At 36.5% G+C, this 72,089-nt stretch overlaps 2 protein-coding genes and 4 pseudogenes across 4 annotated transcripts; 2 read left to right on the forward strand and 4 right to left on the reverse strand.

Annotated features, from left to right (window-relative positions):
* Positions 1-33,454: 33,454 nt before the first annotated feature.
* On the reverse strand, positions 33,455-35,782 carry LOC143562235 (L-type lectin-domain containing receptor kinase IX.1 pseudogene; annotated as a pseudogene).
* Positions 35,783-41,877: 6,095 nt separating this feature from the next.
* Positions 41,878-45,849, reverse strand: LOC143562255 (uncharacterized). 2 transcript variants are annotated; one of them, XM_077050114.1, is made up of 8 exons: positions 45,739-45,849; positions 44,253-44,618; positions 44,025-44,175; positions 43,544-43,896; positions 43,332-43,464; positions 42,954-43,264; positions 42,744-42,879; positions 41,878-42,609 (listed from the first exon to the last, which is right to left on the reverse strand). In XM_077050114.1, exons 2-8 carry the CDS (start codon positions 44,583-44,585, stop codon positions 42,158-42,160), a joined length of 1,869 nt encoding a protein of 622 aa, XP_076906229.1. In that variant the 5' UTR covers positions 44,586-44,618; positions 45,739-45,849; the 3' UTR covers positions 41,878-42,157. The 2 variants fall into 2 exon arrangements, with proteins under 2 accessions (XP_076906229.1, XP_076906231.1); XM_077050116.1 differs by having other exon boundaries at positions 45,745-45,834.
* A 1,436-nt stretch (positions 45,850-47,285) lies between these two features.
* LOC143562256 (glutamate receptor 3.4-like) lies at positions 47,286-51,583 on the reverse strand. Its single transcript, XM_077050117.1, has 6 exons — positions 50,518-51,583; positions 48,908-50,250; positions 48,456-48,733; positions 48,315-48,346; positions 47,835-48,244; positions 47,286-47,728 (listed from the first exon to the last, which is right to left on the reverse strand). The coding sequence occupies exons 1-6, from the start codon at positions 50,816-50,818 to the stop codon at positions 47,294-47,296; spliced, it is 2,799 nt and encodes a 932-aa protein (XP_076906232.1). The 5' UTR covers positions 50,819-51,583; the 3' UTR covers positions 47,286-47,293.
* A 1,204-nt stretch (positions 51,584-52,787) lies between these two features.
* On the reverse strand, positions 52,788-54,350 carry LOC143562244 (berberine bridge enzyme-like 21 pseudogene; annotated as a pseudogene).
* Positions 54,351-63,351: 9,001 nt separating this feature from the next.
* On the forward strand, positions 63,352-64,182 carry LOC143562245 (putative receptor-like protein kinase At1g30570 pseudogene; annotated as a pseudogene).
* Positions 64,183-66,580: 2,398 nt separating this feature from the next.
* On the forward strand, positions 66,581-71,438 carry LOC143562258 (putative receptor-like protein kinase At2g23200 pseudogene; annotated as a pseudogene). The gene is made up of 6 exons (XR_013140453.1): positions 66,581-67,905; positions 67,992-68,119; positions 68,547-68,900; positions 69,229-69,405; positions 69,859-69,965; positions 70,813-71,438. The product of XR_013140453.1 is annotated as a putative receptor-like protein kinase At2g23200 pseudogene (transcript).
* Positions 71,439-72,089: the final 651 nt, after the last annotated feature.

Below are 72,089 nucleotides of genomic sequence, written 5' to 3' on the forward strand. Positions count from 1 at the left end.
TCTAGTGGCAAAACGGTATTACTCCCAACCCAAAGCTTATGGGTTCTACTCTCATTTGAGGAATGTTTAATCATATTTTTATATAAAACTTTTTTACACAACCCAGTTATAACCAAGTAAACCGATATAAAAATTAAATTGTTTAAACCCAACAAAAAACTCTATTTTACTTAAAGCCTTCAGCCCATTTTTTTTTGCTTTCTCGGAGCCGGCCCTGACCAAATCGGTCTTAAAATTGGGTTATGTTTGGATTAAGTAACGTGTTCATCAGTTCCCAACCCGGTTATTTTCACATGTAGGTATAAACGCTTTTGCTTTGGGCCGGCCAATGTTTTACAAATTCTGGGCGTTACATTGTTCAAGTTGGTATATAATTTACAAAAAACATCTCTTTTTTTTTCAGATATAAATATAGTGGAGGATGATGCATATATAGATTTGATATCTTTATATTTGTTGTTTATGTAAATGAGCCAAACTTCCCACCAAAGTGATATTTTGTGGATCCAACTTATGGGCTGGACTCAAGTGACTCTAAAATAAACCTTGTGTTTGATTTTAATACGCTCATTATAATATTATTGGCTTAAAATTTTCCTTCACTTTCTTTATGTGTAATAAGGGTAATTAATAAATGTTTCTGTAGTCAATATGTCACTTGCTCCAAGTGACTGATCATTCACTCCGTCTTAAAATATACAATTTTAGTTAGAAATCACAATCACTTTGACAGCCTTTTCCATATAAGTTCGGATTGTTTTCTAGTGATACGTAGTTTTTGACACATCAGTGTGCATATCATGTGTGTAATAGCTTTTACACATCCGAAATGAGTGTGTATGTAGTTGTTGACTCATTTTAAGTTTTTTTAAACTTTATCAATCAAATAAAAAAGCACAAAACATATAAGAGGAATGAATCACTTGTCCATGAAGTTGTTGCGTTTTCTAAAAGAGTTTAACGTGTCATGCACAGTAACTCATCAACGCCGAAGAACAGGGCCGGCCTTGAGAATTCACGTGCCTCGGCCGAGCTGAAGAAAATAGCCCCCTTAAGCTTTAACGTACTAATAATAATAATATAACTAATTTTTTGTTAAATAACGATTAAAGTTATGGCAATAAACATAACAATTAGCAAAATCATATTATTACTTACTCCGTATTAGATTAAGTTTATAGTATACTAAATAGACTAATAGCTAACTGAGGATTTGTGACACTATTCTTGATACCCAAATCATGAATCAACTCTTCGCAGTTTATGTCTCTAATATTCCGTTCTCGATAGCTATCATCGTCAACCCACTAAATCTTTCTTGGAGCATTGTGTATAGTAAATAAGATTTCAATAACTATAATTTTAGAAAACTCTTTTCTACATATGCTACCGTGACCGTTGGTGTTCGAAGTCGATGTTGTTATCCCGCTTATTCGTTTTATTTATTTATTTATTTATTAAAGTTTATTGATTAATTTCAAGTAATGGGCCTTTTTTGCAATTTTTAATGAGCCAATAAATCTGTGGATATATAATTTGAAAAAAAGTGAGTCTAAAAGGTATTTGGGTATTATAAAATTAGTGAGAATACAAGCATTCGGGTATTCTATATATAATAACATTGAGAATTTTTAGAAGTTTTTGTGCCCCCGGAAAAGACGTGCCCCGGCCGGACACTCACTTCACCCGCCCATGGAGCCGCCCTTGCCGAAGAACCATAACCAATAGGATTGGTTTTGCTATTTAAAAATGGATTAAGTTAGCTGTTTACATGTCTGTCTATTGTAGCTAAATCCTTTATTGAATAAGATATAATATAACTAATGCCTACAACATGGCAGGCTACAATTGGGTTTAGAAAACACTGTCCACTTAAAACACAAAAGTCTTTTTACTATATAGTATTATTAGAGGTGTGCGTGGGTCGGTTTGGGGCAGTTTTAAGCCAAACCTATAACTATAACCGATATGTCGGTTAATGGATAACCATAACTATAACCGATCCGTTATGGCGGTTTCGGTTAATTGGTTTTGAAAGTTAAAGCGAGTCGGTTATGGGTCGGTTAACCGTAACCAAAACAATATAATTGGGACTAAAAGTTTGATAAAATATATTAGAAAAAAGGACTATTGGTTTTTATTGGTCCCAAGTATTTCATTTTTGCCGGCGCTGGTCCCAACTATCACTTTAACTGCCAACGGTCCCAACTTTCACACATGTGTCTGCCACCAGTCCACGACTAACCGAGTACTAACTCCGTTATGTTTTAGATGACGTGTCCATCCTACGTGTTAAAAAACCTTGACGTGGCTGCCTGCGTGTATATTAATAACAAAAAACCCAATTTATAATAATAATAGAAACCTGCAAAATATGTGTCTATCTCTTAAACTCATCTCCGACCTAGCTAGTACCACCACATCGGCCCCAACCACCATTAGCCTCTGTTACTACCACCACCACCACCGGCATCCGTCACTACCACCACCGCCAATCAATCAATTAACGATATTGGTAAGAAGAAGGTGTATCGATGGTATGGTGGCAGCTATGGCGAGTACAAAAGTTAGCCTCCTGAACAACTCACCGTCCCCTAATTAACACACTAGTTAAGCTAAGGTAGGTTACCTGCCTGAACTTCTTCACCGGCGGTGCGTTCACCAAAACCTGAAAGAATTTCCAGTCCACCGGTGGCGGCGGTGGACTCGATTTGTGAGGTGGTTGTTGGCCGATCATCGGAATCGATAAGTGGTGGTGGTAGGTGGATTAGGTAGAGAGAGTTTAGAGAGAGAGAGAGAGAGGATAGAGTTTACAACAGTGGTTGGCGGCCAGTGACGATTGGCAGTGGTAGTGTCGTCGGCTGATGGTGGTTTGGGGCTTGGTGCAGATGTGTGGTATGAATCTTGAAGATAGCAAAGTTGAATTATTATTATTATTATTATTATTATTATTATTATTATTATTAAATTCACTGATGGTTTTAATTTAAGATTTTTTGTTATTAATATACACGCAGGCAGCAACGTCAAGGTTTTTTAACACGTAGGATGGACACGTCATCTAAAACATAACGGAGTTAGTACTCGGTTAGTCGTGGACTGGTGGCAGACACATGTGTGAAAGTTGGGACCGTTGGCAGTTAAAGTGATAGTTGGGACCAGCGCCGGCAAAAATGAAATACTTGGGACCAATAAAAACCAATAGTCCTAGAAAAAATGAATTGACATAATTCAACAAAATATATAATCCATAATATTAATATCAGATATTGAAAAATAAAGCATTATATAATCTAACAATGAAATTTAAGTTAATTTGATAACAAAAGTTGAACCGAACACATCAAAATGGTATAATCCGACAATATGTTTGTTGAAAATAAATCCCAAACATATTGCTGGTTAAATAAATGGGTCGGTTCGGTTATGGCGGGTTTGGAAGTATCTTTAACCAAAACCGACCCGCATTTTGCGGTTTTTAAAAATTCATCAAAATTGACCCACTGGTTATGATGGTTATCGGTTAAAATCGGTTCTGTTATGACGGTTATGGTTCGGTTAACGGTTATAACGGTTAAATTGCTCACCCCTAAATATTATATACACATACTTACTACCAATGAATTTGCTGGACTAATTCGGATCTGGATCCAAAGAAGAAAACAAGGATAGATCCAAAATGTTTAGTTTAAAAGTAGGAAGTTCAAATTAATTAAACTAGCACGTTATGTAATTTATCAGCTTAATTAAGCTAGAGTTAACTATCAACTAAAGTAGGTTTAGGTGTACGTTAACTACGTTTAGTATAAATATAAGGTCACTTAAAGCTTTTATGTCAGTGAGCTTTATGATTATTAGAAAAGTGTCGTAAACTCAAGTGCTTAGAGACTTCGAGTGTGTTCGTCGCAATTGATTATATACCATTGTTTCGGACAACAAAACCTAATCATATACATGCAAATTGGTTTCAGGTTATTGCTCCATACAACTCGATATACTATACGCAATTTTAGCCATATGGGGTCTTGCCATCGAGGTCTCTAGCAATGCCATGTTGGCCACATGGACTAGAACTTTAAGTTGTTCCGCTTTTACATGATCATTTAGCTTCGGATCCAACATACCCATGATAGCATCCACGCCCTGATGCTTTCTTCATTCATTCGTCGACTCAGCTAGGGTTATTAAGCCTTGTAATGATCTCATCCCAGTTATAAGCTCAAGTAATAAAACGCCAAAGCTATAATCACTCTTGGAGGTGATACAAGACCCGTGTTTAGGTAATTGGCATCAAGATAGCCTAAGGAGCCACGCATATATAATTGGTGTTTGAGCACTATAAGCATCATGTCCTAATTTGCATAGGCCAAAGTCCGCAAGTTTAGCATGATCATCGTTAATGAGGAGGATATATATTGGATGATTGACGTCTCTATATATGGATGATAGGAGGGTCAGCAATGCGTGAGCAATGTCTAGGGCGATGTTTACGCGATTCGACCATGAGAGAGAACAAGAAGCCTTTCCTTTCTGGGTGTGTAGTCGATCAAAGAGGCTCTTGTTTGGTATATATACTCTAGTAGAAGAAGTTGCTCACCTGTTACAATACATGCACAAAAGTTATACTAGGTTTAAATGCTTGAGACACGAGTAATAATGCAATACCATAATATAACAATTGAAGTAACTAAAGTACACATGCACGAAGATTATGTTAACAGTTAAAGGTTATGACAATAAAATTCTCAAAAATAGACGAAGTAGACGAGATTTTCTAAAACTTGACCAAGAAATACAAGATTACTTAAAATTTGGACGTAGCCGACGATATTCAAATCATTTTGAATCTCGTCGGATCGATTCCCAATGTGATGCCCTAGACGAGATTTGAAGGGCAATTTTTGGATTTTAAGAAAAAAAACTAGGATTTAAGACCCGCGCTTCGCGGCGGGACCGCTAATTTGAACAAAAAAAATATAAGTAAAAACGTTAAACCATAAACTCGTTGCACGTCGACGTGAAGTCAGTCAGTATCAAGTTATGATATCGAATCTAAACAGAATAAATAAATTTTTCTATGCCAAAATACAATGAATCAACATATGTAGAACAAAACAACCCGACACATTATAGCTGCTAACCAACACAAATTCAATTAGTATCAACAATACAAACACAAATTCGTAAACATAAATAGTAAGCCAAAAATATTTTAGAGGGGATGTATCAAACGTTGGAACGCGAATATAAAACCATGCGATGAGATATTTTTAAATCATGAAAAAAGTTTCACTCATTGTAATGACGAACTATAAAAATAAGAAAAAAAAAGTTTCGCTCATTATAATGACGAACTATATAAATATGAAAGCAAAGTTTAAGAAAATCGTTTAAACACAAACAAAACATGTAAAGCTGACTTTTGTCCTTTTGTAGTACGTGTTTAAAAATATAGTTTGTTAAATATTTTAATTAGTTAAAATGAAAGTAAATAAAATAAATAAATATAAATTATGAAATTATAGCTATTGATTTAGTATTATGGTTAACTAATTAATAAAATATTAAAAAAATGAATAGTAAATTAAATAGTGAATTTGTGAGGAGAATTAAATCCTCTTTTTAATATATATATATATATATATATATATTAATTGAGCTATTTTGATTTTCTCTCTACAAAATACCACTTTTGGTATTTTCCCATTTTAAATTAACTAGTATTTAGACCCGCCGCAGTAAAGTTAGAAAAAGAAAACAATTTTATGTTGCAAAAACAAAATGAACTCTCTGGTGCTCAAGTAATGTTCAATATCATTTCACTACTCAACTTGGAAAATATTTCGAAATTGGATGGAATATTCTCTACAACTTCAAAGTTCAAACTTACTTTTGAGGGCATCAGTCTTTTTACAGTTTTCCATCTAGCTTTTCTATTTAAAAACCAAATGGCAATACGTCTTGGTTGCAGACCAGGTGGCCTTCTATCATCTGATAACTCATATTTAGGTAATGAATCACTTGCTCCAAGCATCACATAAACAGGTGCATATGCAATCTATATAATTCTTCTTTCATAGGCTGCAAAGATCAATTTAAATTAAATGCTCAACAAACTGAAAAACACGCACCTGATCATGGGAGACTCAAGTTGAAGCTCCGAGTCAAGCACAACTAACTTTGCATGCCTCATTGCCTTTTCCCTCAGTTGTCGCAAAACCTTACAAAAAAGCCACACAGATCGAACTTCAAATTTCATGTGCGACCAAACGAAAATGTTTTCAGCTCAAGTTTGGTTTATATCAGACCATATAAACAGTTTTATAGAAGCTAATGCACATATAAACTAATGTATTTGTTATCATCTACAGATTAGTAGATCAATTACACCTATAAGGCTATAAGATGAACCATCCGACATATAATCACCGAGCCATCAACAATCTCACTTCAGGCTCAGACCATTTTCATGGCTACAAATTTGGTTGCTTGTTTCTAAGCACCACAGTTGCCCCACCAGGAGTCTATAATCATCATCGCCTTACGTAAGTAGCACAATCATCAAATCATTCCCTCAAACACCTCACGTGCACCATACCTAAGGTCACAAATATTCACAATAGAGGCTCTAAAACCATCATAGCCTTTGTAAAGCCCAAACGGACAGACATGCATTTTATCAAACACCTCATGTGCACCTATTATCTATGTAGCAAGATGCATTTAAGGTGCTTTACAAAGTAGTGTAGATCGATAAGTCTTGCCTAGAAGACTGACCATGACGTTGGTTAGCAAAACAATGACAGATCAATTCAGGGTCTCATATTACGTGACATGTCGAGAAGCAGCAGAGTAATAGCAAAAGTGTGAACGTCAAAAGCAAATGTAGCGCTGAAGAGGTAGGTCCCAGCAGAGCCCAGTTGGATCCGCAAGACTCACCTTGAAAAGGGACGTCTGCGCAGTTGAACCCGCAAGACTTAACTAAAGGGACGTCTGCGCCGAGACCAACTGGATCCGCAGGACCCACCATGCTCAGAGACGTGACGTCCTTACGCGCAGTACGCAGGCTGTTCCCGCAGGAAAAGCCTCCCAATGGTGAAGTACTCTGCCTGTTCCCGCAGCTGCGGATACAAGCCATCAGGGAAGGCTACCTGCGCAGCAAAGCTACACGCACAAGGCACTTAGCTCTCATAATAATTCAGTAATGTCACCTGAAGAAGGAATGAGCAAAGCCGGGAATACTCCCGCCAAATGAGCCAGTCCGTACGATACGGGAGGATCTTTTGTACTATACCTGACGAGGTATGGACAAAAGATCTGACCAAAGATACGACAGCTCACTGACAACAGTATGACGAGCAGCACGCTCTTGTACTGTATGTCACTATTAGCCGCTGCCTACTCACAAACCTGTCGGAGGACGTGCATAGCCTGCAGTTGGTAGAACAGGAATAGTACACAGCCGGCCTGGTCACTATCAGCCGCTGCCTACCCACCAACTACTAGCATGGCATGTGCGTAGCCCACAGTTGGCAGAACAGAAACACTATTCAGCCGGCTGTACCTTCTTGGAAACCTACATTCGGCTATAAATACTCCAACCCCTTGGAATGGTAGGATCATCTCATCTCATCTTATATCTTATACCTGATATCTGCTCTAGTCATTCTCTTAATATACACTTATATTCAAGAGCAATCTAGTCTGATTCTCACGCCGGAGGGTGGTCACAAGGAGGTACCCCCCCCCCTTCTCAGTGACGAGCTCACGATGTCTGTTTTGCAGGTTATCAGAAGAACCATCTTTGCCGGATCTAACCCCTCGTGGGAAACATCTATTTAACCCTCAGATTATCCGTAATCTGCCCGGGGTCGATTAGTGTTTCTTCATTGGCGCCATCCGTGCATAAAAGCTAGAACTTATTCTTTTTTCAGTTTTTTCAAACTTCTGGAAAGATGGTTAAAGAAACCCCGGTAACCACAACCCCAGCTACTGGGGGGAATACCGGCGACTACACAGTTTTTACGAACACTACCCCGGTTACCCAAGCCGGGGCAAGTGCAGTAAATTTTACGAACACTACCCTAGTTACCCGAGTTGGGGCAAGTGCAGTAAATAATCGCTCACTGGGATTCACCGATACCCAGTTAGAGAGACAGCGAACGAGGCTCCCCCGCCAAACACTCGATGAAGTTAAAGCGTGGGCGGAAGCACGTCAAAAAGAATTCTAAGCTGAGTTGGATGAACGCTTACGTTCACTCCAACAGGCTGATGAATTCGTAGAGTACTCGGACGATGATTCGGAGGAATCCGATAGTGACGCAAACCCTCGTCATAGGGCGAAAGGGAAGCGTAAGGAAACGGACTCCCAACCGAGAAGGCATTTTGGAGAAACCTTCAAACCAAAAAACGCGGGTGGAAACCCACGTGACTTCTCCAAAGCATTTAGACCAACTGCGGCAAATGCGGGAACGTCCAAATTTGCAAGTGTGGCAACTGCCCAAATCCGACCCGACCCAGGTACCCGTTTTCGGATCCGATTTTAAGATTTAAAATTTGATTATAATCTTTATATATATATTTCTAATAATAATAATAATAATTCCTTTCCGCCGTCCCGCCCCTTTTTCTCTCTTGTCGCCGTCCCGCCCCTCTGCTTAACCCTTAAGCCTTGAACCCCTTTTTCTCTTAACTCCTTGCTTGTCCTTTGGTTCTTCCCGCCTAAGGATGTCTGCGCAGCTCCACGCGCCAGACTCCTTACAAGGAAGCCTGCGTGAAGACCAGCTGTTCCTGCGATACGCGAGACGAACTGTTCCCGCGGCGCGCAAAAGATTGTAGTTCTTCCCGCGGCGCGCTAAGGATTGTAGATCTTCCCGCGGCGCGCTAAGGATTGTTCTGTCTGCCTTCGCCCTCGCGCACTCAAGCCTTCTCGCGCTAGACACTTAAGTCTTTTCTCCAGTTTAAGCCAGCCTGTAAGCTTTTGAAATATCTTATCTTCTGTGCTATACCTGCCAAGGTATGGGCACAGTAGGCCAGATCTGACATCTGTCCGAAAAGTCACTTTCGGCGCAGCTTGCTTACCAACCCTCTTGGTTGTCAGAAAAAGTAACTGACATAATCTTTTAAAATCTTCTTTTCCATGTCTTGAACAGTACTTTGACTGACCCCTCCCATGCTATGAACAGTAACCTGTCAGCCTTCCCCATCCCCTGCAACTGCCACCATATCTCTTGCTTTTGATATCTTTTGCTTTGATTTGATAAGATCTTTTTCCCCAATTCAAGGGATGTGTTCCCTAGGGTTTTCCTATAAATAAAACTAATTTCTTGGATAATTAAACACTACACTCAAGCACTTAAACACTCCCCAAAATCTTTCTCCCTTACTCTCAGCCGAAGATCCTCAGCAACGCCTCCAACTCCCCTCTTTGCTATCCGTCTTCTCTTCTTTTCTGCCCAGAAATCTCGGTAAATTTATAATATATAATTTTCTTTTTAAATAATTTGTTTAAGTGACTTGCATATATTCAAGGCATAAAAACCAATCGTTAAACCAATAACCTCTTATTTATAGGTTAACTTTCGCTTGTTTAAAAGTTGGTTCTTACGTTATCTTTCAACGCACCTTTTACAGGTGAGTAATCTCGTACCTAATCCCCTTTTATTTTTAACGTTTTGGGATGTTCATGTGTTCGTACAACTTGAGTCTTAAACTTGTTTATGAAATTATGTGCGCAAAACCCATGTGTTATGGACGTTTACTAGTGTTGTATATTTGTATGTGTTGATCATTAACCGCTTTGATCGGCCTATTCCGAAGTTTTCATGGATCCATTAGATGAACACGGGAGACCTATTGTTACGATTTTCTTGGTTTGTTTGCACATACACGAATGATTATTTGTTTTTGCTCGATTTGGAGCACGCTATGAACTATGAGCTATGATATATTTAGGCTTGATCACAATCTGTTTACACACTATGTTGAACACCAGTTACACACATGTTGCGCGCAGTGCTTTGTTATTATCTATTTATATCTATTAAACTTGATTTCTCACCGACACGCAAGTGTTGACGTTTTATTTTAACACATGTTCAGGTTTGCTGTAGCTGTTTTTGGAAACTCGAGGACACGTAGGATGTTTTCTTTTACTTTGGACCTAGTTTAAAATATAACAAGACAAATTTATGTATTTGAATATTATGAGTTATGATATGTGATTTATGTTACTTTATGGTGTGTTTTGCGCATGCGCAATGAAATGTATTTATTAAATATTGACACCCAAATAGTGTCACGAGTAATGAAACAATTCGTAGCGCCCCGATGTATAATCCGCCATCGGTCGGGGTGTTACAGCAAGGGACATTGCGGAAGCAATCGCCCCGAAAAGTGCCAAACAGATGTCCAACATCGGCACTTACGATGGTATATCTGATCCAGACGATCATTTGAACAGATTCATAGCGGGGGCAACCGTCAGTAATTGGACGGAACCTACGTGGTATTACATGTTCCAAATGTCGCTTGTTGGGCCAGCTAGAGCGTGGTTCGATCGTCTACCGGTCAACCACATCTACGATTGGGCAGACTTCCAACAGAAGTTTAGCCAACACTTCAGCCAACAAAGAAAGTATACCGAAGAGCAATGGACAATCCTTAATTGCATTCGAGAGAAAGATGAATCTTTGCCAGACTTCATCACTCGCTTCAACTCAAAGAAGCTAAGTCTGGGTAATATTAGCGAAGATCTTGTTCGCGCTGCTTTCATCCAGGGCGCGAACGACCCAGAGCTCATCCGCACCTTAACGGGTAAAGATGGCATGCCATCCACATGGGATGCCATCATGACAGCAGCTAAACGCTTTGCGGAAATGGAGAAGCAACTGGGTAGAGATCTCCCCCAGAGCACAAACCTCTACACCCAGAAAACAAGAGAAGACAACGTCCTTACTGCCCGACTAAACAAAAAGCGGAAGCTAGGCATTTGGCAGTCAAGGGTAAACTTTGACACCTCATCCGGCTTGCAACATCGGTTAGGCGTAAGGGATAACGTACAATCGAACCAGAACTCCATATGGACGCCACTCACCAAAAGCGTCACCGAGATATTCGCCACTGAGGAGCTCCCATGGCCAAAGGCTCCAATAATCCGACATCGTCACAATGCTGATCGGAGCAAATACTGTGACTTTCACAGGACAAAAGGCCACAACACTGAAGAATGCACAGACGTGAAGGACATCGTCGAAGCATTTGTCAGAGATGGGACTCTCGCGCACCTCGTGGCGTAACGAACGCTGAGCAGGCTGATGCGTGTAGAACCCCAGTTGGGAAAAACACGAATAAAATTGCAGCTTCAATGTTGGAGACTACATACTGCGTAAACAACGAGATCCCGAACCAGGTGCATATCGGCTCGATGGCACTCCCATCCCAACATGGAAGGGAGCTCAATCACAGTTTGCATGTAGATCAATTCCAAACTTGTAAAGAAAAGGCCCAGAGCCACTTCTAATAGAAACGATTCTCCTTAGAACATTGATGCTGATGATCTTACATTTATACTTAATGAACTTTCCACACTGATATGCCGGTCTTCACCGCAGACATAAGTGGGGAAGTCGTTGCTTGTGGAAGGCGGCAAAACCCGCATAAACACAAAAAACGGCAAACCTTCACGCAGGTCAGTCATAGGTAAAGTTTGGTCATCCCACTAAATGAAAGTGCCGGTCCTAACCGCACAAATCATGATAGAGGAAACCGAACTAACCTATTGACAACCGCGCGTCGAACGGTTAATTTATTCAAAACACTGATGCCGGTTTTCACCGCATAAATAAGTGTAAAGAAATCGTTGTGGACGGCGACAAAACCCGCATAAACACAAAAAACGGCAAACCTTCACGCAGGTCAGTCATAGATAAAGTTTGGTGATCCCACTAAATGAAAGTGCCGGTCCTAACTGCACAAATCATGATAGAAGAAACCAAACTAACCTATTGACAACCACGCGTCGAACGGTTAACCTATTCAAAATACTTAGAAAATTTCCAACGAAAAGATGATGAAAACCTCCACGCAGGTCAGATATAGGTAAAGTTTAGCCATCCTACTAAGTGCAAGTGACGGTCTTACCCGCACAATCACGAAGGAGGAAGCAAAACTTCAACCTATTATCTACCACGTTCAAAGGTTAACTTATTCTAAACACTTAGAAAATTTCCAACGAAAAGATGAGGAAAACCTCAACGCAGGTCAGATATAGGTAAAGTTTAGCCATCCTACTAAGTGCAAGTGACGGTCTTACCCGCACAATCACGAAGGAGGAAGCAAAACTTCAACCTATTATCTACCACGTTCAAAGGTTAACTTATTCTAAACACTTGGAAAGTTGCTAATTTAAACTAAAGTATGCATGAGCAAGTCATCCAGTGAAAGTAGCGGTCCTACCCGCACAAAGATTTATATTTCATAATAGATAAAGTATTACAAGAATGGCCGGGTAACTACCCGCCTACAAGAATATAAATCTATACAATGTAAACCTATCCTAACAGTGGGAAGGGATCTTAAGGTTCAAGCTTCAGGACCACTCCCTCCAAACCCACTTGTACCCGCACCATCAGTTGGCTGTGGCGGTTCAAGGAAGGTCTTTAGAATGGCTAGCCCATCATCAGCAGCAGCAACTTTGTTCACCTTCTCCACCACCGGATGCGGAAAGGCGGCATACTGGTTCACTGCTTGGTCATATACAGCTTCAGTATCCACATCATACAAAGGGAAGTTGGAAGGCGGGATGCCTTTCTCAACGAACCCTAAACCAAGCAGGAAGCCGGCCTTTTCCCCATCCTCATGAGAAGCGTTGAGGGCTGCGCTCATGGCATCGTCGTATGATGTGTCCGTGAAGACTCGATGCACAACCTACAAGAAAAAATACAAGTATCAAAACCTTTTCTATTTACAAAGAAAAGCGTAAAGATATTATGAAATTACGCATACCTGAGACAACGCTTCTCGAAGAAGCCATTCCTTGGCAACCAGAGCATCCTGGAGGGCAGCTTGAGCTTGGTTACGGGCGCGTTCGGCTTCACTTTTGTTAAGGTTGGCGAGCAACACTTCCTTAGCAGCAGCCTCTTCAACGCCCTTTAGCTTCCGCTCAGTGTGGTCAAGCACGCCCCTCTGGTCCAAGATCTCTTGGAGCTTCTTGGCGTCTTCCATAGCCAAGGCATCATGAGCCTGCTGGAGCCTCTCTAGCTTGGCTTTAAGCTCCTCATTCTCAATGCGTAGAGGCTCGGCAACAGCTTCAGCCTTGGTGGCCCTCTCAGTTGCGTTCCGTGCAGTTTCCTTAGCCAGCCGAAGCTGTTCGTTAACAGCTTGGGCAGCCTTGGAACGGGCCTCGAGCCGGGCCTGAACTTCAACCTCGAGGGCCTTGAAGGCCTTCTCCTTTTCCGCAGCCACTGCGGTAAGCCTCTTGTTCTCCTCCCGGACAGCCCGCGCCTGAGCTACTTCTTGGATACGAGCTGCTTTTAACTTGTCGTTTTCACGACAAAGCAGCTCGACGCGCGGCTGCATCCGGGCCAGGAGAATCCGAAGCTCATTGGTTAGCCTACCGTCCTGGTAGCTAGCCATTGCTTCCCCCAACGCACCACTGGGAGCTACGTGACGAGCCCACTCCACGCACTCCACAGGCGTGCGAAGGGTTGTTCCTCGGCGGATGTTCCATCGTGGAACATACACTTCATTGGAATCCGACACTGCAAAAAACAAAAAGCAGTTAGGAAAAGATGATAAAAAATATATATATATATATAAAATGAAGGCCAAAATAACCTTACGCACCTGTAGGGTCGACGACAGGCCTGTAGCCGCCAAACCCATCACCCGAACCTAACGGATATCCATCCAAAAGGTCAGGCAGATGGGAAGGAGGCAGAGATTGGCTTGACGCCCCAACCGCGGACATACCTGAAGGACCGGCCGTAGTCGCCGGCGCCGGAGGAGGCATAGCGGAGGCCGCCGCAGTAGAAACTGGCGGAGGTGAACTCACCAGAGGTGAACTCACAACCGCGGCCGTGGCTGCGGAAGAATCCACAGAAACATTCACCGCCGGCTCAGTGAAAGAATCAGTGAATATGGCACTGACAGCCAGCGGAGATGTCGTCACAGTTGGAACAGTTGGCTCAACTGGGTGAGCAACTGAACCAACTGAAGCAGGCGCAGCCGCCTGGGTCATCGCCTTAGGTAGGTTGACCAAGCCTACCGTCATGGGTCCGGAGGTGCTCCTCCCCGCTCCACCCTAGAATGCGGTAGCATCCACGCCTATACAAAGAAGATATAAGTATAATGGCGGAAAGATATGAAGTTAAAAAGTAAAGGAAGTTTGTACTTACGGGTTTTCTTGAGCCTAAAGGTGCGAACAGGCGGGGACGAACCCGATGGAGCCGGCCTCTTCACGCCGCTCACCGTCGTCGTCCTGGGCTGCTCGGAGGTGACAGTCGTCTCAGCCTCCGGAGCAGTGGTCTTATCACCACCTGGGTTCCCCGCCGCCTCCTCGCTCTCGGTCTCCGAATTTGACCGGTTCCCCGGATCGGCAGTGGAGGCAACATTCGCCTCCCCCTTCCCGCCGGCAGCCTTCTTTTTCCGCACCAACGGAGGACCATCTGCGGATTCCTCATCAGAAGATGACAAGATTAGAGGAATTCCAGCAGAGGTTTCAGCATTGAGAGGTCGAGGGTTGAATAACTCCTTACCTGGCCGCGTGGCGCTCAGAATGGGGTGGCCTGGCGGGTAGACCTCCACAAACCGATCCCTCGTTTGCTCCAAGATGGGCAACTCGTTCTCATCGAGAGCATGAGTACCCATCCGAGCGGGACCATCAGCCTCCCGCTGACGCAGGAGCGACTGCAAGTCATTCCCCTCTGAAATAAAAAAAGAAACAGTTAGAAGAAAAACCTATATCAACAAAGAAAACAGAGCATAACGTAAGGGACAGAGTTCAAACCGTATTCGAGGACGATGGGAACCTGTGACGCCTCCTTCCACACCCGGCTCATCCCGAGCATCGCCATCCCAGACTCCGCAAAGCGGTACACCGGAGTCTGGACCCGGGAGATCTTGGCGAACCACTCCGCCTTTTGGTAGTTGAGGGCGTGAAGGGCGGGGAGTGCTCTCCCATTCTTAAACGTCATCGCAAGGGGGACGACGCGAGCGGAGATATAAAAAAACTCCCGCTTCCACGACCGAAGACTGCGCTCGGCTGCGCAGATCTTCAACCCCTTGATCCGATTGACCAAGGTGTACCACCCCTGGATACACCTCCAGGAGTAGAAGGTCATCAACCGATCTACGTGGGGCTCCACGCCCAGAATAAGGCACACCCACTCAAAGTGGCGGATCTTGGCGATCGCCATCGGGTGTACCTCCGTCAAATGCAGACCGTGCCTCTCCAAGACACGGTATACAAACTTCGTCAATGGGAACCTGAGATTCCCATAAACGAAGAATGCAGCATACACCCCTATCTTGCCCTTGGGGGTATCGTACACCGTCTGGTGTGGCCCCGGAAACTCAGGCTCGAACGACTCGAGCATGAACTTCCGGACGATGTACTGAAAAAGCTCGGCCGGAAGAGCACACTGGCACTCGCCAGCAGTGCTCTTGTCGTCCTTTTCGGACGTCGACGTCGGGTTCTCGACGAACAACTCCGACTCCTCGGCAGTGGCCTCAAAATCACGGGTAGAAGACATGTTTCGGATGAACAGAAAAACGATTTCAGAAGAATGCTCGACGGAATAGTGAGTATTCGCCGGAAATCGTTTAGAAGATGAAGAGAGAAGCGAAAGTGTGGACTAAGGTGCACCCTCTCGCCCTTTATATACTCATCGCAATTAATGCGATGAATTTAATGCGGAAGAAAGAGAAATCGCAGGTGCAATGAAACTATGACACGTGGCAAAGTGCAAGCTGGCAACAGCTGTTGAAAGGACGCGTGCCATTAATTTCGCGGCCACGCGCCCGAAAAATCGCGCCCACGCGCCTGAAAAAGCGCCTGGAATGACCATATACCGTCACGTCGCCATAACTTCCTGCACGTCCTGACACTGTCAGAAAAAACCGTCAGACGACGTTTCAACAGTTTGGACTGTTCTTATCCTTTCACCAACTCTTCGAATTTCAAAAAGATTCAAAAGTAAGCGGGAAAATACCCCTTACCTTGGCAACCAAGTAACTATAAGACAGGTGCGAGTACAGTGTTAAGGCAAAACCCTTCACATACTTAGCACCTGCAGGGAATTGAAGCCAAGAATACCTCGGCAACCAAGTAACCATAAGACGGGTGCGAGTACAGTGTCAAGGCAAAACCCTTCACATACTTAGCACCCGCAGGGAATTGAAGCCAGGAATACCTTGGAAGTAAAGTAACTATAAGACGAGTGCGGGTACAGTGTCAAGGCGAAACCCTTCACATACCCAGCACTCCGCAGGGAATTGAAACCAAGAAGGATCTTCTGGGCAGTGCTTGCGGAAACGGGAATAACATCCCCGCATAGCGGGAACGTCGAGAACTAGATTGTTTGAACCTCCAAGATGGAATTGGTTGTTTAAACATAATTGATCACTATGTTCAAAACTACCAAAACCTCATGGAGAATCTACACAAGTGGAACTCAACGCTCCTGACTTGCGAGGAGGTTACAGACCTACCCGCATCACACCCAAAGATCAAGCAGAAGTCGGGAATTTCTGCGTGACATTAGGACTTCCGCGGGAAGAATCCCCATGGAAAACCTTAAAACTAAAACCTTTTCAAAACCCCTTGTTTAAGTCCAAAAGTTCACTATTGCTAGGGTGAAAACATTAAAAATATTAGGTTCGCTCTGGTGATTGATGTGGCCTCACCCTTGCAAGTTTATCCTCGGTATCAAGCAGTTAAAATGTCGTTGATTATTACTTATTATGTGACAGGCCCGTTTGGCTCAGAAATGTCTAATAAATCGCCATGGCTGCAAGCAAGTGGATAACGTCGCACTTGCCGTCCTCTAATTATTGCACGCCAAGAAATGACATTGACTTTAGTCATCATCTAAACAGTTAGTTTAGCATTCTAATCTTTTGCAACAGAAATTGAGTTCTTCATAACATACTAATAGAAACATGACCTTATGATCAACCGAAGTGTTTTGTCTTAAATTCACAAACAATTTTAATGCGAACATAACTTAATAAAATCTCAAATATAAATTGGAATCCGGATCTCATACCTACAGTTTCATGATTTTTTGTTCCTCTTTATCAACGAAAAACAAATTGAATTTCTCGACTTTATTCGTCAGCAATCCATATGAATCTGTGAGCAGTATAAAATTAGGGCATAAGCACATGAACAATGTATATATGTTTATTCATCACAATATAAAATTAGGCAGTGGGCACACCTGGTGGAACTGAAGGACGACCGTAAAGAAGATGGAGTAGCTGCAACCGTCGTCGCCAAGGAGTCTAAAAATGGAAGCCGACAACAGTAGCAGCCACAGATGGCACACAACATCACCGTCGTATTTCCGCGACAGCCGGAAATCCACCGTCGCCTAGGGTTCCTAAACGGACCCGACAACAGTGAAGTCGGAGCCTTTTACGTCACGTCGCAGAACATCAGCGTCTTAATTCTGCCACATATACAACCGGAAACGACCGGTGTTAGCAAAATCCGACAGAGAACCCCAAACAACAACGTCTCATCGAGAGAGAGAGAGAGAGACTGAAGGTTGAGAGAACAAAGTTTGATAAGGTGAGGAATTAGTTAGCAGACCAACACGACGTGTAAAGTACCAACACACTACGTGCAAAGTTTAGGGGAATAGACAAAAGACAACATTATTACAACCAATTTATACAGAATAAATGGAAGATACAAAACACCATTAAAGCCTAACGTACAACTAACGATGCATACAGAAGTTGTAAATTAATATATTGTATAATTACTACGCATATGTCTTTTAAATTACTAAAGTAGTGAGTGATATAATAGCAATTAGAGCATATTAAGTTATGCTTTCTTCAAATTTGAGAACAAAAAACTAATTTTAAATTTCTAACATGACATTGTTACGGTTCAATATATATTTAATGGATGAATTCATAGGATTAGGTTCATTTCAGAAGAATTTCTTAGGACGAAAAATACGAGAAATAAACAAACCAATCACAAATTTTCTTTTGTTATTTATTTTTTTTAATCATAAGGATATTTTAATATAAATAATTTTTCTTATATTTGGTAACTATTTATTCCGAAGACAGTTACACTTTAATTATTTTATTAGTACTCTTATTATAAAATATATAATATGTTCACTAATCACACTTTATCAATAAAAAAAATCCATATCAATTTCTTTATTAACAAGCAAACCTTATGTGTTAAATATAAACTTTTTTTTATCACTTATACGTAGTTTGATACCCATAATCGATATATTTCCTAATTATAATTTATACACAAACAAACATGCATCTTTTTTCATTTTAATTTAACGATTTTTATATTATAATTTATAAGTAGATCCAACAATTATCTAAACAACCTAAAACTATTATTATCCCTTTAAAAAAAGTGAATTTACTGGTTGTGTACAAAATAAATAAGGGCAAAATAAAACTTAAAATGAAAAATACACAATTATATACTACACATCATGTGTGTAGGTCATGTAAAAACACAAGTGTAAGTTATATGTTTTTTTGTGTATGTTAATGCGCACGTGTGTAGGTCATATGTTTTGTGTAGGTTAATGTACGCATGTGTAGGTTATATGCCATGTGTAAGAAATATGTTTTTATATGTTAAAAAATAAGTGTGTAGGTCATGAGAAAACACAAGTGTAGGTTATATGTGTTTTGTGTAGGTGAACGTAAACATGTGTAAGTTATATGTTTTTATGTGTAGGTGAACGTAAATATGTGTAGGTGAACGTAAATATTCATCATGTACTATGTTACAATATATGAAAATAAAATTATAAAACATTCATAACTTATCCTCCTCCAAACACACATAGCCATCGATTTGTAACATTTACTTTAATGTTATATTAATGAAGGCAAAAAAAAGGAAACCGATGTAGAGGCTTTCAACTATTTAATTCTTCATATGTATATTTGACAATTCTATCCTTTCTACTTTAAAACATTTATAACAATGTCCTAGTAATTACAAAGATGCCATTTATGATCACCACCATTGATTACACATAATCAATGGTTAAGATGGACTTCTCGCATTTCTCACTGTAAAATCACTTCTCGCATGAACCATCCCCTGAATTCATAACCATATATATAAATACAGCGAGAACACGTCGAACAAAAACAATATTTAATTTTCGATTTTAAAAATAATTGAGAACTATTTTTTCTTTTATAAATGTTATGGTTTGCGTTTGAAACTCGTATGTCCAGAAATAGATTGAATCCGCTACAAAAGCTTTTAACTAAAAATGTAAAAGCAACATTAGAGTAATTATGCAACATAGTGTAAATGGAATCGAAGCTCAAACCGTGAGAGATTTACACTTGAAATTGATTAATGGGTGTATCAATCGATCAAAGGGTTCTGATCGAGACTTCTAAATATTATACTTGTTTTCGTAGAGGAATATGGAGTTTTAGGTCTCGCTTATATACATCATTGCATAGCTTTGGAGGACATCAGCTGCTCGTCGGGATCTGTTGGTTTGCAAGTTGGTGCCCATTCTAACTTCTGCATGGTAACAACTAATTAAAAAACTCAATAATTTTGAATAGTTGCTAATTCACACATGCTTGATATATCAACTTTGTTAATATTGCGGGTGAGAAATGGAACTATCGCATACAAGGAAAAGTGTTTGCCTAAGGTTGTATTTAATTTCATGGCTTTATTCTAATTTCCTTCTTTCCAATGGTAGTTAATTAGCGGGGAGAACGTGCAAGCTTTGCAGTGAGCGAGCTTAATGGTATTTAAATTTCTTTATTTAATATATATTTGAATTATTATTATTAAGTGTTTTTTAGATCAACGAGGCTTACACTAGAGTTAATTCTTGTCTTTTTTCATATCACCAGCTGGTTAAGATGTTGTTGGCATGAAGTGAAAAGCTAATGGTGTTGATGGCGGTTGTCTTCTAGATAGGAACAAGTTGTGGCATTCCATCAATGGTCCCGTTGCACAAACCGTAGAGGGTAGATATTTACTCATTAATTAGTTCATGTTTGATTGGAGGTAATTGCAATTTTGTATTGTTCCAAACTTTCATCTCATCTTAATGGCTTATTTTTCTTGCTTTAATTTTCTAATTTAAAGTGCTTTGATATCTCAAGTTTAAGCAGTTTAGAGAGCAACTCAAATCCACTACTGGGTGCTCTAGACTGTTTAATCTAACTGCATAATGTTATAATTATTCGGGTTGATCCCAAACACATGCCACATATTTAATTATTTATCCATTCTCTGTTTAAGGTTTTACTAGGGTCATGAAGGTTGCTTTGGGTTGTTATGAATTAGATGAGATGTGATCTCGGCTTCAGAAGGTCTACAAGGTAACCCCGTTAATACTCAAGAAAACCGTGGTGTGATAATAATTTTTTTTATATGAATTAAGCTTGGCTTGTTTAACTGGTGTGTTGATTTGTTATAATTAAAGCCCAACTTTCAAGATATACAAAATATAACCCGAAAGTATAACACAAATTACAGAAAAACAGAATGAAAGAAACTCAAAACAAACACAAACTTGATACAATAGTAAAGAACTGGTAGCCTGGCCTTTTTTTCATATATAAAAATATTTTGACCTGTTTGTTAGCCTTCATTCAACTATTTAAACAACATAATTATGATCATGTTACTTTTAGTGAAATTACTATTAATTTATGATATAATAAAGTTCTAAATTTTGTAAGTAGTCACCTGGTTGGTTCTGATGACTAATTATTCGAGACTTGAGTTGATGTTTGTGGGTCAAAAAGGAAAATGATCACACCACAGCCTACATTTTCTATACCACTGACAAATAATAATGAACATTTACTAATTGGATGGATATGAATTAATGTTTTCTTTAAAAGAAGAAATAAAAAAAAAGGCGATTCTGAATTTTTTTTAACTTATAGACAATGAATGCAGTTTAAAAGAACATATCACAATCATAAAACTGTCCGCGGATGAAACAATCCAAAAGAGACAGAACAACCAAAATTGTAAGGCCCTGATCCCGGTGCCCTACATTGGACGTTGAATTTACAGGGTGTTTGTAAAAAAAATATTGGTCTTTATATTGAATTCTACTAATATTCTCTCTATTTCATGGGATTATCTTAATACATTTGGACAACAGACATCTCATCAAATCCGAACAAGGTTGTGAGGCAGGTATTTACATCTGCTTTCTTATTTATTATACCAAATAGATTTGATATATTGAATTGAATCTAATTCAATGCAATACATAAGATGAAGGAATGGTGATACACTAGAGGCCAGTTTTTAAAGAGGTTATTTTCTAAAAATGTACTGGATGCTGAAATATATCTAGGCTGGCCTGTTATCTTGTGAAGGGGGCGTTTTGAGAAGGTATCGGTTTGGTTTTGGTCAAAACGGGCTGTTATAAAAAGGTGTCTGTTTGTTCGGCTCAAAACGGGTCGTTTCAAAAAGGTATCGGTTTGATTCGGGTTAAACCAGGCCGATTTAAAAAGGTATCGCCGAATTGTTTTGGTTCGTTTCAATACTGGCCATTTTAAAAAGGTATCGGTCTGGTTCGTGCAAAACAGAACATTTAAAAAGGTAACGGTTTGGTTTGTGATTCAACCCGAACTGAACTGAACCCACGTTGGCATTATTTTTATCCATCGGGGTTTGATAGGATGATAATAGTTTTGCTATTTTTATCCAGTATGAAAACTTATTAATACATGTAGTATTTGTAGAGTTTTGTTTTCAATCATTAAATACATTATAATAGTTTTGCTTGTTTTCATTTTCAGTCTCCTGAGTGTATTTTAAAAGTATATGAGTATATCGTTGTCACTAGGTGTTCAAAGGTGTTCAAAGGCCGATTTAAGTATTTAACAAAAATTCTACATGAATCAACACTGTTTGGTTGAGTAATTTGTCAAAACAAGTGTTTTTTGTTGTATAGAGTAATCTTTAGTAGGAGTCAAAATGGGTGTGTCAAAACGAGTAATTTTAAGAACGGGTTACAATTGGGTCCTTGTCAAAGCGATTGATTTTTGGGTCAAAGCGAGTAAAATTTAGTACGAGTGGAAATGGGCTCGGGAGATGTGTTTGTACGAGACAGTGATGATCAAAATCAACATAGGTCTGTGTGTAGTGCATCTGACCTGATGCTGAAAACACCGTCCACATGTTGTGGTTGGCCCGTCTAGGTTTGCGTGTATGGCGTTTTTAAAACACGTGACACCCCTTTTCGCGGGTAGGCCCAAAAATGGCCCATTTGGCCCAAGATTTTATCATATTGTATTGTTTTCACATGATAATTATGTGAGTCAGCCCACTAACTTCTCGAGTAGACCTGGACACGCCAAAAATGTTCACTTCTCGAGTACCAGACCTATATTTTTAATTGTAAATATAGATGATTAGAATGAATACATTTGTATGTGTATGTTTGATTTTAATCAGCTCATTTCAGGTTTTAATTGAGACAATTGAGTCTTTATACAGCCAAATCAAGTAGCTTGTAAGAATGACACCAACCGAAGGGGATCATTTAAAATAAAAATTGAAAGGTTGCCGACAGTAAAAGTATAATCAAATACTTTATCGTTAATGATCATTAGAGATTACGACCCGATTGAATTCCCATTAGTTTCAACTGAAACCATTAATTGCACCGGAAATCATCGATATTACGCCAGAGACTTGCCTGTGACTTAATGATTATTTAATATAACGACATCTCACCGAAACCATCCATTACCATTTTGTCCTCCAAAATTGTTTTATATATTTAACATAGATATAGATATAGATAAGATCTGTTCATTCATGTTCAAATAGAAAAGAAATGAACAAGAACCTGAATCTTTTTATTAAAATTAACTAAAAAGTGTTACCTGTCAAAGTAAATAAAATATCTATCTTAACAGTTTTTCTTCTAATGTTCACCCTCAATCTCGTCGAGTCGCACACATTTAAAAAAAACACACACTTTTAAAAGTCAAATGGTTTTCTAGTATCAAACAAGCATTTGAACATGCCTATTGATATGCCATCTTTCGATCTATCTCTGCTTTCTTTGTTTAATTTCAAATCAGTTATCTAAATTAATTTCAGAAAGCTATACATTTGGAAATGAAAAGTGGTGTGTTTTGTTTATGGCTGATCATTGTATGCGGACATGATAAGATTCAATTTTGTGAAGCTAAACACTCCATCAATAAAACATATAGTTAGCAAAAACTTAGTAAAAGTAAAATATATCTAATGAAAACAAAATATTTATTCGTGTTAAGCTTACCTTTGTCCATGCAAAATCCCAACAGGGCAACCAAATTAGGGTGAGAAATCCTAAGCAAGACAGAGACTTCATCAAGAAACATCTTCTTGCAACCACTCCTCTCCTCCTTAACCCTCTTCACCGCACCAAATCGCCGGTCACCAAGCTCATCGAGATAAACATATGGTGTGGCTCCAACGCCTATCCGAATTCAGAAATCCCTAGTTGCCAACCTTGATTTCCTCAAGTGCATAAGTTCTAATAATACTCTTGGTAGTGGATAAACAGATAACGAAGATAACCTTATATCCTTTTGATCATGGTTGCCTTGTACTCTAGCAAAAGATCTTACTTGTGCTTTGGAGTAAACTGCCAATTTCCATAATATTATATATGGTGAGAATGATAATCAATACTATTGCTCCTCCTATCCAAATGTTTTTTTGATGATGATATGTATAGTCCAAGGAACCCTCCCATGATTATATGCTTGATCTTTGGATAATTTTATTTTTTATGTTTATTGTCATTCACATATGATATGTGAGCTTATATGCATGAGAGAGGGGTAATTGGTAAGGAGTTTGTATTGAATATCCTTAAGTTCGGAATGCAGTAGAATCATTGATGTTAAGTGAGTCCAAAACATGTTTTGTGTATAAGAATACATTAATACATATGAACTTCGGGGTCTCCGTTATGTCTTTAGTTATTTTACCCTTGAATTTCTTAATCATATAGTTAAATCTATCTAGCCAAAACTTAATCACACTAAACATTAGACCATGATGAACCTCAAAAACATCTCAAAACGTGTGTAGCATCATTTATAATAAGATGAGGCGATTACTCGATTAGATAGTCTTGGTTCTAAGTATAACAGGATATAGATTGAGAATCCGGATCAGATTAAGAGATTAATTATTATTTTTTTACTTTCTTTCATGCCAAATGTAGTACACTCAGTATGGTCTCTATTAATAAAGGAAGTGAGAGTTTTAAATCTCTATTAGAGGCGAATTCGGCAACCTTTGAAGGGATGTTTTCGGTTGAGGAAGTGAAAGAGGTGGTATGGTCGTGTGGTAGCAACAAATTGCGTGGATGCTTTTTGGTCATGGTATTATGGCTTTTGTGAAACATTTTCTTCCGAAGACGGAGAGTCATATCCAGGGTGGTGGTTTATTCATATACAGCATAGTTTATTGGTGTTTATTATCAAGTCGATTCATGGTAATAAAGCTGGAGTGTATGATAGGGTTTCATGATATACAATAGGAAATGGTGTATGGTAAAATACTGTAAAATCTTTTGGTTCACTTCATGATAGAGGCATTATTCCTTACTCGTTTTTGTGGTGAAACCATTCTATTTCTTTTTCGAATCATATTTAAGTGGGAGAGGTTTGTTTACAAATTAGGCACTGAAAATTGTATACTTTAGGGAATGATAAAAGAGTATTCATTATTGCAATATTGCAAAGATGGATATCGAAGATTTATGGAGAGGGGCATAATCTTCCTAGTTTTCGAACTAATATACCTTATTCAAGCTGGTATGCTTTCAGAGGGCCATGATTTTGTTGGGTCTATTTTGATTTAGTCTGTTGGGCTTAGTTGTGTTTGGGTTGGGTCAGTCCAGTCCATTAATAAGGGTTTTTCCCACGTGAGTTTAAGGTTCAGTCAAGGTTGTTTTGTTTTGATCGAGTCTTATGGTTTTGTGCGAGTCTTAGGGTTTGTTTCTATTTTTTCTGGTTAACGTTGTTGGAGTCGTTGGTTGTAAGGCTATATATAGCCCTTTGCTGATTGAATAAAGCACTGTGAGTTTTTGTGTTAATTTTGATATCACCTTGAAATCCTTCAGATTTGTGGATATACGTATATATGAAGACATTTCTTTACGATTAAGAAGGCGCGCAGGTTGATTGATTTTTGTATTCTTCCGGTTAGAGTTCGTTTCCCTATTTGGAGTAGTTTTATCCCTCGGAAGGTCAATGTTGTTCTATTATGTCGAGTGTTAATGGATAGGATCCTTTTACTCTTATTAATATAGAGAAGAGAGGTTTGGACCTGAATTCGGGGCTATGTCCTTTATGTGAAGCGGATTTGGAAACTACTAATCATGTTCTATCACTCTATGTGAGAAAATTTTTTTAAAATAGGAAAACCATGAAGCATTAGATGGATTATATGAGAGAGAATAAAGTATTAGAAAAATAGGAGATCCGTCATTTGAAATGGCGGATATCAACAAACATGTAGGGTCTGTCAAATCTTGTCTGGTGAGGTGGACGACAACCATGAGATCCGCCATTTGAAATGGCGGATGTCAACTTTGATGATCCGACAGTTTGACTGGCAGGTCACAGATTTCAGAGTAGGCTGCCCCTATGTGTAAAAGGGAATTTTGTTGGACATCCGCCATTTCAAATGACGGATGTGAATAGTGATTTTAACTGACCTGACATGACAACACACCAGTCTCTTTAAGTTTGAATGCCTTGTTTTTGGCGAATGGCTCCCATCCATAATATCATATTCTTTTGTGACTTTCTTTTTTTCTGAAATATAGGAATGGCTCCCATCCATAATATTAAATAAGTAACCCATATATACCAAAAAGCCACATTTTAATTCCTATAATAAATAATGCATATGTTTTAAATAAATCACAATTTCAACTGTGAAAACTACGTAAATTTGTATTATATGAATAATGACAACTACATAAATGTTGTTGGAGTAGATATTGCGTCGACTAACTGCTTAAATACAAGACATGTTTCACAAATGAGAGTTTAATTTTGACAATGCAATTTTTTCCTTTTTTCTTTTTTTATTATTTACTTAACAACATTTTTTAAAGACCTTATTTAACAAATAAAAATTGTATTTAACAATAACGTTTTTAAAATACGTTTTGTCTATTTATTATTTATTAGTTTTCTAAAAGTCATTATTTAAAAAAAATACAAAATGTAATATTAGAAAGATTTTATTTAATAAAAACATCATGTTTTAATATTTTGAAGGACATCCGCCATTTGAAATGGAAGATGTCATCTTAACATCCGTCATTTCAAATGGCGGATGTGAATAGTGACTGATTTCACCACACCAGACCCTTTTTTTATATTATTTAGTTAGTGTTTTTAATTATGTTTAATTGTGGCTCACCATATGTGTGATATTATATGTTTGTAATGTTAATGTATTAGAAACACAACTCTTAGGTTATTATATGTGTAATATATCTTAGTACTTTTTCTATAAACATATAAAATAAATAAAACGGTAACTGGCAGTAGCAATGTAGCACTATTAGAAAAATAATAAATAATAAAAAGAAAAAATGTATTTTTTAAAATTAGTGTTTATAATATTTAAAAATCGTTCTTAATATTAAGAGTTATTTAGGAAAATAAGTAAAAGTAAAAAACAAAAGTTGTCTAATCAACCAGAAAGTATATTATTCACATCCGTCATTTGAAATAGCGGATGTCAGAATGACATGCATCTTCCATCCATCAAATATTAAAAATTAAAATTACACATGTACCATACTTAATAAAAAAAATCTTTTTAATATTACATTTTTTATTTTTTATTTTTTAAATAACCATATTTCGAAAACTAATAAATAATAAAACTAAAAAAGCGTATTTTATCAAAATTACATATATCAGTGTTTAATGTTAAAAAACTTTCTACTTTTTATAAAAAAAGTTATTTAGAAAATAAGTAAAAATAAAAATAAAAAGGTATGTATCATACTTAATAAAAAAAACTTTTTAATATTACATTTTTTATTTCTTATTTTTAAAATTACCCATATTTCGAAAACTAATAAATAATAAAGATAAAAAAGCGTATTTTATCAAAATTACATATATTAGTGTTTAATGTTAAAAAAAATTTATATTTTAAAAAAAAAGTTATTTAGAAAATAAGTAAAAATAAAAAGGTAGTGTGTGGTCAAATCAGCCAAAAAATACACTATTCACATCCGCCATTTGAAATGGCGGATGTCGAGAGGAAATATGCCATTTCAAATGGCGGATGTCTGAAAAATGTATTCTTTAAATTACATATATTAGTGTTTTTAATAAAAAAATCTTTTTAATACTAAATTTTTTATATTTTTTTAATAATGTTATTTGAAAATAATAAATAATAAAAAATGTATTTTTAAATAACATATATTAAGTGATTTTAATAAAAAAAATATTTCTTAATATTAACTTTTTATTTGTTAATTTAGGAAATTAAGTAAAAATAAAAAAGGAAAAGGTAATGTGTTGTCAATTAGCCAGAAAGTAGGATGTCAAGATGACATATTTCATTTCAAATTACGGATGTCCATCAAAATATTTGAACATGATGTTTTTATTAAAAAAAATCTTTTTAATATTACATTTTGTATTTTTTTAAATAATGACATTTAAAAAACTAATAAATAATAAAGAGACAAAACGTATTTTAAAAACATTATTTGTTTAATACAATTTTTATTTGTTAAATAAGGTCTTTAAAACATGTTATTAAGTATATAATAAAAAAGAAAAAAGGAAAACAATTACATAAGATAAGTAAGTGTCAAAATTAAACTCTCATTTATGAAGCATGCCTTGTATTTATGCAGTTAGTAGACGCAATATCTACTCCAACAACATTTATGTAGTTGTCATTATTCATATAATACAAATTTATGTAGTTTTCACAGTTGAAATTGTAATTTATTAAAACATATACATTATTTATTAAAGGAATTAAAATGTGGCCTTTTGGTATATATGGGTTACTTATTTAATGTTATGGATGGGAGCCATTCGCCAAAAAAGATGCATTCAAACTTAAAGGGACTGGTGTGTTGTCATATCAGGTCAGTTAAAATTACTATTCACATCCATCATTTAAGATGGCGGATGTCATGATGACAACTTCCATTTCAAATTGCAGATGTCCAACAAAATTCCCTTTTACACATAGGGGCAGCATACTCTGAAATCTGTGACCTGCCAATCAAACTGGTGGATCATCAAAGTTGACATCCGTTATTTCAAATGGCGGAACACGAATAAAATATTCGTGATCCGTCATTTGAAATGACGGATCTCATGGTTGTCGTCCACCTCACCAAACAAGATCTAACAGACCCTACATGTTTGTTGAGATCCGCCATTTCAAATGGCGGATTTCCTATTTTTCTAATACTTTTTTTGTCTCCTATAATCCATCTTATCCTTCATGGTTTTCCTATTTTAAAATTTTTTTTCTCTATGTGACCAGACCATGCTAGTGTTGCTAATGCGCGGAAGGCCGTTTCAAAATGGTTGAATGTTTCTTTTTATGTCTTGAAAAGTCTGGAGTCTCTTATTAATTTGTTGGTCACGAGAAGAGTTATAATTTATCTTATATACTAGGTGTGTTATACAGGGTTTCTAAAATGATGTAGTTTTCATGATTAGCAGCAATCTGAAAGAGTTCTCTCACTCACTCCACCACGATTCATTTTTAGGTACTATTCCACCTCAAAGCGAATTCCCTAAACAAACTTTCAAAATTAAGCTTCACAGTCGTGACGAAACTTGAACAATTACATTGGAGGTCAGAAATTTTAAACTAATCATAAGTTCATACTTCATAGTACATATTAAGCAACCAAATTTCTTTTCATCAAATAAAGACCATAAATTCTAAAAAAAAATAACATGTTCTTACACATAAAATGAATATGGGCTTTTGGATATGATGGATCAAAGATATAAAACATAGCATGATTACAAAGATATAAGCTATATATATCCTACCTCTGAACCGAAAACCAGGGCGGCTACAACCCCTCCCCGCCCTCACTAACGTTCGCTCATGTCCACAATAATAAAACAAATATATTATTCCCACACCACATAGATTATATATTTAGACATCATGTGCCCTTATACAACTTGTATAGGGACTACACGAGCTGTTTAGGTGCAGAATTGTCTCTTTACGTCGGAGTATGTCAGGTGATGTTTTCTTGTATCGTATAGCTCCTATACGAGCCGTAGAGGGTTATATGACTCGTATAACATCTGTTTGACTCGTATAAGCAATTTTTTGTTATTTTTTTTTGAATTACTTTAAAATACAAAATATTGGAAATAACAATGGAGTTGGTTATAAAATAAAAACGCGTAATTTAAAACTACATATTGCTCCATACTAATTAAACAACCTACGAACAATAAGAGTGTTTCGGGGTACCGAATTTTTATGTTATGCGATCTATTCCAATTGACACCTATATGAGTTAGCTAAGCTTTTGAACTATATTGTTTATAAAAAAATTTGTTTGATGATGTAGATGTTTTGAAGCAAGAAAATTTGAAAACCGGTTTATACAGTCTTATGGCCCCTATATGGTTCGTGTAGGCCAGAAAATAAATACAAATCACTGGTCAAAGTAAAGATTGACATGTTGTGTGGAATTTTTGCCTATACAGTCGTATAGTCCCTATACGACTTGTATAGGTCAGATGTGGTACGAGAGTCTATACGAGCCAAAAGGTGTATAGGGGTAATACGGCCTGTATAGACCGAAAAAAATGTCATCATGTCCCCTCCGTACATTTATTAGTTATACGAGGGTTATACGACCCATACGAGCCGCATAAGGTTATTAGTACACCAAAGGGTGGTGTTTGAATATATCAACCCTAATAAAAAATGAAAAAATACTTCTCACTAGAAGAGAGGATGATTTGGCAAACCACCAGGATTATCGTTCCTAAATTTGTGTCCCTGTCAATTTCTTCCTCTACAAGAGAGCATCTTTTTATTAACGTTAACTTGTTAATTTGTAGAAGTCATTAGGGCTTTCGTGGAAGTTTCTTTGTTTTCCAGAGAAACGGTAAAAGGGGATAGAATAAATTATACTCTTTGGACAATGATATACATAGCCGGTATAAATTAATATGCTATTAGATTAGTTAGATTTGTAAGGGTGGTTATTTTCCTTTATATGCATTTGCTTAAATTGATTTATCTCATAACATTGTTTTGAGTTTGCTTAGCGTGATTTAAACTAGGGTTTTTAGCATGATTATGTTCTAATTTTCATTTAATTTTCTTTAACATGATTTTTTTAAGATTTTTTCCAAAATATGCAATAACAATTTTTTTTGCAGTTGTATAGATCACTCATAAAAAATTATAGGCGAGATTGGCATATATATTACCGTGAGGGTTGAGTTATGGACGAGTGAAATGAGGGAGATTTGAAACTTCCAAGACGCGTAGATTGAATGTCCATGTCCAATTAATTGATCGATCAAGATGCTAAACTCTCTTGTTTGGGTCAGTAATTAAAAGAAAGTCATAAGTCATTACTAACTAAATATAAAATTCTTTTGTGCATTTTGGTTAGTTGTTTGGCATATCAAATCATTTGTAATCAATTTCAAGTTTCCTCTTGCGCGATTATGAAACATCGCATTTTAAAATGTATTAAAATGGTGTTATTTTCTACGATATGGTAGGTGGTGATCATTTTTTCTATGTTACATAGTATCCTTCTACAAATTTTCTTACCGCACATTTTCTCCATTCCACTCACTTCTTACTTCCTTTAATTCATGATTTTTTAGGCATGGTTGTAAAAATCGCACCTAGGCATCGAGTGCTCCACGATTAATCCTCGAGTAATCCCCGCCTAGGCCGAGTTCTCGGTAAGTCATCCCCGAGTACTCGCCAACTAAGGCCGTGTACTCCCAACACCCCAGTCGACCACCTAGGGGTCCGCCTAGTGACTTTTACAACCATGTTTTTAGATTTTAAAAAGAGGAGCCGGTAGAACCAACATCTTCATCATTAACTTACCACATGATAAAAATAAGGAAAATGACTAAGAAACAAATAGAAGGGTTAATATTCATTATCTTTTAGTTGACAATTTCAATCATTGAGCAAGCAAGGCAAAATCACTAAATTGTAGTAATTTCCTAGTAAATCTGAGATTATATTTTGATTTATTTATATGTAGATGCTGGATCGAAGGATTCGATCCAGCTGGTTAGACTTGTCGAAGATATCGATGCCCTAAATTGCTCAATAGAGTTGAGATCTCAATTTCTTATGTTGATAGATGATCAATCTTAGTTTTATTTTTAAGAAATGATGTCATTTGCATGTTTTTTTAAAACTTAACCTTTAAAAATTAAAAACTCAACCTTTAAAAAATTTTAAAAACTTAAAAAACCCAAAAGAGTTTTAAAACATAAAACTTAAAGAAATAGAAAGAAAGAATAATTACGAAAACAATATATTAAGATCTCTTTTAAATTACTTTGAAAATGAGAAATTAAAATATTGTTGGGTTTGCCAAATAATTCACTAGGTGAAAAAGACTATAGGGCATAAAAATGTTTTTAAAGGAATAAAATGAAATAAACAAAAGTAAAAATTGACTGATGGCATATTGGCAGGTGTGAAGTGTGCCTACTGGGCGCAACCTGTATGGGGCAATACCTATTTTGGGAAGAAAAATAAAAAGTCATAGGTCACTGACGTAATGTTGTAGGTCAAGATTATTATTATCTAAACATGAAAAGGATGAGAGTGATAGTTAAGACTTGAGATTTTATGGTCGTTGAAACATGATTTAAAGGAGTTTTTTTTTCACGGTTAAACTTTTTGATGGTGTTTATAAGTGAGTCAGGATTGGATTGTAGTGTCAAAATCAGTGTGAATGATTAATATACCGTGTCAGGAAGACTCACTCGGATATTATAGGATTCCAGACGCTGTTAAAAAAAACATGATTGTTGTCATGGTTTTCCCACTTTTTTAATTTGTGAGGCTATTGTAATATGAGAAAAAATGAAGGATGGACTATGGTGAAAACTTAAAAGGATGCTGACAATGCAATTTTCCAATCTAAATATGATATCTGTTGCGCTGTTAAAGCAGCATTAGTTAATTTTTATATTCTTATAACGTATTGACTAAGTTATTTCATGGCCAAAATGAGAGGAGTTGAATTGACCTTCATTTTAAGTAAATGGATTCTTTAAAACATTATTTGATGAAAATTCCTGAAATGTCTCAATTTTATAGAAAGATTTTAAATATGTCCTCGAAATTCAAATTCTTTCATTGTCTCTCTACTAACATGTTGTTGTTAGGAGTTCGAGAAGACATGTTTCTAAACATGTCGCCTCCCCGCTATGTTAAACCAAAAGTCGTTGTTTCCTTGTCATGTTAACTCAAAACCCGTCGTCTTTCCGCCATGTTAGCTATAAAAATTCTATCTTTGTCTTTACTAAAAATAGGGATCCTAAACTAATTTAAAAAACATTTGAATATATTTAATTTTATTGTTAAAAAAGTTCTGGAATATAAGATTTTGGGTAATGATATGATTAAGAAAAATCATGCATACCATCAAAATCATTTTATGTATACATTGTTTAGATATAATTTTTGTAAAACAAGATTTATTAGATTTAATTTTTAAGCTAACATAGCGAGGAGGCGACGGATTTTCAGCTAACTTGTCGGGGAGGCGACGAGTTTTGAACTAACATGGCGGGGAGGTGGATTTTAAGCTAACATAGCAGAGAGGCGACGTGTTTAAAAACATGTCGCCTCGAATTACTAACATAGCGGCGACGTAGATTTATTAAGGGGACAAAGAGGGAATATGAACATTGTTGGGACATATTTGGAGATGGACAGTTTAAGGAATTTTGGCTTTTTTCTTATTGAGGGAAGACTTTTTCAAATTAACTATAGTAATCAGTTGTGATGTAAAGCTTCATTACTAAATAAACAACTTTGAAATGTTCAGTGATTTCTTATATCTTCGGTTGCAAAGGTCATACTTTTTAATAATAAAAAATATTTTCTAGATCATAAAAGGGAAACAAGGATTCTAATAAAATGTTTATTAGTGATTAGTGTAAGAGAATATTGCTCATAACTGAATACAATACAAAAGAAAATAACTTCAATAAGGCTAATCTAGATACAAGTTAGAATTGAAATAATAAAACAATAGAAACATAATAGCCGAGACCTAGTATTTGACATGTTTCCCTTAAACAAGATATATTCATGTATCTATCTCTCATATGTGTCTATGATTCTACCATGGTACAATAGTTAGTTGTAACTGTTGTATCGTTTCTCATTTGAGCTACAGGTTTCACGTACTTTCACTTTCTAATTTGATTGTTCAACGCTAGTGTTAGTGAACGTGGCGATAGAAGAACTGGCTTCAGTGCTGGTATCTGGTCCCGAGTAGTAAATGGCCACGGGCATCCTCATCGGGAGATTTGGGAAGGCACCTTCAGACTTGAGCACTTGAAGTGCTTGCCCGATAGACGGTCTCATAGTCCAATCGGGATGTGCACACCATAACCCAACCATCATCAAACACACAACTTGTTCGGCATCAAACGCCGAGCCCAAAACCGGGTCCACACCCGAAAGCAACTCACCTTTTCCAAACAAATCCCAAACCCATTGCACCAAACTCACATTAGAGTTCCAACAAACATCAATAGCCTTTCGTCCACACGCGATCTCCAATATAACCACACCGAAGCTATATACATCTGACTCTTTACTAGCCTTCCCATTCGATATGTACTCGGGAGACATGTAGCCAAGGGTCCCGGCTATGACCGTTGTTCGCTGACCCAACTCATGTTCCACAAATCGAGCAAGTCCAAAATCCCCGAGCTTCACGTTAAACCCCGAATCAAGCATGATGTTACTCGGTTTAATATCCCGATGCACCACGCATTGCTCCCACTCTTCGTGTAAATAGAGTAAAGCCGAAGCTAAACCCGTAGCAATCTTGTACCGCACGGGCCACTTAAGTGGACTCTTTTTACCAAACAGGTGCGCATCGAGACTGCCATTTGGCATATACTCGTACACGAGCAAGAACTGAGTCTCGTCATGGCACCAACCGACGAGTTGTACCAAGTTTCGGTGTCGTAACCGGCTATTAATCTTCACTTCAGTCATGTACTCTTTCTTCCCCTGTTTAGACCCTTGTGAAATTTTCTTGACGGCGACGTGGATGGCTTGACAAGGCAAGAAGCCCTTGTAAACCGCACCGAACCCGCCCTCACCCAACTTCTGGTTAAAGTTGTTGGTGGCCACAATAAGATCATTATACGAAAATCTTTTAGCCGATCCGCTTTGGAGATCATCGTTTAGCGATGTTAACGAGGCCGTCTCAAGTGATTCTTGTGTTTGTGTTATGCAAAATATAATGCATGTTATAACGACACCGATGAATATAATCGCAAGCGGGACGGTTAATCCCACTATCAACTTCCATTTGTTTGTTTTATGTTCTCTCTCTTGTTTTGTATTCAAACTTGAACTAAACTCCCAATACTGTAACATGTGTTTCTCCACATAAGTACCCGTGGCAGCCGAGAACCCGATCGTGACCCATTCGGGAACAACTTCCCGAAGATCAACTTGATACGACAGGCTCGTGTTTCCCGCACCATAGCTCCAAGTCAGGTCCAGCATCTTGGTGGTACCATTGTAAGAAACCCAACAATCTATAGGATCCCCACTGTGCTCGCTAGCATTCCAAGCAGTGTAATTAGCGGACCGAAGCGAGTTCTTGTTAATACTCACGTGTTGGACCGGTGGGTCCCATTCTACGTTCGGAAAAGAGTCGAACTCAATGAAAATCATTTGAATTCTGTCGGAACCGGTGTCGGTTTTATTGAACAAGCCCAAGAATCCAGCAGCCGAATTGGGTGGGATTGGAAAGCCAACGGGTGCAAGAAAGAAAGCGATCCCATCACCGTAGTTTGTTGAATTCAACGTGTTGATGATGAATGTGAAGTGTGTGGTGAAATCGGTTAAATTCCCGGTTTTTTTGTCCCAAATATGGACTGGTTGTGCATAATTAGCGTGACCGACACGAGTGAAGTAGTTAACTTCGTTGAAGTGTATGGCTCCATCGCTAGCTGCAGCATCACCCGAACAGATGATATCGGTTTCATTGGAATCAAAACTCGTGACCTCAAAACGTAACGCGTTCGAGAAAGGCAAGAACAATAACAATAAGGAAGAACATGCAATAGGAATGAATGAAGATGAAAAAAAGATAGCCATGATTAAGTGAAATCACAGCCTCACAAGTATTCTATGTAACTTGCTTCTAAATAGGTAGATAATAACATCACTCAAAAACTAAAATGTGAACATATAGGGTGGTGGGTCCACATGTATATCATTGGACTAAACCTATTGGTTAATATAATATTATTATGAAGATCTTGTTCAGTCTTAAAGACTTTAGAGGAAGATTAGTATAATATAAAGTTGTAAGATAACTCCATCTTGACTTGACCTGCTATAAATAAATAAAATAAAGATGACACAGTCGTTGACATAGGAAAATACACCGTGTTTTCGTGGGAAGCTCAAGTATCCGTCATTCCCGTTAGTAATACTTAAATACTAATTGTGGTGGAATCATTCAAAATAGAGACCCTTAGCTTTAACTATTAATAAGTGACTCTTTCAAACTGTTGTCCCAAATAAGATTTGCACCACCATTAAGCTTACAGAAGTGATTTAAGTACGACTAGTATTGTAGAATTCGTTAGACTCATCAGACGATATGATAGAGATTAACAACTAATCGTGATTATAATTTATATGTATTTTTAAAATCTACATATACAGACCTATTTTTCTCAAATAGGGATTAATCGACAACTAGTCGGTATGATACCAGCTAGCAATTAAGCGGTGCCTACTGCCTAGGCGATATTTTACAACCATTTATTACAAGTGACTAGTATTAAGGATCGATAATTAACAATTTTCTTAAATACATTTACAAGTTTAAAAGTAAATTAACTTCCGAAACTAATAATTAACCATTACCAAATATTAGAAATTGGTTTTTGCTAACTTAAGTTTGATAAAAAGAAATGACTTTTTTTTTAAATTACATTATCTTGATTTCAAAAGATTTTACATCAATTAACAAGATGCTTATAAAAACCAAAATAAATAATAACCATGGCTTTAAAATTTAAAGTTAAAGCATTTTAACACAAATTCGGACTAAAATAGGTACATTTAATCATAAGCAAGCTGATCAACAAATAGCTTGTGGAAAACAATGATTCAAGCTCTAGACTACAAAATTGACAAAGAAGATCCTTGTTTACAAGTATGTATGGTGTACATCACATCATTCATCTCAAAAGCGTGGCCTCCTGCTTCTCATCTAATAAAATATTAGAGCTCTTGATGCCACGATGTAAACTCCTTGTTGCATCTCCGAATGGATTATGAAGGAAATCCAGCCCGCTAACAATTCCAATGGATATCCAGAGTCATTAAAACCCATGTGAAAATTATGCAAGACGGATCATCGTTTGCATAATTCTCACGTGGATCTGTTAGTTAATCTTGAATAAAAAGAATAAATTGAATAAATCATGGGTCAATAAAGAGTAATTCTAGGAGGAGTGATCCTAGGAGCAAGATTAGGTTCTGTTATTATTTAGTCTTTATGGCTGAATAATTTTGTGTCTTATTTTTAGCAAATTTCCTTTCTTAGTTACCTAGCCTACCTAATATAAAAGGGGCAGTCCTGCAGCATTGTAATCAACACAAACACAAAAATACTTTTGTTTGCTTTCTTTCAAGCAATAAGAATCGGGCTGTCTGTTTTGTTTTCTCTTGTTCTTGATTTGTGGTTTTGATCCAATTGTCTTCAATTGGTATCAGAGCACCAGGTTAAGGGTGTTCAGTTGCTTGAAGGCTCAGTCTTTTTCGACGGACAGAAGAAGAGAGTATCTCAGAAAGCAACAGAAAAGGCATGGCAAATCCAGCAAACCAAGGAGGACCAAGAGAAGCAATCCATGGAGGACCAAGAGAGCATACCTTGTCATTGCAATGCCCGATTTTGACTCCCTCAAACTACACTATCTGGGCTGTCAAAATCAAGGCTATTTTCAATGTACATGGTGTTTGGGAAGCAATCGAACCAAGGGCTGGAGTCGAGGTTGATCCGAAGAAAAACAGCCTTGCGATTGCATACTTGTATCAAGCAATCCCAGAAGAACTAGTTTTGCAGCTTGCTCATCTTGAGCAGGCAAAACAAGTTTGGGATGCTTTGAAGGCAAGATTCATCGGAGCTGAACGAGTTCAACAAGCCCGTTTGGGGCTGTTAGAAACAGAGTTCGAGGCATTGAAGATGAAGGAAAGTGAATCAATAGAAGACTTTGCTGGAAAATTAGGAGAAATCGTATCTAAAACAAACAGCCTTGGAGGGGAGATGGAAGAAAAGAAACTAGTTCGCAAGTTTCTTGGGGCTGTTCCTGATCGGTTTCTACCAATCGTAGCCTCAATCGAACAATTTGCTGATCTGGATACTATGTTATTCCAGGAAGCAATCGGGAGATTGAGAGCCTATGAAGAAAGAATAAAATCAAGTACTAAAGGTGGCGACCAACTCCTATTATCCTATGAAGATTGGCAGAACAGAAACCGCGATCAAAAGGGTTCTGGTCGGGGACGTGGGTCTGCTGGAAGGAGTAATAGAGGCCAAGGGAGAGGCAGAGGTCGATCATCTTCGAATGGTGCGAAAGCTGAAGAACGACAGCATTCAAAGGGGAGGGATAGATCAAACTTGAAATGCTTCCGATGTGATGGGAAGGGCCATTTCTCGTCTGATTGTCCCACAAAACGAAGAGATGAGGCAGCAAATCTTGTACAAGAAGATGGACCAGCACTGTTGATGACAGTTCATTCAGAAAGCAAGAAGGAATTTGTTTTTCTAAATGAAGATAAAGTGATTCCACAGCGGTATGATCAAGAATCAAAGGAAGATCACACATGGTTCCTTGACAATGGTGCAAGCAACCACATGACGGGTAATCGTGCAATCTTTTCCAAACTCAATTTCAACACGGTTGGAAATGTTCGATTTGGAGATGGTTCATACGTGAACATAGAAGGAAAAGGAATGATTATCTTAGCATGCAAGAATGGTGAACAAAAGATTCTTGAAGATGTCTATTACATACCTTATCTAAGAAGTAATATTCTTAGTTTGGGTCAATTTACAGAAATTGGATATTCGGTTCTCATGAAAGATGAGTACTTATGGATGCGAGATGCAGAGGGGAGACTCATCATGAAGGTGCTAAGGTCTTCAAACCGGCTGTACAAGATTGATTTGAAGGTGGCAGATCCGGTTTGTTTGCTGTCAAATTTGAAGGACGAGGTTTGGGTATGGCATGCCCGACTCGGGCATCTCAATTTTGACGCCATAAAGCTGTTAGAAAACAAGAATATGGCAATAGGAGTTCCAAAGATTGAGCACCCAAAACAGGTATGTGATTCTTGTCTTATTGGGAAACAAACTCGAACCCCTTTTCCTAATCAAACAAGTAATCAAGCCAAGAAGCCTCTTGAGCTAATTTATGCAGATGTGTGTGGTCCAATCTCTCCCTCCACAAAAGGTGGAAACCGGTATATGTTTCTAATCGTTGATGATTATAGCCGGTTCATGTGGGCTTATTTGATCAAGACAAAAGATGAAGTCTTTGAATGTTTTAAGAGATTCAAGAATCAAATGGAATTGGAGCTTGAAACAAAAGTTAAGAATTTGAGAACGGATAATGGTGGTGAGTTCGTTTCTCGTGCCTTTGAAGACTTTTGTAATCAAGAGGGGATCACACATCAATTCTCCGCACCATACTCACCACAACAAAATGGTGTCGTGGAGCGTAGAAATAGATCCATTTTGGAGATGACACGGACTATCTTGAAGGCTATGGAACTTCCACAAGATTTATGGGGAGAAGGAATAAGGCACTCTCTCTATATCCTAAATCGAGTTCCTACAAGAGCTTTAAAGGACAAGACACCGTATGAAACTTTAAAGGGCCGAAAACCAAACCTAGATCAACTCAGAATTTTTGGGTGTGTATGTTATGCAAAAATAATGACTACACATCTGAAAAAGCTGGATGATAGAAGCCGAAGACTAGTGCATCTTGGTGTTCAACCAAACACTAAGGCATATCGACTTCTAGATCCAACAACAAATAAGATCTTGGTGAGTAGAGATGTGGTGTTTGAAGAAGATACAAAGTGGGATTGGTCAGAATCATCAAGCAACAGTGCACCAGAAGTTACAGAATTTATTGTGCACACTGATTCTGAAACAGAAGACTTCTCATACTTTGATGCATCTACGGCTGACCTAAACCAGCCATTGGATGATCAGAGTCATGAAGAAAACAATTCTTTTGTTGATTCTTCAACTGGGTCAGATTCCAGCAGCCCCATGATGGCAGTAACAGGTAGAGGACCTATCCTACCAAGGGAACCAACTGATAGTGAAGGCGTGGGAGACCCATCTATGGCTGAAGATGAGGTGTTTGATGACACTCCAATTCGGGGTTATAGATCTATTGGTGAAACTTATGAAAACAGCAACATAAATTTACTCCTAATGGAAAATGAACCCAGAAACTACAATGAAGCTGCAAATAAAAAGGAATGGGAAGTAGCAATGCAGCAAGAATTGAAGTCGATTGAGAAGAATGACACGTGGAAGTTGACTGATCTACCACAAGGTCATAAACCCATCGGTTTGAAATGGGTATTCAAAGTAAAACAAGATGCAAATGGAGCAGTTACAAAACACAAAGCACGCCTGGTCGCAAAGGGGTATGTACAACAGTATGGGGTCGATTTCGAGGAGGTGTTTGCACCGGTTGCAAGAATGGAGACCGTGAGATTGATCCTCGCATTGGCAGCCTACTTTGGGTGGGAAGTACATCATTTGGATGTAAAATCTGCATTCCTCCATGGAGAATTAAAGGAGGAGGTGTATGTAACCCAACCGGAAGGCTTTGTGAAGAAAGGAAAAGAAAACCAAGTCTACAAACTAAGGAAGGCACTCTACGATTTGAGACAAGCTCCTCGAGCATGGAACACACGCCTAGATAACACCTTAAAGTTGTTGGGTTTCATAAGGTGTAAACATGAGCATGCTGTGTACAAAAGGGTGACAAACAAACAATTGTTAATTGTGGGAGTGTACGTAGACGACATGATTGTCACCGGGGGGAGACAATCAGATATAGCAACTTTCAAGAAGGAAATGGAAGGCCGTTTTGAAATGAGTGATCTAGGATTACTCCAATATTACCTTGGCATCGAGGTAAGCCAAGGAAGTTGTGGCATATCTATAAAACAAGCTGGGTACGCTCGCAAACTACTGAATCTAGCAGGACTTGCAGATTGCAATGCAACAAAGTTTCCTATGGAGCCTGGTTTGAAGCTGTCAAAGAAAGATGTTGGAGCTGAAGTTGATGCAACCGAGTATAGGAAACTGGTGGGGAGTCTTCGGTACTTAACCCACACCAGACCAGACTTGAGCTACTCAGTTGGGTTCGTAAGTCGTTTCATGCAATCGCCACAACAAACACATATGCAAGCTGTCAAACACATTTTAAGATATGTTAAAGGGTCGACTGAACTTGGGATACACTATCCTAAGAATGGCAGCAAGGAAATTCTCGGCTTTAGTGACAGCAGTCACATGACCGATCTAGATGATGGTAAGAGCACAACAGGCCTTGTTTTCTTTTTCAATAATGCACCGGTAGCATGGAACTCTCAGAAACAGAACACTGTAGCTTTATCCTCGTGTGAAGCTGAATTTATGGCAGCCGCTACCGCAACTTGCCAAGCACTTTGGTTGAGAGGCTTACTTGCTGAGATAACAGGCTGGAAGGAAGAAATGGTGACCATGAAAGTTGATAACCAATCCGCCATAGCACTTATGAAGAATCCGGTGTTTTACGGAAGGAGCAAACACATTAACACGCGCTACCATTTCATACGGGAGTGCATTGAGAAAGAGGAGATAAAGGTTGAACACATCAGTGGGAAGTTGCAGAAGGCAGACATTCTTACAAAAGCTTTGCCAAGGCAACAATTTGCTGAAATGAAAGAGCTGTTGGGAATGAAGATTATTCAAGATTAAAGGGGAGATTGTTAGTTAATCTTGAATAAAAAGAATAAATTGAATAAATCATGGGTCAATAAAGAGTAATTCTAGGAGGAGTGATCCTAGGAGCAAGATTAGGTTCTGTTATTATTTAGTCTTTATGGCTGAATAATTTTGTGTCTTATTTTTAGCAAATTTCCTTTCTTAGTTACCTAGCCTACCTAATATAAAAGGGGCAGTCCTGCAGCATTGTAATCAACACAAACACAAAAATACTTTTGTTTGCTTTCTTTCAAGCAATAAGAATCGGGCTGTCTGTTTTGTTTTCTCTTGTTCTTGATTTGTGGTTTTGATCCAATTGTCTTCAGGATCTAATGCCTCAGGATATACATCAGAGTTGTGAGCGGATTGGACTTTCTTCATGATCCTTTGGAGATACAACAGGGAGTCATACATCATAACATCAAGAGCGCCAATATTCTATTAGATGAAAAGCAAGAAACTATAATTCTTTTAAATTTCGCTTTTAAGATTCCAAAAGAATGAAACAATCTAATATTCTAATTCTAACTTCAGCCCATGATTCAAACATTCAAAACTCCAACAAATAGTTAAAAGGAATTTCATAACGAATGTACCGGAAACTAGTGTCCAAGCTTTCTCAACAACCATTTCTTCCGTAATGAAGCATCCAAGGCTAGAAACGTCTTTGCTTTCTTCTCGTCTTCAAGAATATCACAACCGTCCAACAAAAGATCATCATCTATGTCAGGTATAGCTTGAAGTGCATCTACTGCTTTTTCTATTGGACTATAAAGCCTCTCGGTTTTTCCATTCACCAGCTTTGAAACTACATTTGCCATATCTGTAAAAGCTTCATTTATATTATCACTTTGTTTTTTTTGCACTTTCCCACCACGTTCTAAACATAAAGGCGTCTTTTTTACCCTTTTCTTACTGTTGGTTGCCACGGGTTCTTTAGGCTGGGTTCGAGGATTTTCAGCAATTGGAATAATATCTGAACTTGCTGTTATGTTGGTTGTCCAATTACTATTTTGTTTTTCTTCGGAAAATAACCCATTGTTGTTACATTGTCCTGCAAAACAGATTAAAACATAACTTACTAAAAATGACAAAAAGAATGAATTCCTTAAAACAAAGAATACTAATACAAGTCCATATTTTTTCAAACTTAGAAACTACCATGAATTTCAAATCAAAAATACATACCTGTATTTGAGACGGTAACAGTGCTGGCCAAGTGTGTCTTATATCGTCCTTCAGGGCTATTTTGACCAAAAATGATACACAGCTTATGGTAATTAGGCACTGTTTTAACTCTGTAAGATCTTGAATCGGGATGTGCCTGCATACATTTTTAACTTTAAGAAAAAGGTATAGCAAAACTCAATCAAGGTAAATTGCAATATGAATGCTTACTTCAATGTAAGCATCCCAAATGTGATCTTCGGCTGCCACCAATTCTCGTTCATCATCCCATGAAAATCCCTCTACCCCTAAAAGGGTATTGATGTCCTTATACTGTTTCTTCAAATGTTTGTATCGATTTTTCAAAACATCTTTGTCATGGTTAGAAGTGAAATTGTCATTAAATGACTTGACCATGTTAATCCAAGCCTGAGCCATAAATGTTTGCCCGTTTCTGTTGCCTCTATTAAACTGGTCTAGCAATAACTCAATCAAATAGCAGTCCATTGGTGGGGTCCAATGTGTTCGAGACCGATCACCACCTACAAAACATATAACAATTTATTTTTAGTCTTCTAAAAATAAACATTTTTATAAAGGTATACTCACCGGTCTTGGCTCCTAGATCTTCATCCAAATTATTACTTCGAGATTTATCAACAATAACACTCCCAAAAATCGATTCCAAATCTTGATAATTTGGCAAAGATTTTGCTCTATACGATCGTGACAGTGGATGTGCCTGAAATCAAGAATAACCATATATGAATAATGATTGTTATAAGTTATAACTTATAAATGTTAAATAATCAATGTAATACCTTTATGTAAGCATCCCAAACATCATCGTTAGCGGCTACCTTTTGCTGCTTTGCATCCCACGAAAATCCATCTTGTTTGAGTAAAACCATTATATCAGTATAGTACTTGAACAGTTTCTTGTATCTATGTCTCAAAACCCTTTTTGTATGTTGGGGCCCAAATTTCTCATTGAAGGAATTGAGCATCTCCATCCATGCTTCTTTGGTGTATGAATTATTATTATTACTATTAAGTTTATTGCCTTTTTCTTGTTGACCGAGAAGCAAATCGGTGAAAAACCGATCCATGGTTAATGTCCAGTCCGTCCTTAAACGATCAGTAGTTGAAGGAGTTGGAGTTCCTAGCCCATCACCTAAAAAAACAGAAAATCATATGGTCATATATACTTCACAATATTTTCATATTTCATAACAATATTTTTTTGATAATATGCTTTATGATAGATAATAATAATAATAATAAATAAACACACGCACACACCTAAATTCACTCCAGGGACTTCATCATCAATGTCTACATCATGACTAGAACGACTATATCTTCCATCAGCAGTTGTATACCCGTATATCAAACATAAATCAGTGAAACTATGCACTGATTTTGTCTTGTATGATCTTGCATCTGGATGAGCCTGTAAACATTCACCATATTAAGCATGAAATATAACTATGCAACTAAGAATTTGAAGTTTTAAAATTTAGTGTGCACCTTGATGTAAGAATCCCAAATATAGTCCTCTGCAACCACCATACTTCGAGCTTCGTCCCATGAAAATCCACCTTGGCCAAGCATACTTTTAATATCATTAAACTGCTTCCACAGATTCGTATAACGACTCTTCAGTACATCCTTATCATACTGTGATCCAAATTTTGCATTAAAGACAAGAAGCATATCATTCCAAGCATGTTTATTAAACGTATGCCCAACCCTATTGCCTTTTTGCATATGCTCCAACATTAGGTCTACAAAATACCGCTCCATCGTTGGAGTCCAGTAAGTTCTTGATCGATCATTGCCATTGGGAACTTGACTACCCATTGTCCCAAGTAAAAATATGATCAAACCATGTATCTGCAAAAAGTTAACCTCATCATTTCAAGTAGAAAAAAGAAAAAACAATACAATATCATAATGTAAATCTATCTTTCCTGCATTTAATTCATTAACAAATTCAGCTATTCTCAAGGCTTAAAAGCTTTCTAAGATAAAGCCTTTCTGTTTTCACCAAGTATTGGTGATTAAAAGCCAGATTTTTAATACTTTTGCACTTGTTTTCAAAACGTGCGCTCAAGGCAAGCTGATGAGAGAAGTAATTAGCGACTAGGAGTGCAAACGATCTGAGCAGCTCGACCCCGGATTAATAAAAAACTCAAAACGAGATGGGCTTTTTTGAACTCGAGTATAGACCGAGCCGCAAATAAAAGCTCGTTTAGTTACCGAGCCCGAGCTCGAACCTTGTATGGGAAGCTTGCTTAGGCTCGTTGAGCCTCAACGAGCCTTATGCATTTTTAAGTTAAGACTCTTTTGGGCTTATACGTATTAATTTTACACTTCACAGCCGAGCTAAAGCCAAGCTTTGGTTCATTTTAAGATACTACATGAGCTTGAGCCGCGCTTAGGCTCATTTATAGTTTCCTCAAAATATATAAACAAAAATAAAAAAGTATATAAATTAACAATAAATAAGCAAAGAGCCGAGCCCAAGCTTGAAAAAAATAACAAGCCGAGCTCAAGCCTTAGAAAAAAAGCTCCAAACGAGCCGAGCTCAAGCTCTCATAAGTGAAAACAAGCCGATCTCGAGCCACACCATGTGCTTGACGTGGCTTGGGACGAAAACAATTAGAAGCTGGTGATACAATATCATATGCAAGATAAATAAATGAATTATATTTTGATTCAATTAAACAACTCAAACATGCAGTAACTACTGTAACAAAAAAAACCTACTCTAAATAACACTGAGATTAGATTAAATAGTTGAATCAATTAGCTACAGAATTAATTAATTAAATTAATTAATGCATCAAAAAATTTCAATAATTAACTAACAAACTAGCAAATCAGAAATAGCATACCCATTACAGATCCAATTTGACGCTCAATAATAACGAAAGAAATTGATAAGTTGTAGATAATAATATTAATTGGGGAGGCATATATAAATATTGATAAATAAATAATAAATACTTACAATTACAATGAAAGGAGCGATTGGGGGAAGTGTAACCCTAGTCCGGAATAAGGGAAAATGGTGTCTGGTGTTTGGATGGATACCAACGCCAGATGGTAGTAACTAGTATGTTGTTGGATTAGGGTTACTTTCACTTAAAGATTAACTTGGGCCGGCTTACTAGCCCAAACCCCCAAAGTTTTAATTTAATTGATGTTTGATGCTTACTTGATGTGCACAAATCAGGTATTTTTAAGAACTGGAACTGGAGATGGTCAACAAGAGTTAAAACCAGGTCGGGTAGGAACCAGTAGTCGGGTTTTTGACCAGGTTTTCCCAGTTTTTTTTTCTGGTTTCGGGTAGGGTCAGGTTGGGTTTTGACCGGGTAAAGGTTGAACCGGTTTCGACAGGTCCGGGTCAGGTAGAGGTAGGGAGAAACCCAATACCAGGTCGTACACACGGGTTAAATACATGTAGAAATGATTCCGGGTCAGATACATCGGGTCGGGTCTGGAACCGAGTATTTTGTAGACCTCTAATGCTTACAAGTTACAAGATTAGTGTAAAGTGAAAAGTGATTCATGGGATAACATGTATATTTGTTCCTTTGGTTCAACGAGGTTGAAGAGAGGTGATCAATAACCGAATTATTAAATGAAACTAAATCGAAAACCGATGAACTGAAGTGATAATTAATCGAAAACTGAATTAACCGAACTGAACTATTCATATTTTTCATGTATTTTTAGTTTTTATACCTTCATTTCACGTATTTCATGTTTTATACTTATATTTCGTGTATTAATATCTTCATAATATGTATTTATACCTCCACTTCATGTATTATACCTCTATAAGTTTGGTTTTGGTTGTTAAGGAAATTAACCAAACTCGAACCAAATTAACCGAAAACCGATTAGTTAATGAAATCGATTAATTGATGACTTTAGTTTTGGTTAGGCTAATAACCAGACCGTACACACCTCTAACAAGGTGAATAATTTAACGGAATATTTATTTTTTCAGTTTAACAAATAAATATTCTCTTACAACATACAATTTTCTTTAAACAATACTTTTGACTAGATCGTGTTCGGGCTTCTTTTCCAGCATTTAGTCTTCAACGAGCTTTGTTTGATCAATTCGACCTAGGGCTTTTTTTTTATATATAAGCTTGTTTGGTACCTTCTAGTTGAAATGTGTGTGAATGTTTGATTGACAGGACATTTACACAAAATTTGTAAATTCATCACAACTATATTCAAAAGGTACTTGTTAATTGTTAGGTATTAAATAGTATAGGGGGTTATGTGTCATTGTTAGGAAGTAGGAGGGTATAGATGTAAATACTCATTGTAACCGAGTTGTTAAATATACGAACAATTGATTTGAGATAATATCTCCTTCTTCTGTGTTCTTCTTCTTATACAATTCTTTAGCTCGATTACCCGTTGTATCGTAACATTAATTAACTTAAGCCATCTTATGATAACTTCCTACAAAATTTCAATGCAAATCAGAAGTTGAATTATAGCCAATCAAAATGTACAAGGTTTACATGAACTCTTTATAGATATTAGGTTTCAGGGCCCCTGTTAACTTGACGTATGTTTCGCCTAATCTTCTGTTTGATCATCACTTCCTCTTTCTTATCGTAGAAATCAATCATATCTTTTAAACTTATGGCCCCAAAAAGCCATGCGTTGCTGCGTGTTGATGAGTCGGATTCCACAACCTCACGAGCTGCTTCTTCATCTGGATTGTATCTACGGTATGCACGCAGTATCTTACAAAAGAAAATGCATAGAGAAATGAAGCAAATAATCCCACATACTAGGAATAAGCCCCAGAAGTTGTTTAGAGTGAGACTTTTTCCTTCGAGTATTCTAGCTTGAGAACACAAAGTCGTCGAGAGCCATTTGTCGTGGATTCGTTGCAGGTCTCCGTTTTCAGACAGTTGGAGGATTGCCGTTGATAAATCAACCGCTAAAGGAGAGTCTCTGGGGAATGCCTGCAATCAAATTTGAATGTCAAAGCCACAAAATTTTGAGTTTATATATGAGTTTCGTACGAATTCTTGAAACATTTTGAATGAAGGATCAGAAAGGGTAACTTACAAAACCCCAACCACTTTTTGTAAACTCTCGACCAACAATCCTGAATTCGCACTTGCTATAACGCATGAAGAGCTCGACGTAAGGAAGTTCATCGACAATGGCAGCCACGCCACCTCCTTCTGGACCTATATGAAGCGCGTTTAAGTACTCCACCTCATCTCTCAAAGGTATGATCCTAGACTCCGGGATATTGAGTTCTTGGATCAAATAATTATGAGAAAAAGTTCCCTCTTGGACTCCAATCGGGTCGGTACTTGAGATCAAGCTATCTATACCTTCGATGCTTGAAGTAAGTTGTTGGACTGTGAGGATTGATGTCAAGCTGGCTGTGTAGCTTGAAGTAATAATCAACACTACAAACAACCATAAGATCAATACGAATCGTCCCAGCATGCTCACAATCTTCTCTCCTGCATTGGTATATATCACAAATCAATGTTTTCGTCTTTAAGACTTTCGTGTTTCAATCTAGTTTCTTACTGTGTGAAAAGAACATCGTCGAGAAGCTAAACCTGAAATTTGAAGCAAAACCATCCATATATATTAAAAATTTTGATACAAAAAACATCATTTAATAAACTAATAATAGTTTAAATGCATGAAACTAGATGTACTACTAACCATAACACTGTAACGATTTGTCGCAACGGTGGTCCACGAAATTCTTCATTCAAGCGATGCTCAAGAAACCAAATAACGAATCCAACAAAAAGAAAGAATCCACCACAGACCAACCATAATTCAACGGTGAAAGGCCTGAGAAATGCCCATGATTTGGGTTTGGATTTGTTAAGAGGAACGACTATGACAAGCCCAGACTCCAGATAAGGCTGTGTAAAATCAACTACCTTTGTTCGGTTTGTAATGATAGTAATATCTCCTACTGCTGCATCATATTTCTGAGAATAGAGGCAAAGCAAGATGATAAAAGAATTGGAATTATGAAGGATAAAACAATATGATAATATTCTCTGTGTATTGAATAGTTGAAAACTTATGATAAAGATAAAAATGTCAATAGTTATCCTTTTACTGCTATACATAGAAATAGGAAATATCAATCAAGTACTTACATGTTCAGCGACAGCTCTCACAAGATCGCTATAGCTCGGATTCCTTTGTCCATCCCCGTATAAAATGTATTCCGGAGTGACCGGATACGGAAGTAAATTCACAGCAGCTTCAAAGACATCAATGCAATATCCTCTTACCCCTTTTTGAGACTTGTCTTTTGTCACAACTTCTTTATAGCTATAGCCATAAGGCACAGCAACTCTAAAAGCCTTTCCGTTATTAGGAAAAACCCACCCCCTTGGCCTTTTACTCATTCCACCGGGCCAAATCACGCTATACAGCCGTTGATCACCAGTAAAATTGCCTGAATGCTTTGCATATAATGATACAGGAGCAGTAATTGAAAGACCAGAATGGTTTGACCAGTATCCAACTGTCCTTAAACCGGTTCCACCTATGTTCACGATATCATAAGCCGGATTTATCAACTTCTTGTCTTGATCAAACCTCACATCACCGGTCAAACCCACAAATGTTGTGGCCAGGACTGTTTTAAGAAGTTGCCTCCCTTCGTTAAAAGTTCTAAGAGCCGAAAACTGAAGCCCACTTCCATTACTTATGTATTGGAGTTTAGAATTGTTAGAAAATGTGATACTTCCTCCGGATTTCAAGTACTCGTCAAGAGCATGTGCAAGTAACCATACAGAATCATAAGCATAAAGAGCATATAAATTAAAACTACTTGTTTTTTTCTCTTTAATATTCTTCCATTTGGTTGTAAAAGATTTCTTGATATCAGAATTAGAAGTATATTGGCGCAACGAGATAACCCCTTGTATGGTATTCATCATCTTAGGATCTAACACTTCAGATGAATCTAAAACCGCCAAAAGCCAATCAGTAGTAATCCAAACATAACCACTTGTCACCATCCCAAGCTTATATGCCACAGTGAAAATCTCAAGACCTGAGTCAGGGCTTACATGAACGACATAAACCCGAGACTCCAACATGTTGACTTGAATTAGTACTTCAGTAATGTCACTTTGAGACGCGCCCGGCTTAATCGGAGCTTTGTACGAAATCCTGGCTCGTTTCTTTGCAAGGGCCTCACCCAAGGCCAAAATCCCATTTCTGCCATATTCGTCGTCAACGAATATGGCAACAACCTCTTTCCACTCGAAGTTTAAAATGAAGTTGGATATGGCAGCCATTTGGTAGTAGTCATTTTGTGTTGTGCGGACAAAGTAAGGATGCCGATGACCTGAAAGTGTGGGGTCGGTTGCACCGAATGAAAGAAGTGGTACGTGAAGTTCATTTGCGATATGGGATATTAAGTGCGCTATAACGGATGATTCAGGACCTATCATAGCTACCACACCTTTCTCCATCAACTGCAATGCTACATCATTAAGGAAACAATAAATCAATTAAGGGCTCAATATAGTTCAACAATTTGCTACATCAATAGCCGAGTTTAAATATATAGTTATTATTATTTGATTCATCATTAGTCATTATTATATCTCTGGTTGAAATATCACGATAGTTATTGACGTTTTATCATTACACTTTCTTATTGTAATTTTTATTAGTACATTATTGCACTTTGTTGCAACTCTTTCGCATATGAAGGTATTGGTCCTTAAAAAGGTACCTAAGAAAGTACCTTCAATGGTGCCAAGAAATCCACTGCAATTCGTATCATACCACATAAGGTTCAATCGAGTTTCTTGAAGAATAGTTGGACTAGAGTTAACATCCTCAATGGCAGCTGCAATAGCAGGCTTCGCAGAGCGCCCAATAACCGAATTCACTGAAAATAATGCACCAACATTGACAACACTAGGCCTTCTTGTAGAAGATGGTGGTGGAGCTATGGTTCTACTAGTTTTACCTTTGATTGCCAATGGCATCACCACCATCAGCCACATGCCAAACACCAAGAAAACCGGCTTGCTTATTCTCATTATGACACGTCAATCTCTATACTAAAGCTTAAATCTGCTTGCATTAAATGAAGAGAGAAAAAACACATGATCATATAAGTTATGGAAATTGGAAATAGCCAAATCAAAAAGAAATTTGAAAGCAGTTTCTTAGTGCGATTTCTGTCGCAAACAAACTTTTGGGTCTTATTAATTTAGGACCAAAACTGTGGTCACAAAACCTTTATGGTCATTTACGACAGGGTCCTCTTGCAATCAAGCCGGTCAGACTCAAACAATAAACCATCTAATTATTAAAACTTCAAGTTACAAAATTAATTCCCCACAGTATTTCATACAACCCATTTTATTAAAAATCATCAATGTTAATATATCATTATTCGGTAACACAAAATCACAAGAACAACAATGGATGCAAAACAACTTACTATGCTAGTGATTCACAATCACATGGTGATTACCAAGAGCCCCAATCAGGCATCAGCAGCTGGTTAACCGTAATAACATACCGCCAGCCCACAGCAAGCACCGTCCCGTCCTACTTCCAAGAAAACTAGATTAAGAGAAGCACAATACTGAAAGCTGATACTGTGTGCTTTAACAAATGTGGTTTGAAAGTAATGGCAGTGATATATCTTTGTGTTTTTTAACGAACCACGAGACCATCGGATATATTTAACTACTAATTATTAGCCTAACCTCGAGATTAACAACTGTTGAATGTATGTGAAAGTAAGAATCCAATGGTGCAACTTGGTAGTAAGATATAGCCACATGGCAAACCAGGAAGAAGATGAGGGAATATTAACATTGGTTATTCAAACACGTGAGGCATGAAGTTAGAGAACCCAAATAAACTATAAAGAATTCATGAGAAAACGATGCATAAACTTCCTAGATAATAATAGTTATTCAAACACGCTAAGCACGAAATTGGGGAGCCCAATTAAATATAAAATAATGATGGGAAACAATGTCAGGCTGCTATGGATATTACAGTAATTAAAAAATAGGTTCGCAGTAACACGGTTATATATTATTAATCAACTATTTATATACGAGTTAAAATTAATAGTAAAACTACATTAATAGAAACGTAAGCTTTTAAATACGGGAGAACAAACTATTAACTAAAACAAAAACAATGAATATGTTGGCGTATGTAAAGTTTTAGAATAAATATATTAGTTGGTGTTTAGATGATTGATGATGTTTATTCATATGGATACACTGTATCCTCATGTGGTGGTAGCGATTAGTTTATAAGGCTCGTACGTTGTTGTGGATGGGCCTTTAAGCATCAAGTTAAAGTGTCACGTCATTGCTATCTAGACAGTGAGGCTTTAACCCACACGCCACTTTAACATCGCATTGTGCTTTAAAGCCCCTTTAGCACGTTAGACCCCACCATTTTCTTGTTAAAGCATTTGGGCCCACCATTTTCTCCTTTGCCGCCTTGTTAATGTGTTGAAGCCCCACCTTTTACCTCTCGGGCCTTAACGCCCTAGCGCGGTGTGCATATGTTAAAGCCATGCCACATAAGCTTTTGCCGCCCCTTTAAAGCCCCACAACGAATGGTCTAAAGGTTGTTGAGCATTGGTTATGTTGTCATATGTTTTTCTTATCTTTCGTTCATATATAAAACTTGGGAAATATTAATAAATTAGAATGCTGCCAATTTACATGTATCAAACGCTTCCGTCACAAAGTACGTTTCCTGGTTAGGATAAAAGTTCAACATAAATTAATATATTATATTAATGATGCATAAGAACGAGATTTATGATATTTTGAAAGAACCTGCTGATAGCAACTTCCTATTAGAAGTTAAATATAATACCTTATAACTTTATTACAATTAACACAAGCATCGCGTTTTATCCATGTAGTTATAACTTTATTAAAATCAAAACAACATCACGTTTTATTCATACACTTAAAACAAGTGCACATAACGTACATAATATAGTTGGCATTCAACTAAATTCTACTAATCTTTTGGAAGTGTAGGGATGCTTTGTTTGGACCTGAAGAAATTGTCTGGATCAACTATCGTCTTCACCTTCACCAATCTTTTAAAGTTCCCCTTGAAACATTTCTCACCATAAACCTTACCGGAGTTGTAACCACTCGCACCGTTTGATCCCACCATCACTCCTATGTCCAAATCTCTATAATTCCAATACACAACTCTTGGATTCTTGGACACATACTTAGTCATGAACTTATACAAAACCCTAATCTTATTCAAGTACATCTTCTCCAGTTTTGGATTATTTTCATCCCAACTTATCCAGTACTGGATCTTGAACAAGTTTCCAGCACGGTGAGGACACGGAGTTGCATCCGCTGGAATCTCTTTCATTATCCCACCATAAGGGTTTATAAAAACACAACATTTGCCTAATTCAACCAACTTGCTGAATATAGACTCCCACCCGGATTTAGATATTAGCCTTTGCACATAATCTGCTTTCCGGAGCATGTATTTTGCAGTGTCCGAGTGGCGGTCAAGGAGCACCTTAGCCGGTGAAGTGTAATCCATGTTACCCCAGTAAAGTGCAGCTTCAACCCAGCTTACTTCCACACAATCTTCTTTGGTTAAACCTAATTCCGGGAGGTCTTTGTTCATTATTGTTAGTAATCTTTTGGAATCACCCAAGAAATGTGCTAAAAATGTAGCTTGGATTATTATCTCGTTGTTAACCGTCTCCGGTGTTAATATAATTCTTATCAACAAATCTTTGTCGGTTGCATGAGCAACCGACTGCCATTTATAAACAAGGTTAATAGTGTTTTCCGTGGCAGTTTTTGTAACGCAGAAAACACTATTAACCTCAGGTACTAGAACTAATTTCAAGGTGTAGGATAAAACTACGCAGAAACTGGCGCCTCCGCCGCCACAAATAGCCGAAAACATGTCCTCACCCATGGATTTGCGGTCCAAAATACGACCGTTAGCATCAACAACACTAGCGTCGATTACATGATCAACTGATAACCCGTATTTTCTAATCCTGGTGCCATACCCGCCACCACTGACGTGTCCACCAATACCAACTGTTAGACACACGCCTGCTGGGAACCCATGCACCTTACTCTTTTCCCAAATTTGATAATAGAGTTCACCCAAGTGAGCTCCGGTTTCATCAACCGCGGTTTCTGTCACCATATCAACGCTCACGTTGTGTAAATTATACATGTCGAGTAAGATGAAGTTTTTTTCATGTGACACGTATGACATTCCGTCGTAATCATGTCCGCCACTGCGAATCAACATCTGGACGCCGAGTTTCTTGGCGCAAATGACGGCTGCTTGGACGTGGGATTCTTTAGTTGGGGTGATGATGAGGATGGGTTTGGGCGTGGAGGCGGTGTTGAAACGGCGGTTTCTGATGTGAGATTGGAGGACAGTGGTGTAGGAGGTGGTGTTGATGCTAGAGCTGTAAACAATGGAGGAAATATTCGGGTCGGGTTGTGGTGAGTGTGATACTTGTTGGTAGCATTGGATGAAGGTTTCATAAATTGCATGAGAATTAAGGTTTGAAGCCATGATATTTATTTGTTGGATATTTTCACATGCATATATATCATGCTAGCAAAATAGCAAATGCTTATTTATAGTGGTGAATATGTACATGTTTTTTTCCTTTTCGAATTACCTATATATCTACTTATAAATAAAATAATAATAATAATAATAATAATAATAATAATAATAATAAATAATAATAATAATAATAATAATAATAATAATTTAGGTAGTTTTGGTAAAATATGAGGTTCCTTAGCATTATTGGACGTTTGATTTGGATAGTTTGGATTGTGTGGGTTAGAGGTGTGCAAAATATCAAAATTCGTAAATTCGATAATCGAATCATCATCCGTAATATAAAAGATAATAAAAACCTATCTGAATTACGTATTTGTGTTTTCGGATGAATTTGGGCCGGTGGTTCGATTTCATCCAAAACCGATATGGATTGAATTCAGTTTACTTAGATTCTTTCGAATTTAGGTCGGTTCGGATTTTGGATATAGAAAAAAAGTCAAATCCAAACAAACAGTATATCCGATATCTAAACCAATGAATAAGTATATCCTATATCCAAACCAATGAATACTCCTAGTTTATAATGCGGAAGCCCTTAAAAATATAACAAAATGATTCGTCTCTAGCGCGCGACATGATACCGTCATGTGGAGCAATAGGAGACTTGCGAAAAAGGCTATGCTTTTTTTTATCTTATATAATAATAAAACAAATAATAATATGTTAATATATATTGATTTTTCATAGATTTGATGTTATACATATCTCAGAAAAGGCCAAATATAATAGATTCGATATTTTTATTTCTTTACTAAGGGGTAGATCATTTGCGATATATATAAACCCCCTGAGATGTCATTCATTTTTTAAAGTATAAAAGTAAATCTATTTTCAAGTGACTCTATATGCCTAATTCCACGTACATATAAACTAATAAAAGATTGTTAATAGTGACCATAGTTGTTTTTCTATCAAAAAGGAAATTATTTATTATAATAAGTAGTTTATAAAATGTTTATCATGTGTTTTCTTTTTCTTATTTTTGTTAACCTATTACTATTTTAACTAATTTACCTTATGATTTTGTAACAAAAAGTACCAAATGATTCAACAAAGCTTCGACGATCCAATATTTAACGACTTGATTTTGCTCGCGAAAATTGGTAATCTTATTCATTGAGCTCAAACACTTTAAATAACAATACAAGCAACGAAAGAAGTAACAAGCTACTAGAACATAGTATAAGAGAACGATATCATGTATCCGAGCGTGCTTTTCCTAACCCCCAGAGTACGTATTATTTTTCATATCCTCAAACATAAGATTGGTAAATGAATAAATACAAGACAATTAAGTGGCCTATATTAGGAAAGGTATAAAAGGAAATAATAAGCATTACGGAATTGCAATAATAGGGTCAACCAATTTCCTTCTTTATCTAAGTTGGAGCATTAAGGTCATTGTCGAGTATAGGTTTAACTCTCGTGATCCCAAAGCCTTTGTGAATAAGTCGGCTACTTGCAGTTTTGTGTCGATGTTCACGGGTTCTCTTTCCTTTGACTCAACCCACTCTCTAGCGAAGAAGCAATCCATATTCATATCTTTTATGTTTTCGTGAAACATCGGGTTGTTAGAAATATGTTTTACCTTCTTGCCCAATGAGACATCTTTAAGGTGGAATCTATGTGTAATTTAAATCGAAGTGATGATAATGAAACTGAACTTAACGGGTTCTATTAGCACAACTACCAATCCAATTATACATGAACAAATTAATATCTAGTTATGACAAACACATTATAACGATTGAATACTTCTAATCTAACGAACGTATAATTATATCATATAGTTTAACGTTAAATCACAAGTTGAATAATTTCTAATATAAATCTTTCTCCCGGGGTTGATCACCGAGTGTTTAGCCCATCATACTACAATCATACTACAACCTTAAACTCGATTAGTCTTCTTGATCTCCGTGCACAACAGCCATAAAGGCGGCCGCTGCCTTTCGCCCCACACGCGGCCGTCCAAAACTTCCTTTCAGTGATTTGCCTTTCATTTAAATCCCTCACATGGGCTACATGGTCCTGTATCTTGTGGGCTATATTAATTACTTTTAGGTCCATTCATTAATTTGAGCCCATGTGAGCACACTGAATTATTCCTGATAGCCCACTCCATAACAAGTTTTAAGATCAACTCTATGGCATGCACATTACCTCTACATATTTAAAATAAATAAACTATATTACTTCATTTGGAAAATTAAAACCTTTAAACTCATAAATCTGAATAGATACTTCTTATATTACGTACGACATATTATCATTCTTAAATTACGTACTACATAATATATATCATTCTTAAGTTTCGTACTACATATATAATAATGAAGTTTACGGCATAGACCAAAGCACTAGACATGCATTTGAACAAAAAGAATTGCATTTAATCCAGTGTCATCAACTTATCATAAGCCCTAATATGTTTTGGAAAAATAAGAACAAAAATTAAATACATCATGTTCTATTCAAGGGTCATGTTATTATGCAAAGGAGAATAAAAATAACAATGATGAGAAGCCATAATTAATTGATATATGTCAAATAGGAACCAAAGGAAAAATGGTATAAAAGTAATATTAAACATTTTCTCTCTCTACATGCAAGTCACATGTTAATTCTATCATCATTATTAAACGTCTATAACTTTTTCATATAATATTTTTTTTAAAAATAAAATTCACCATAATAACAAGCGTTTTTTTACCTTTAATATGAGTATAATTTTGTTATATAAGAATAACAAATAATTTACGTCATTGTGTCTTTTTGCTTACCATTGTGTCTTTTTTCGTCATTGTGTTTTTCTGTTTATTATTGTGTTATTTCGCCATTATGTCTTTCAACTGATCATTGTGTTTTTTTTTAAATACTAATAACACCGTTGTGTAATAATAATATGTAAATGTAATGAAAAATACCAACAAATTATCGAATACTAAACACAATGATGAATACATATTACCCATTAACCTGAAATGTAAAACACAATAATGGATACATATAACACAATGACCTGAAACGTAAGACACAGTGGTAAAATACAAATAACACAATGACCTGAAACGTAAGACACAATGGTAAAATACATATAACACAATGACCTGAAACGTAAAACACAATGATAAATACATATAACACAATGGTAAATACATATAACACAATGACCTTAAACGTAAGACACAATGGTAAATACATATAACACAATGACCTTAAGCGTAAGACACAATGGTAAATACATAACCTTAAACGTAAGACACAATGGTACATACATATAACACAATGACCTTAAACGAAAAACACAATGGAATCTACATATTACACAATGACTTGAACGTAATACACAATCAACATAAAGCAAATGTTGAGCACAAAGACAAAGTGACAAACGAAAGACACAATAACGTAATCTTTGTTTTAATTTTTATCTCTAATATGAGTATCAATTAAAAAACATAATGACCAAAACATATAACACAATGCATAGAAAAACCCAATTAAAAAACACAATGGACAACCAAATAACACAATACAAAAAAACCCACCAACTTTTTTTTATTTTTATATAACAATATGATATTCATATTAAAGATAAAAAAATGCTCGTTATTATGGTAAAAAAAATTTCTAAAAGAAACGTCATATGAAAACATTATAGACTTTTTAAAATGATTGAGAAATTGACATGTGCCTTGCAGTGGAGAGAGAGAGTCATCATAAGTGGGTTATTACCTTCATGTCCTTGATCATCAATTTTTATTTTTAAATTAATCTCCACCATCCAAATCTAAAATTAATGTATTAGAATCATTCTCACATTTCTCGTTTTTGTTGTCCTTTGTATTTTAACTTTACTCTTCTATTTAAACCCCATGAATATTGGAATTTGATAATAAACCCCTCACCAAAAAATTAAAATAAAATAAAAAATTGGCCAATTCAAATTTAGTGCATTCATTTCGTGTAATTTTTTTTTGTCACGTGATAATATGATCTCATCATTACACTAATCAAACCCAAAGGGAAAAACAAATAGTTCCAAGGTCTTATATTTCTTGATGATGAGATAGGCGTTTGTTTCACTTTAAATGAGGATGTAAAACAAATATTATAGAGGTAGGGTATCAAAAGATCCAAATACTTTTAAATACCATCACCGGGTCAAATGGGAATTCTTTATGATCACCCACATGACTCAATAAAGGAAGAACAATGATGCATCCTAGAGGTTATGCGCGGAAGCATCCAGACGCCCTCAACAGTCATCCGCGAAGTAGTATTCTCACTCGCAAGGATGACCAGAAGGCAACGTCATAGGACAGCTGTAATTAACCAATGTGTTTCTAGAAGATTAAACAAGATCCTTTCTTGGAGAATACGTGACCCCTCAGCCAATAGAAAGAGGACAGATGGCCAGGTTGTTATAACCATGCACATGACCAGGTTTATCTTGCCCTATCACAAGGGGACACGTGTCCAGGTTGTTATAACCATGCGCACGAGCCGTATAACTCAACCTATCACAAGAGAACACGTGTCTAGGTGGTTACAAGGGCATCTTTTAGAAATGGACAGCTGAGCCAATTATATTCCCACATCATTCGGTTATAAATACATTCACAATCTCCATGAGGTATTCATTCACTCAAAACTATCTACTCTAAATACTTTCTCTATATCGAAACTGTACTTATTCTCACACCGGAGGGTGGTTACGGGAAGACCCCCCCCTTTTGTCCTTCCCGTAACGAGTTCACGGTATCTGTTTTGCAGGTTTCTGTCACTAGACTTCGGGAAACCAGGCTTGTATCGTTGTTGGTTGTTGTGTGTATCATATTCTGTGGAATCATTGGATCTAGGACCCGTCTAGAGGATTAAATCCATCTAGGACCCGTCTAGGAGATTAGATCCGTGTTTATTCAAATATCTTTTCCTCCAGCTTGTAAAATGTGTGAATTATTTCTTCCTTTCAACAAATTCCATCAAGGACAAAGCAATAAAATCAAAATACTCTTGAAAATATTGATTCAAGACGCACATAAACCTGCAAAGACGTGTTCAGAAATTCAAGAGTAGTTCAAAAAGAAACATGTCAAGTGGATCAAAAGGTTGAAAAATGAGTTACAACAAAATGTGATTATGTTTTATCTCAAAAGGGTCAAACGCGTTAAAACTGACCAAACAACATTTTAACACATAAAATGTCATATAGTTTTGGTAACCTTGACTCGTTCACTTTAAATGATATTTTCTTTGACAAGTTTACTAAAAATGGTATATTTAACCTGGTAAATATTTACCCGTTTACTATAATTATGATTTTGACCCATGCACTAAAAATGTTATTTTTGACTCGTTTACTAAAAACAATGAGTTTGGCCCGTTTATTAAAATAGTTCATTTTGATTCGTTTACTAAAAATGTTATTAATTATGATTACATACTTGCCTTCTTAACAACCGTAACAGTTAGCATAGTCAAAAGTCTACCACAAATCACTCATACAATCACTCTCAATTAAAATTCAAATATTGTATAGTCAAATATAGTTATAATTTACCTTATATTTCTCCTTGTAACTAGCATATGATGGTATGAATATTATATAATGGATCACTATTCTCTCTAAGAAATTAAGAGAGAAACATTTTTTCTCTCATGAGTTAGTGTTTACACGTCCCACAAGTGCTTTACTTTTAGGGTACTCGGATGCGGATTGGGCTAGATGTATTGAAACGAGAAGGTCAACTTATGGTTACTCAATTTTCTTGGGCGGAAACTTGGTCTCATGGAGGGCTAAGAAACAACCAACAGTGTCACGATCCAGTTGTGAATCAGAATATCGAGCGATGGCAAATGTTGCAGCTGAAATTGTTTGGATTACTCATTTGCTACAGGAACTTCATGCTCTTCCTCCAACTCGGCCGACTCTTTTATGCGATAACAAGAGTGCTTTGTTTATGAGTCAAAATCCCGTGTCTCAGAAGCGTGCTAAACACATCGACTTGGATTACCACTTTATTCGGGAACTGGTTATGTCAGGAAAACTATACACTAAATTTGTTCCTACCAAGCTTCAACTTGCGGATATCTTCACTAAAAGCTTGCCTCAACCACTGTTTGAGCATTTTAGAGATTTGCTACGCGTCCATCCACCGCCGTTTCGCTTGCCGGGGATAATAACCGTAACAGTCACATAGTCAAAAATCTACCACAAATCACTCCTAGACTCTCAATTAAAATTCAAATATTGTATAGTCAAATATATTTATAACTTGCCTTATATTTCTCCTTGTAATTAACATAGGATTATTATATAATGGATCACTATTCTCTATAAAAAAATTAAGAGAGAATCTTTTCTTTCACTCCTCATCCGATATTGGACACCTCCATCATGAACACTAACTTACCTATTTTCTTTTTTTGTTACTTGATGAATAGATTAAAAAGTTAAAAAATATGTGATATTAAAGTTGTCAATGGTACTTAATATTGTTCCATGATGTAAACTATATGAAAAAAAAGATAAGCTTTTCACTTAAAAAGAAATCGATTCACTTCGCCAGCCTTGAACTCCTCTTTCTTGGATCGTTGTTTGAGACAGACCGATTGAGACAGATCTAGAGATAGAGCTGCAAGGAAACACTTACCAATACCTACTGCGGATCAGGCTGAAGCTATTGTTGCATCTCCAGCTTCTACTATTGTTGCACCTCCATTCTAGCCTTGATGCGCGAGGGGCTCTCGGAAAGAGGGGGCAAAGCAAAACCAAGAGGAGGTCGTAGATACTATACCTGGAAGAAGTCTCTCTCGTAGGGCATTTTTCTGTAGTAATTTATTTCGGTCTTTATCGTAGCCCACGGAGCGGTAACGGGCGGAAAGAGCTATGAAAGGAGTCGATGCCTTTCTGTCCCATCTGAAAGAAAGGCTGAAAGCAAAAGGTGATCGCTATGCTTTGACATTTTGAGCAACAATAAAGGTAAATTGCTTCAAATAGGTCAACAGTTTTTTTTCTTGACATCTCAAAGTAACACCAAATATTAAAAATAGAACCATAATAAGTCAAAGGTTGAAGGTTTCGGTTTTGTACTTAACAGACTAAAATGTTCAAATCAACGAAAAAAACTTATTAAGCAACTTGTTTAGCAATTAGTTTTGTGGTCCAATGACATGAGGACGATAGTTAATGCTTGAGATTTTGTGATCTTAGGTTTGAAACACTTAAATTGAGTTTTTCATAGTGGTGAATTTCCTCATAAATATAGGTATAAAATGTCAATATCAATAATATATAGACGGTTGACATCTCATATAAAAACGTCTCATAATTTAGATACTGGGGGTTGTTCCAAGGGGCGAACCTACCTTAGTCGGATCGGAGTCCCGAAACCCCCAATCATTTTTAAAAATATAGTAGAGAAGATAAGTTAATATTTTCAAAAACCCCATAAAAATACTTAAATGGAACACATTATAAGAAAGTTATCTCTGGTGTAGTGGTAAATTCATTTTCAAACTTAATCGTCATGGGTTCAAAACATACTAAAGACATTTTCTGAATCTTTTTTAAAGTTCTAAGTAAAACTTAGTGTTTTAATTGGTTTAAAAGTAATATTAAAACTTAGGGTTTTTTATTTGATTTGAAAACAATACTTAAAAAATACTTCAAAGGTAAAGTTATTGAAATCTCATATCTAAGTAACAAAAAACTTTAGGAAATCTCGCCCCGACTTCTTCAAAAGTTGGGCTGTGAAAATTATACACCGAAAAAGATGGACCCACTAAAAAAAGATTTTAGGCTCGCCACTGGTTGTTAAAAAGTTAAAGTAAGAGCATCTCCAATGTGATGTTTAGTTCTGACGTGACATTGTTCAGAATTATGAACTGGATAAATGCACATAGGATATGATGTTCAATTTAAAGCATATCAATTTAGAGCATATCAATTTAGAGTAAATAATTTTTCATTCAAAATTTTTGAAAATAATTTTAACCCACCACTTTAATTATCTTTCTTTTTGAATTAAGAAATAATTTCTTTTTGTTAGTTTGTTTTTTACTTTTTTAACGGTAAATTTTTTTAATAAAAAGGTATTATTGTTTATGTAAATTTTAAAAAAAATTAATAATTTTTTTGTGTATATTTGCGTGTGGTTGGTTTATTTATTGTTTGTGTAATTTTAAATTTTTATTTATATGACTATTATTATTTTTATTTTTATTTACTAAAACTTATTTTATTTTTAAATAATATGAAATAAGAAATAAGATGCCTATAAAAGTATTTTAGTTTATAAAAATATTTGAGTTTATAGAAATAAAAATATAAAAGTCGGTGGTTATATGAAATACATGTGTGTTTAAAAGTGGATGTAATATAAGAAAGAGAGAAAATGAGATTTTTTAATATTTAAAAATGAATAAATGGAAATATGAAGTGACAGCTGATATTAAATTATTTTTTACTCATCAACGTTTGTGGATGCTCAAAGTAACCATCAAAACCAAACACTATTGATCTCTCAAACAGGGTCAAACCCGTCCACTTGTTTAATTCCAGTTCTGTCGGTTTAACCACACACTCACACAGACAACAAACTTGTTCATCGTACTTAAAACAGTTTCCCAATTTTCAATCTCTCAACTCCGTCGCTAAATCCTGGTCATCTCTTTAACCTGCTATACACTAATTAATTTCACTCACATATTTTGTAGCTTAATAATTGCTATGTATCTTGTTCTGCTCGTTGGATTACTGTTATCTCATTCAAATTTCATATCAGAAGTAGTAGTATACAAATTAATATAATGTTGCTTAAGTATTCCATTTCTGTTGTTAATTACAAATTGACAAGCACTAGATGTTAGCACTTTGCACGCCTTAGGTTATTATGTTATTGAGCTCCGAGTAATAAGAGTTTGATTTTATATAATGCCTTTCATAGAAGAGTTTGATCACCTCAAAATACAACTGCAAGATATAATATCAGCTACCGAAAACTTTAGTACAAACAAGCTAATAGGCCGGGGCGGATTTGGACGGGTGTACAAAGGGGAACTCTCTCTCCCAGAGGGGAAAGCCATGGTTGCTTTTAAGCGGTTAGATCGTAGACTAGGGCAAGGAAACGTTGAGTTTTGGAAGGAGATCATCACGCTTTCAAAATACAGACATGAAAATTTGGTCTCTCTGTTGCACTTTTGCAAAGAGGGTGATGAGATGATCCTTGTGTACGAGTATGCCTCTCGTGGGAGCCTTAACTGTTATTTAAGTGATGTTAATCACACGTGGACCCAACGGTTGAAGATATGTGTAGGCGTTGCACGTGGGATAAATTTCTTGCATGATCCCATGGGATCACAACAAAGAGTTATTCATAGAGATGTAAAAAGTGGAAACATACTTTTGGATGAGAAATGGACGGCTAAAGTTTCTGACTTTGGCTTGTCGAAAGCCGGCCCTGCTAACCAACCGCAAACATATATTGTCTCTAATGTTGTCGGTACGCCTGGGTATTGTGATCCATTGTACTGGGAGATGGGCTTCCTATCGAAAGAGTCTGACGTGTACTCATTTGGAGTTGTGCTGTTTGAAATTTTGTGTGGGAGATTATGCTTTGAGTATAGTAATGGTGAGCTAAGTAACATTTTAGTGCCTCGGTGGAGACGGAGCTATGAAGAGGAAAGGTTAGATGAGATTATACTTGTTGGTCTAAAAAAACAAATGGAACCAGGTTCTTTGAATACCTTTTCAGCCATTGCCTAATGCCTATTGATGTGTGAAGAAAGCTCGTGAAGAACGACCAGTGATTGCTGAGATTGTTAAAGAGCTAGAGTTTGCACTAGAACAACAAGTATTACTTTCTCTTTGCTTTAGTAATTTTTTATACTGTAGTACTGTTGTTACAAAACATTATTTTATAGGAGATTTTTGAAAACCTTGCAAAGAGAGTGGATATTGCAGAGCTGATCAAGATTGCAGGCCTTGCTGTACCTCCTCTGTCTTATGAATCACATAATCAACTTCTCATGCTTCTTTTGAAAGGTTATTATTGATGCTGGCAATACGGTAATCAGTTTTTTTTTGTTTTTTTTTTTTTATTTTTATTACTTATAGTAAATGCTTTTGTTTTAGGAATTTGAAGTTTTCATCCTAAATTATGACAACATCAGGGACCAGTTGTTATGCATTTTGTTTAAAATTATTTATTGACATAATAAAATGTATATGCTTGCTACACAGTGGGTATCAATTAATATGAAAGGAGAAGTTACCAAGGTGGTATCCGCAACAAAATGTTTCTTTGGCGACAATCTTGTAACTAAGAGCCCCTCAGATGTTGCACCTAACAGGAGAGCAAAAATTGCAAGGTTAGTTACTTTTTCGTAATAACAGGATATATTGTCTGATTTGAAATGTGATAGTTTGCACATCTGTTATTGTGATAGGTGCAAGTTTCCATACTATGTGTGGAACGTATATGGCAATCGTTTCAGAGTGGAAGTTAACTCTCGTTTTTTGTCACCAAATGTCGCATACACAATATATATTATCTTGAAATATTGCGGAAGAAGCAGTCCAAAATACATACCCTTTGAGTACAAACTGGATGGGGACACACATTATTCTAGATCATGCATTGCATATATATGTCAAAGAGGATGATGGATGGTTGTTTACTAAGCTATACCAATTCACTAGCCACCAGGGGTCACAAAATTTCAGTATCGACTTCTCTTCAAGGCGTCAAACTCCCTTAGACCACAAGTTTGACTTTCTGGATGAGTTTGCGTTTGAAGGCATTGAATTTCGCCCTTTGGAGAATGTAAGTTAACTTCCAATGATATATTTCTTTACATCATAATCAACAAATCATAGAAGGGTATATGTTTTAAAGGTGACATGTGGAAACCAAGAGGAAAAGCTTATGGAGACCGGCATGGAACCAAATTTGCTGGTAGATTTTACAGATTTAATCGAGTTGTCAAAAGATCATTTACAATGAAAAACCAAGAAAGAACTTTACTTTCTTCTTCGCAAAGGTTTCCTCATTGATGATGATAAGGTATTACTATTATTTCTTCAGTTTTTCTTGATAAATATTATTATTTCAAATATTTAGAGTTTATTAGTATCAAGTTCAGGGGCTCAGTTTACAGCTCCATATATTGTACTCACCTATTGAACGGAATGCAGTTAATTCTTTCATAGTCTTACAATAGCTATTTTATAACAACACTCATGTTTATCAATAAAACAGTGGATTTCTATTAGCAAAAATATGAAGAAACGTCTTATGATACCTGCAAGTACGTTTTTGGATACTCTTGATTGGAAATGCAATTCTGTACCTGAATCAGAATCAAGGTTAGGGATCTTGTGATAATAAGCATTTAATAATCACTTTTCAGATATTATTCAAGTAGTTTAGAATATATTATACATTTTGCAGATTCAAAGTGGTTACCAAGTCTCTTAAGCGTTATAGCTTTGAAATTCGTCTTAGAATCGATTCAAAAATATTGTCACCTCAAACAAAATATTCGTGTCACCTCATATTCAAACTACCGTCAACATACGCTTCATTCGAGGGTCCGATGGTGATTGGAATTGATGATGGTTATAAATGTCATTTGCTTCCATTGTCAATGTGTTTAAACACTCGTTGTCATCCTCCAATTATCGGGTCCCATGGCGGTAAAAGATCATGTCCCGGCCCGTTGCAGACCTGCAAAATGAAAGGCCATTCAAAGCAAAGGAAAGATGGTTAGATGGAAGTTCAATTTTCAGAAGTTTCGGTTCATATGAATGACACGGTTTATATATTATCTGTAGAGGAAAAGAAGTTTAAAAACATGAATTTTTTTGGCATTGTAATTGAAGGCGTCGAATTTAGACCCATGTAAATGTCTTTTTTGTGTTCTCTTTGGGTATCTTATTGGATGAGTGGAGAGGTTAGAAGGTTAAAACGCGAAGCGAAAACTAATGGAGTCATGGATATAATCAGGGCATTAATCCATGTGGTTTGATAGTCAATTATTTTTTTCTTCTTGTAACTAGTATTTGTTAATTAATTACAGAATATGCAAATATGAGTGGTGTACAAGACTTGTTGTTTAATGCATTTGTGAGCTGTATAACTTTTAATCATTTTAGATATATGAAAACTTTGAGCCTCAGATATCTGATCCAGTTGATAGCGGAAATTATTGAGAGTTGACTAAAAGAGAAGACTTTTTCCATCCCAAGATTACACACTTTTATTCTCATTCAGATTCAATATTTCAATATATTCACTAGCTTACATTTGTTTCCATCTTTCTATCAGCTTTGTTATATCAATTTCTTTGATTCATATAATGTCTTTCATGAAAGATTATGAGCACCTCCAAATTCAAATGAAAGATATACTATCCGCCACCAATAATTTTGATCCCGCCAAGGTGATTGGGCGCGGTGGATTTGGGAAGGTGTATAAAGGAGAACTCTCTCTGCCAGAGGGACCGATCATGGTAGCTTTTAAGCAATTAGATCGTAGATTCGGGCAAGGGAACATTGAGTTTTGGAAAGAGATCATGATGCTTTCCAAATACAAACATGAAAATCTGATCACCCTTATGCACTACTGCATTGACGGTAATGAGATGATCCTTGTGTACGAATATGCTTCACGTGGGAGCCTTGATCGATACCTAAGTGACGCGAATGCTCTCACTTGGACCCAGCGCTTGAGGATATGCGTTGGGGCTGCGCGTGGGCTACGCTTCTTACATGATCCTATGGAGACACAACAACGTGTTCTTCATCGAGACATCAAAAGCGCAAACATTCTTTTGGATGAGAACTGGACGGCTAAAGTTTCTGACTTTGGACTGTCAAAAGTTGGCCCTGCTAACCAAGAGCACACATATCTTATCTCAAATGCTATTGGCACGCTTGGGTATTGTGATCCGTTGTATTCAGAGCTGGGTTTCCTATCAAAAGAGTCTGATGTGTACTCCTTTGGAGTTGTGTTGTTTGAAGTTTTGTGTGGGAGATTATGCTTCGAGTACACTAATGGTGAACTAAGTAACATTTTTGTGTCTAAGTGGAGACGATGCTACGAGCAGAAGCGGTTAGATAAGATTATTCTTGTCGGTCTAAAAAAACAAATGCATCAAGGTTCGTTAAATTCATTTTCAGCCATTGCCTATCAATGTGTGAAGCGAACTCGTGAAGAGCGCCCGACAATGGCTAAGATCGTGAAAGAACTTGAGTTTTCACTCGAACAAGTAATTTTATTTAATTTTCCTGATTTGTAAATGGAAAGAAGAATGAGAACTGACACTAAACATTTTCTAGGAGAATCTTGATAACCTCGCAAAGAAAGTGGATTTTGCTGAATTGATCAGGATTGCAGACGGTGCATTGCTTCCGGTGTCTTATGGAGCCCGAAATCAACTGCTCATGTTTCTCTTGGAAGGACTGTTTGTTGAGGATGGAAAAACGGTAATTAGTAAATTTTTTTGTAACATAAATGTTGTTGATCACATGATGACTAATTAAATATGCTATGCATGCTTGTCTTATAACAGTGGATATCAATAAACATGAATGGAGAAGTTAGCAAAGTCTTATCTGCAACCAAATGTTTCTATGGAGATAAACTTGAAACTAAGAAAACAGGTCCTCCACCTATGCCGGATACAACAATTAGTACAAGGTAAGTCAATTTCTTTACAAGTTTTACTCATATACATAAAAATGTTTAGTTTTTTAATAAATAAAAGACATCGACATGTTAAAACTAACTTAGGGATTGTTTGACAATCTTATGCTGAACTATGAGGTCTGACCGATTAAGAGGTAGCCTCTGAATCGTTCAGCATGACTCTGAAACTTACCCATTAATGACTTCATTAATCATTAAGAGTTGTATACACATATACATGTTACATATAAATTATGTTATGAGATCCTTATATACTATATGAGTCCGCACTTTAAAAGAACACCATGTGACGGTTGGTGTTGCCTTAAAACCGGATATAATTGCCTAATCAGCATTGTTATGTAATTATGTGACATGATTATAAAACACAATTTAAAGTTTAGTATGCAATCTAACAAAATTTATGTAATTGCAACAGGTGCAAATTCGCTCACTACTTGTGGAACGTCTATAGCAATCGCTTCAGAGTAGAAGTTAACACTCAGTTTTTATCACCACGTGTCGCATACACCATTTACATTGTATTCCAACATTGTGGTCATTTTAGTGCTCCTTGTTACATACCCTTCCTATACAAATTGATGAGGAGACACATTATTCAACATCATGCATTGCCTATGAAAACCATAAGACATGGGTAATGACTAAGTTATACAGATTTACCAGTTACCACGGCCAACGAAATTTAAACATTGAGTTCTTGCCACCGGAACAAATACCCTTTAATGATATGCTTGCTTTTCAAGGGATTGAAATTCGGCCTACTGGGAATGTAAGTTTAGTAAAACGATTCGTTCTTTGATGTCATTTTTAACTTCTTCTTTTTTATCATAATCTAACTTTGCTAGAAATAAATCTTTAGTTGGCAAGTTAGTCAAAGTATAAGAGCTACTCTTGTAACTTTGTTAATCTGTGTTGTTAATTGTTAGTTAACCATTAACCAATGATTATGGTTGTTAGACATCTTATCGAGGTTAATTAGTATAACAACGAGTGAGGGTGTGATTTAGTTAGTTAGACTGAAAACATGTTTGTTAATCGTTTCATTTCTCTTTTGTAATTATCGCGAGAGATCTAATAGTATTTATTTCATATTATAGGATGAGGATGCATATAAGAAAGTTAAGGGAAAAACTAAGATGGACCTCCATTTGGAAAGGAATTTGTCACAAGATTTCGGATATTTTATCAAGCTATCAAAAGAAGTTATACAATGGACAACCAACATGGAACTTTATTTTCTTCTTCGCAAAGGGTTCCTCATCCGGGGAGAAAAGGTATACCAGTTCCTTCTTCATTTCTCGTCAACTAAGACATACTGTCACAAATTTTTAGCGTATATAGAAAACCGAAAAATATATTTCTGCACAATACTGGACCTTTATAGTAAAAAAGCTAGAAAGAGATTGCGGTAAACAATTACACAACTTTCTTTTGTATCATGGTTAATATAGAAAATGCAAATGTATTGAAGGGTACAATTGGGATATACAAAAGGAAGCTGCTATATCCGCTAACCATTCACTATCAACTGAAACGTGATGATGGTTGAACCCCTCCTAATCACTTAAGAACAGACGAGCTACAATTAGTCGGTTGCTCGACCTTTCTATTCTTAAACACCTAAAAATTCACTCTTATTCTATTTAGTTAATTACTGTCATAGATAAAATAATCTAATGGTTAACATTGTTCTAGTTCTAACGAAACGGCTGCTTGTCGTTGAACAGTGGTTCTCTATTAGCAAAAATATGACAAAACGCCTGATGATACGAGCACGTACATTTTTGGGACAAGAAGAATGGACATTAAATTCAATACCAGATTCTGAATCAAGGTCTCCCCTCTCTCTCTTTTAGTTATAACAGTACTTAGGTTGTTTGAATGCATGGTACCCAACTTTCATTCTAAACAGAAAGGGTCAAGACAATTTTGTAATTCATATAATAACATTTTATTTATAATTATAAAATAATAGAATAATACTAAAAGTTTTTTTTCCTATGATTTTAATTATTTGTTTATTATATTTACTTTTGAGATATTTTGATTTTCTTTATAACTTTTAAGATACAAAGTTTTATAAAGTTTTGAGCATGTTGTTGGAAAGTTTTTATTTTTATCTATGCTTTTATATAAACTTTATTTAACACCGAGTTGTGAATATTATGCAAAAATGATTAAAACAAAAAACTCGCGTGTCATCAAAGCTACATTATGTGTTATGTGTTAGGTTCTTTTTTTTTTTTTTTTGTAAAAAGGGACATCGTTTACCTTTTTCATCATCTAACAATAGAATATAACACGTTATATTCTTTTATGACATGTTAATATTTATCTACATTTCACTAAAAGTTCTGTTAATTAAAAACCGAACTAGTCAAATATAATTGTTTTTCTCTTCACCATCAACTATAATCAAACTGGATTGATAACAAGTGTACATGTCATCAAAGCAACACCGGCGTTTAGTTTTTTATAATATGGTGCCGATTAATTACTATTTTCGTCACTCTAATTATACAACATAACGTGTTAAAAAATACCGAATATACCCAGTTAAAACAACGTAACAAGTCAATGTATGAAAAACACAACGTAAAAACACCACATAGTATCTGTCAAGATGATTATTTGGCACCATATTGCATCATGCGTAATTTTTTCGACTATATACTTTGCAGATTCGGAGTGGTGACCAAGTCTACTATCAGTTATTCATTTACTATTTATCTCAGCTATACAAAGATTGAACCCATTGTTTTACCTAAAACAGTATATTCTTGTCACCTCATATACAAATTATCTGATCAGTACTCTTCATATGAGGGTCCCATGGTAATAGGAATTGTTGCTTATTCTAGAAATTATGTGGTTCCTTTGTCAATCTATTTAAACCCGCGTTGCCATCCCCCGATTATTGGATCCAAGGATGATCAAATCGAAACTCCCTGTAAAATGAAAGGCCATGCAAAACGTAGGAAGGACGGTTGGATGGAAGTTCAATTTGCAGAAATTTCAACAGAAAAAGAAGATTTTAAGCTATCTGTAGAAGAAGAAAAATTTAAAAGCATGAACTTTTTTGGCATTGTTATTGAAGGAATTGAATTTAGACCTTGCTTGTAAGTTGTAAGTTTATCACAACTAATATTAACTTATGATAGATATGTATCTTTATAGTAATTGACATATTGTTGGATTATTTTCATTAATTCTCATTAAAGATGCATTCCCATTTTACAACAAATGACGAGTCCGTGGTCGAGAGTTGCAACAAGAGATTAAACGGTTCTCACACCTCCAGTTGCAACATGATACGTGTTGGACGGAAACCGAGTCGAGCATGTCATCAGGAACAAAGGTGACAACCGAGAGCAGAAGTTGTTTAGCCATCATCCACACCGGTTCCATGACCTATCCAGATAGGATATCGAAAGATAGATCCAACTTTAGTAATATTAATATTAATTTTATACAGAGCATTTACATCCCGTCCCCATCCCCATCTCTATAATTACATCACAAAACACTACATTTCTCTTTCATGTTTAATTAAATAATTAATACTTTTTTATACTTTTATTATTACAGTTTTCTCTCTCCTCTACTCACAACCAATTCAACAAATATTAAAAAATAAATATGGGCAAACTTTGTTTCCTCAAATTTACAATAAAATACTACATTTCTCTCTCCACCCTATAATTTACACTTTTAACCATTTATGACTCCACCCTATAATTACCAATTCCCCTCACATAATTATGAGGGATCGGTTGGGAATGCTTAGTAATAGAAGTAATATGATTATATAATGCTAATAAGTAATAAGTGGAGTATTTATGTTGAGACGTGCATATTGTGAGTAAATATAAAACTACAGTAAGATAATTGTGTTGCAATAATTACTCGACTTATATAACTAGAATAATTAAATTTTGGTGTGTAATCAGTTGCTTGT

Source organism: Bidens hawaiensis, unplaced genomic scaffold (genome assembly GCF_021521415.1).
Source record: "Bidens hawaiensis isolate Kalapana, Puna unplaced genomic scaffold, B.hawaiensis_p1.1 tig00020921_1, whole genome shotgun sequence".
In the NCBI taxonomy this organism is placed as follows: Eukaryota; Viridiplantae; Streptophyta; class Magnoliopsida; order Asterales; family Asteraceae; genus Bidens; species Bidens hawaiensis.

What these genes read in the sequence shown, in the direction of transcription:
- LOC143562255 (XM_077050114.1), bottom strand. Translation starts at nt 44,585, where the DNA reads ATGGGTAGTCAAGTTCCCAATGGCAATGATCGATCAAGAACTTACTGG. An exon ending in AGATCTAGGAGCCAAGACCG is followed by an intron (nt 43,265 to 43,331) that starts GTGAGTATACCT and finishes TATGTTTTGTAG; the next exon opens with GTGGTGATCGGTCTCGAACA. An exon ending in TGTTACCGTCTCAAATACAG is followed by an intron (nt 42,610 to 42,743) that starts GTATGTATTTTT and finishes TCTGTTTTGCAG; the next exon opens with GACAATGTAACAACAATGGG.
- LOC143562256 (XM_077050117.1), bottom strand. Translation starts at nt 50,818, where the DNA reads ATGAGAATAAGCAAGCCGGTTTTCTTGGTGTTTGGCATGTGGCTGATG. An exon ending in TGAGAGCTGTCGCTGAACAT is followed by an intron (nt 48,734 to 48,907) that starts GTAAGTACTTGA and finishes CTCTATTCTCAG; the next exon opens with AAATATGATGCAGCAGTAGG. An exon ending in GACGATGTTCTTTTCACACA is followed by an intron (nt 48,245 to 48,314) that starts GTAAGAAACTAG and finishes ATACCAATGCAG; the next exon opens with GAGAGAAGATTGTGAGCATG.